The sequence below is a fragment of the Wolffia australiana genome, chromosome 3 (genome assembly GCF_029677425.1).
Source record: "Wolffia australiana isolate 7733 chromosome 3, ASM2967742v1".
Taxonomy (NCBI): Eukaryota; Viridiplantae; Streptophyta; class Magnoliopsida; order Alismatales; family Araceae; genus Wolffia; species Wolffia australiana.
In genome coordinates this window covers 22,170,482-22,242,570 of record NC_135837.1, presented here as the reverse complement: position 1 = coordinate 22,242,570, position 72,089 = coordinate 22,170,482, and the positions used below count along the sequence as shown (strand labels likewise).

General features: G+C 44.7%; 2 protein-coding genes across 3 annotated transcripts; both read left to right on the top strand.

Annotated features, from left to right (window-relative positions):
• Positions 1 to 34,759: 34,759 nt before the first annotated feature.
• Positions 34,760 to 37,134, top strand: LOC144701320 (uncharacterized). Of its 2 annotated transcripts, XR_013580987.1 has the most exons (3): positions 34,760 to 35,067; positions 35,384 to 36,107; positions 36,289 to 37,134. XR_013580987.1 is itself a non-coding variant. In XM_078573111.1 (2 exons), the coding sequence occupies exons 1-2, from the start codon at positions 34,973 to 34,975 to the stop codon at positions 36,042 to 36,044; spliced, it is 756 nt and encodes a 251-aa protein (XP_078429237.1). In that variant the 5' UTR covers positions 34,760 to 34,972; the 3' UTR covers positions 36,045 to 36,159. The 2 variants fall into 2 exon arrangements, 1 of the variants encoding a protein (XP_078429237.1); XM_078573111.1 differs by lacking the exon at positions 36,289 to 37,134 and having other exon boundaries at positions 35,384 to 36,159.
• LOC144701319 (chlorophyll a-b binding protein 40, chloroplastic) lies at positions 37,041 to 37,946 on the top strand. Its single transcript, XM_078573109.1, has one exon. It carries the CDS (start codon positions 37,041 to 37,043, stop codon positions 37,839 to 37,841), a length of 801 nt encoding a protein of 266 aa, XP_078429235.1. The 3' UTR covers positions 37,842 to 37,946.
• Positions 37,947 to 72,089: the final 34,143 nt, after the last annotated feature.

Sequence of the window (72,089 nt, the reverse complement as noted above, 5' to 3'; positions counted from 1 at the left end):
ATAAAGTTTAACAAAATAAATTAAAAAACTGGAACTATCATATTTTAAAATGAAAGCCTGTTTTTTCCCAATTCTATCCTGTACTTATAGAATTATTTGATGTTACATTCATAAAGAAAATAAAATTATTAGGTAGAAAATAAATCTAATATAGATATATACATATATATATCAAACTTTTTGTTTAATACTATGAAGAGTTTTAGTGTGTTTTATTAGAGTTCAATTTTTGCTGCCATGTGTTACTATTCAATTCCTCCCTTTTGCAGCCAATGATTACCATTGGCCAATCACTAATTATATCCTTCAGGGTATTCTTTTATTATTTGAACATCAATAAATGCACAGCCACTAGCAAAAATATGCCCTTCTTTTTCATAAGAAATGCAGTCTAACATTCAAGATACATGGCACTACTAAAAAAGCAAGCTATTTTATCATAATTAGAGCATTTTAACATTTAAGAAGGTGGTAAAGAGATAAACTGTGCAAAAATATTGTATTTTGGTTCATTTTTTTCAAGTCTAAGTGGCACCATGAGAGCGAATAAATATTAACCACTGTAAATTTCTTTGCATACAATTTGAGGAGATGTGGCACCCCGTGACATAATGCATGGATTTCAATGCCAATCTTTATCAGAATTTTGCCCACAGATGAGATGCGTCAGAGGAACAATATAGGATATTTGTAAAGCATTTTAAGACACACAACCCTTAAAAAATATAATGATTCTGCTCCACGTTGGTGATTCACAATGAGGAGAGGGTAAATATCAATGGCTATTAATGCTTCAACATTAAATGAGTAGTCTTGAAAGATTTATGGACTGAACTTTTGAGGGTAGTTCCATATTTACTTTCTATATCCATCTACCATCTTGGATCTGTAAATAAACCCCCTCATTCTTAACGAAGGAATCCCTAGAGTTTGTTCCTAGTTAGGATTAGGGGAGAGATTTTCTGATCGAAATCTCATTTGGGTCTGGTCTTGCATTCTAAGTGCAAAAGATTTAAGGGATGATGTTGAGATCAATAATATCTAAGATAAAGTAGTATTCAGCGCATTGGGCACCTCACAATGATGTTAGTGTGATCTCTGTCTTCTTACGACTCACATCTTCACCCTTTCCCTAGGTTATGATCACCAATAGCCTAGGCTTTTATTTTCACGCTTGCCGCCTCCAGGTCCAAGTACATCCACAAGGACATATAAATTCTTTTATGAAATTGTATGAAGTCTCATTGAGGACTATAAAGTCAGTGCTTTATAGGAAACACCACAGTCCACTATATTCATTATTTTATAATTCTTAGATAGTCTGAATTTCATAGTTTAGTGAACTTTCCTCCAATTAATACTGATGAGTTGAACTCATAGGGACATTACCTAAGTCGGCGAGCATTGCCTAGCGTGAAGAAGTTAGGCCTGTCTAGTGATTGAGGAGCTTAATAGTTTGGGTTCTTTCTATCTCTACTCTTTGTTTTCATGCACCTTTTAATGATGAAAATTAATTTATGTGGGTAGAAAGCTTGTTTAGACTCATTATGTGTACATTTGTCTCATCCTACATGCTATTAATCATTCCCACGTATGTGCATACACACCATCCTTTCTCAAAGCTCAAAGACATTTATTTATTAAATGTACAAAGACGAAGAGATCTGTCATCTCCGTCTGAATGTGGTGAAAAATCTGAGAAGGGATAGGGGTGAGGCTGGAAACCAATCACCTTTATCATTTGGTGTCTCATTAGAGAATAGACGGTGAGAAAATGGGCATTTCTCTGTAACATGGATAACATGATAAATGTGTGTATACTTCCATACATAGTTTCACATGTACGGCCCATATTTAACTTCTTTCTTTAGATGTTTTTAGTATTATTAATTTAGAATTTATCATGTCATCACTTTAATTAACTAAATATATATGCACTAGAAATGAATTATAATTTTTGCACATTATGGTTATTTATACTGAACTTCTTGAGTTCTTTGAAGTCAAGGAATTGTAGTTCTGATGATTACTCTATAGTTCCACATTGAAGAAATTTACAGGAATGGGAAGACAATAATACTTGAAGAGTTGGAGAAGTTTTGAGAGTTAAGTGATTCTCAAAAGGGGCTTGAACGGAGCCAAAGGTGTTGTGGGCCTTCAGACAGAGGTCTGAGGAGGCGGGCCACAACCTGGCATGCCGATTGGGCTCTCAAAGCCTTACAAAGAAAGAAGCTAAATATTACAAGGCAAAGTGATGAAACATGGAGAATGCCGGGATCGGTCGGCTTGTGTTACAACACAGTGAGATGGTGAGATAATATGTGACTGCAAGATGAATGCAAAGTACAATAAAGTTTAATGAGAAATGTGCAACACCTACTGATAAGCCGAAAATAGGGGTGAAAATTACGCGAGTTTTCAGCCCTTGTCGTTAATGAATTTTTGGCTTATGCAATAAAATTTATAAAAACTCAACTTAAGGCGTATAGTGATAAATACGAGTGTCGTCAAGGAAGCTAGTAAGAAATTTATTTTGGTGATATTTTTGGTTTTTAATTCTAATTAGGGTGAATCTGATCTTCAAGGAAGATCCACTCACTAATTAGAAGAGAAGGTTAGAAAGGGGGGTAGAAGAGATGAGATGAAAAGAAGAAATGTGGGCTCTAGATTGAATTAATTGATCCAATTGGATGGATCAAAGAATTCAATTAGAGAGGTTGGAAGAAATTTTTGATTTAAGTTTTGGTTGGTTTTGAGAATTTGCTAAATCAGAAATAAAAAGGGAAATCTTAATCTCCTAAGAATTAAAACTAAAATTTTTAGAGTTTTCTTTTGGAATGCAATTGAATGCCAAGGTAAATCCCTCAATTTCTCCTCTCAATCCTAATCAGGGCTTGTACATGCCTCTCAAGCCAAGCGATTTAGAAGTTCAGATCAGAATAGAGATGAAGAAACAAACAACTTAACCTAATTCATTCAAAATGCATAAAAGTTCAAATACAATCAAGGAAAAAAGTACCAGATAACTTGATCCAAGCTAGAGCTCCTCCCTGTCTTGCAGCTGTGATAGAGCACCATCCAGAATGAGCCCCTCCTCTCGAAATTCAGCTTTTATACCTAGGTCACATGGTGAAAATCACCATTTTACCCCCATTTAGTAATTAATTTTTATCTATCAATGTAGGCTAGATCTGAATGATCCAACTGTACAGATAGAGAGAGGGGATCAGGATGAGCAAATCCATAAAAAAATCATCTCAATCGGACTTCAGGATCAAAAGTTATTGATAAATCAATTTTAACCAATTTTAGCCATTGGATTAAAGTTTGATTTATTTAATAATACACGCCATGACGTGTCGACAGCCCATTGGCTGCGACGTTTTAAATCTTTTTTGGCGGATGCTCTCTCGTGGCGCCACGTACCCCCTGCGAAAAAAAAGAAAACATAAGAAAAATCGAAAGTGCGAAAAATGCATACGTATTGTTGTGCGCCTTTGCGTGCATCTGGTCGCAGGAAGACCCACTGAGAAGTCGCCACGTCACCCCCCGTGCGAGCGCTTCGCATGCGCCGCACGGGAGGTGATCTTACCGTCCGCACCCTCTCTTTCTTCAAAATCCATTCGATCCGCATCCGACGGCCACCGATGCGCCACATCGCCCCTGCCAAGCTTCTTTCCGACTTTTTTTTGCGCGAAACCCCTTACAAATCATTCTTTTGCAAATAAACGCCGCTTAAATGTATTTATACATATATCGTTTTTGCCTTCTCTCTCCTCCGATTTTCTCTAAAATATTAAAACAATTAAAAATGGAATTGCAATAAAACCCTGAATGATTTTAAATAGGATCTTTACGCCTGCCGTGGCGACCGAGAGCTGTTTTCAGGGTCTTTTTGCAACGAAACGTTGCAAAAGGCCTCGAAAAGTCTAGAAATTGCATAAATACATTTTCCTCTCTTATAAATATGCTCTTTTTTAATAGAATAAATGCATTTCTTCTTGAAATAAATCCCAGAAAATTCCTAAAATTCGTAAAAAATTCTAGAAAATTCCCTGATTCATTCCCATGCTGATAAATGTCGAAACAAAATATTAAATATGTCATTTTAATTAAAAAATAATTATTTTGAGCTTCAATAAATCCTTAAAAATTCATATAATTAACAGAAAATTAGGGAAAAATCAGAAATTACTTGCAAACATTATTTTCATGCAAATATATGATAACAGCCCAATTTTAAGCTCTTTAAATGCATGAAATCATGCTAATAACATGAAATTAAGACTGAAATCAGGGTGTTATCACCTGCTGACTAAGATGACGAGCAATTAAAGGACCGAGAGTGGACTAGTCCACATCAGACTCCCAATGACTGGTCCGACCAACTAGACGTACTAAGTGGTGAAGGACATGTGACGTCCAACAGCCTCCACTACCTCAGTTGATAGTGAACTTAATCACTACCTCAAGAAATCCCTACCTCTCGACAAGTAGGTGGCTAGTCCTATATTTCAATGTTAATACTAGGCAGAGGTGCACATAGTGGAAACGGCGCTGAATGAAGTTATATACCACAAATTTAAATTAGAGAAATGCATGAACCTGGCGGTGTCGCTGACCCCAAGTGTTCTTGGCGGCGAGCGGAGAGGAAATTGCCCTAACAAAGTAGAGACAATGGCAAGAAGGAGATCCACGTGCTTGTTGCAGGTCATGCGTTCTCAAGAGGGTGTTTTCCTAAATCTTCTCCAAGAAGCTCTAAGAAAGCTCAGAAACTCCAAGAATCTCTAAGAAGACTCCAAGAAGCTCCAAGAAAGGTCAAGAATGGCATTCTTGGAAGGTTGTCCAACCAAGAAAAAGATTCTTGGGAAAGCGAGGTGGACAACAGCTGCGCGGGATGCCCGCATGGCGCTGGCTTGCAGGGATCGAAGCAAAGAGCGTGCGTCTTGCAGGCCGGCGGTTGGGGTAACACAACTTTCTTGAGTGATCTCCACGTGGTGAATCTAGCCGAGTGTGGGAAAAGCTCCCCCGACGTCTATCTAGAACACAGTAAAGATTAACTCCCAAAGGGAGGAGGCGGGAGCCAATCAAACAAGACTTTTCAATTTTCAATTAAACTCCAAGGCTTCCTTTAGGCATACCATCCCTTTATATAGGAGAGGGTGGATGCCTAGGTGGAACTGAAATAGGGAAAACCATCTCATGACATGATTTCCCCTGAAACATCAAAACATCATGAAAGAAAATGACTATGGACGAGCCCAAACACGGTGGCCGAATCCAAATTGTTCAGAAAATAGAAATACAAGAAAATAAATACATAGCTCACACTCATTGATGATGTCGCGTACCTGAGCGAGAGTCGTGGATGTTGGCTCGAGCTGCACGATGAGGTCAATTGGCGTTATGTGGCTTAGTCAGTGCGATGGTCCCCCATCAGGAAGCTCTCAACAAATGGAGAAAAAGAGGCAAAACCGCATGAAAAGAGAATAGAAAATGCCAAAAGGAGTATTATAGTCATTCTTCCAATGTATAAATAAACTTTTCCTCCCTCATTTTCCCTCATTTTGGACGTTCTGCAACAAGTGACTGGCCAGCAGGACAAGGCATATTTCTGAATCCAGGTTGCTCACCTGCTTGATGCAAATTTATTGAAGTTTTCACTCAACCTCAACTCTTGTTTGGATTCAAAAACACCTCATCATGGTAAAATATAAGGATACAGACTTGAGATGAAGAATTAAAGGCTCATTAATCTTACATTTAAATTATAGGAGCTTAGATTTCCATTTTCCCATCATTGTCTCTCCATTTCCCCATTAAAATAATCACTTTTCACTCTAAACACTCATTTTCCCTACTTCATCTCTCTAGAATCATTAATTTCTCACTCCAGACCTTCAGACCTATCCCAAGTTCATGCCCTCAATATTTCATAAAAAATTTCCTTCATTTGCACCTTCGAATTCCATCTCAACCTCCTTTTATCCCCTTCTTCATTTTCTCTCTCTATCTACTCATTTTGACATTTTCTCTCAAAAAACTATTCATTTCTCTCCCTAAAATCTCTCCCTATCTCTCTAGACCCTCACCCATATCCATAGTTCATCCCCTAAAAATTGCCTTCATTTGCACCTTAAAATTCCCTCTCCAACACCTTATACACCCTTTATTCATTTTCTCTCTCTATCTCCTCATTTTGACATTCTCTCTCTACAATAGTTTATTTATCTCTCTTAAACCCACTTCTGTCTCTCGCTAGATCCTCCATCATTCCCCACATCGAATCCCAAAAAAATCTGATTGAAAATTAATTTTATCCTTTAAAAAATCATTTTTATCGTTTGTCGCCACCGTCTTGAGGTGTCTTGCAGCGTGTGTGCAGCAGGGGCAACCCTCTGCCCGCCAGTTTATGTGCGGGCAGCGTGCAAGACTGCTGGGGACACGGTAGTCCTGTGCAGGAGTTAGCCAAATGGTCCATGTCTTGACCATATTAGGCCAAGCCCAATAAGGCTTAGCCCATTTGGATAAGTCCTAACTTAGCCAAATTGGGCTGACCCACTAAGCCCAGCCCTATATATGCCACACCAGGCCCCCCCAGCCTATCCAGTACACCACCACCTCAAACGGCGCCGCCGCTCCGCCGTCGTTGCTGCTCCACTCCATTCCGTCGCCAACGCCGCCATTGTCGGCAATCCCGGAGCAGATAATTTCTCTATATTTCTAGTTTTTTCTTTGTATTTCTGTTTCAATTTAAATCATAGGAAATTATATAAATTAACTAGAGTTCATAAAAATCCCCAAAATTATATTTCTCACTTTGAAACTCATTTCCTTCATTCTAAGCTGGAGAAAATTTCTGAAATTATATTTTCGTCTTTCTGTGGAACGATCCCTTACTTTCCCTATATTAATTATAGAGTATTTAAGTGGAGATTTTTATAAATATTGTTGGTTAAGTGTGAATTAGAAAAAGTACATAAAACCTCTAAATCTGGAGTTATCAAACATCTAGTTGAACATGACCAATCTAATCTTTTGAGCCTATTCTCCAGTCATCGATTCATACAAAAGCATATTCGCATATATTGTCATCCTATAGTATTTCATGACCTAATACAAAAAAGCTGGAACTTTATAAAAATCATATTGCATAAAGTAGGATAGGAGTTATATGCCTTATGTTTTTTCCCCCACAAAACCCAAAGCTAAGGAAAAAATGAAGGCACATATCAAAAACAGTCAGTAAAAAGGATCAAGTTTATTCATCCACATCTTCTCGAATAGAGTGGATAATATTGTGCATGCTCAGGGAGATGGCCATGATAAGCCTAAAATTGGTATGTAAAATAGGTCTTTATTTTGATTTTTAGACTTATGTAATAAAATTTATAATAGCCCGTAATCACTAAATACTATGTATAGAGCAAGCAAGGGGTCGAACCATAGGGAGGCACTGATGGATCACGAGATCTCGCTCTATCAAGGATGACACTGAAGTCCGTGTTGTTGCCAGCGACACCGCCAGCTCAAGCCACGCCAGTACGGCACGCCAAAGTGAGGGGTGAAGGTATCAAGATAGTTTTGATTTTCTCGGGCCACTATCCTTGCAAAGGCCCTTTTCCTTTCATCTTTTTCCTTTAAAACCCTTTTCTCCTTTTGTCTTGTTTTCAAACATTTGTATTAGTGGTCTTAAAAGGGGGCCCCTTTCCTAATGGGCCACCCCCTCTTTTGTCCCTCCTTAGGGCCCATCACACTCCCTAGATAATGGAAGGAGAGGGCGCCCTAAAGAGAAGACTTTGTGAATTTTTGGAATAGAAAGGGTAGACCAGCAACCTCATGAGACAGACGGAAAAAATTTAAAAAAGGTGAAAAAAGAGAGTGAGAGAGGAGGACGAAACAGAACGTGGCCAACAGCTGTCGCCCATTCCCCATTCCACCGAATCCCTTTCTGCCATAGTCCCATTCTGTCAGAAATCCGCCGTCGAAACCCTAGTCCGCGCATGCGCCATCGCCGTCACCCTGCGCCGCTCGACTGCTCAAGATCCGCCAGTTGGGACTTCAATGTCATCCACCATTCATCCACAGGAGGGAAGATCAACGCCACCGTTCGGTCGCCAACCTCGTGAAGAACTGCGCCTCTAGAACCTAGGTCGGCCAATGCTCTGCCGTTGGAGCTGCAATTGCAAGTGATTGCAGCCGCCGACAATCGTGACCCCAACATGTGCTCATAGCTAATCGTGACTGCAGCGCGCCGCCATCGCCGATCACGGTCGTCGCCAATGGCAGCAGCCGCCGTCGAGCCGCATCCTCAACTCGCGGTTGCTGGCCTAGGGTCCACGGCCTCTCATCCGTCCTCGGCCTCTCTCGGCCGCTCTCGGCCGTCCGCAGCCACCTTCGGCCGCCCAGGGCTGCCCTTGACTGCCCTCGGCCAACCCGCCGCCGCCGGACCTCTATAGGCCTGTCCGTCGCACCTCGTGCGTCAACCATAGGCCATCGCGCCGCGCGCCGCCATTGCCTGCGCCATCACTCGAGCCGCGCATCCGGCGCCATTGTTGCCGCCATCACCCGCATCGCCGATGCGCTGCTATATTGTGTGCTGTCCCTGCACACGCTCCATAAAGCCAATGTTCTGCTCCGTGCCTGCGCCGCGGCAAGCGCCAATTGCGCTGCTATTCACTATGATAGTCGCGCACCATGGTCCACGCCGCGCATCGCCACACTCCTCCTTCTAACTCTGCTCCTGCATCACCGTTCATGAGCCACACCATGCCACCAATCGAGCGATGCGTGCCCCTATGGCATAGCTTTAGTGACCTTGACACGCATACGACTTTAGGGCGATGTTCCCATAGATACCTCACTCGTCTAGCCCCAATTATTTATCTTTGTCGTATGCCCTTCGATTGCACCCCATCCTGCTCAAGATAGAGTAGGTGAGAGGGTAAACAGACACGAGCGTCCAACGAGTGTCTTCCCTAGGCGGGCCGAGCCTCTTCATTGCGTGAGCAGCAACAGATTTAATATGTCAGCGCCATAGACTCCTTTGTTGCTCTACGAGGGTAAGGTAGTCAACCTCACCGTCATCGGTCTCTTGCCCCAGAGCACGGAGCTCGGTGAACCCCACGAGTTGGGGCTTGCATGTACCGTCACTAACGGTTGTCATCGCATCCTATAGATGCATCTCCGTGAGGTCCACACCGACAAATGGCGTCTTCGGCGATGTCCGCACTATCTCCCAGTATCCAGGTATCACCTCGGTACACCTCGGGATGATGTTAGCAACATCGTCCTGCATCAGACACTTTATAAGAATTTTTATCCTATTTGAAAAGAATTAATTGAAGACTGAATTAATTTTGCATTTAACAGACCATAATTATGTTTAATTTTTTATTATAATTAATCAAAATTGAGCAAATGCTTAATTTTGATCTTAATATTTTCGTTCAAGTCACTCTAGATAGATAGGCTAATTTTCATTCTTATATTAGATTAGCTCGGATTACCAATATTCCAGTCATAATGGTTTATGAAGCCAATTTTTATGTATTAAAATTGGGAATTAATAATCAAGCAAGAGATTTTTAAAAATCGGACTTCAAGATGGAGGAATTTTTAGATAAAATTTTGGATATACGATTTTATATATTGAATCAAATTTTCACGCAATCAATTTCTAAATATACAGAGAGAAAGTAGACAAATTAGCCTAGAGAGTGCAAGTAGAAGAATTTGGGGGAAATTGAATTAAAGATGAAAGTTGACCCGAATCTAGAGATCTAAGAAACAAAATGGGAGTAAAATCAATGTAGAACTAAGGATTAAGAGTTAGATATTGAATCAAAATCAAATTCCAATGCTAATAACCATTCAAATCAACTTCAAGGGCATGTACATTTCGCCAATGCCTTCACATTTTAGATTCATTCGAGAGAAGTTGAAACAATGATGAAGAAACTTACAACTTTGAAGAATGAATCAAGATATGTAGACTTCCGAAACAGCACGTGTCCTTCCTGGCAAATTTCTTGGGGAAGAGCTTCCAAAGTGAAATTTCCCATCTTCCTGACCTCCATTTAAAAATCCAACAGTCTGGATTGTAGAGGGTGAAAAGACAAACCTACCCTCAAAATTTGAGCTCAATCAGACGGCTGGATCTCAAGATATGCTCATATTGTCCTCCATGAAAATATGAAATGCTCATTTTTTTATTGTTGCCTGATTTCTCCGCCCTCTGATCATGTTTTGACACGTCGCTGCACGCTTTCTCAAGCACAACCATTACAGAATGATGCTGCATTTGAGCGACAAAGAAAGCACCACGTTGTCACTTCTATTCTCATTTGAATAAAATTTAAAAACACAAAGGTAATCTTATCTCTTTAATGCCTGTGAAATCGATTCCATGTGCAATCAATGCACACGGCTACTCGATTCTGCGTACAAGGAATCTTTTTTACTTTATAAATGTACGCGGAATCGATTTCCTCATGCAATCAATGCACACGAGTATTTGATTCCGCATTCATTGATTATGCCGAAGATGTATTTAATAAATGCATGCAAAAAAACTAAGTCAAATTAAATAAAAAAAACAGCGTACCTTTTTCCTCGACGCCCACGCCACGTGGTTCTTTTCAAAATAATGATTTGCGCATTATGGCATTAGGCATTATGATGCCATAATGAGCCAATATACTACTCGTTTAGTGCATCCAATCATTTGCCCAAATTTTCAGGTGAATGACGTGGATGCCACAAATTTCATAAAAAATGTTTTTTGAAAATGCTAAATAAATTGTAAAATATAATTTTTTACTTCTAAAAATTATTTATTGGGTATATTATGGTCAGAAAATTATAAAAAAAATATGGAAAAAATACAGAGGATTAGTAAAACCCTTACCAACCTCTAGCCAAGTATTTTATACCCTGCAAAAATAATGCACAGAGGTTAAATATGATGTATAAATAACTAAAATAAAAAAGAATCATAAAATCATAGTGCAAGTCATTTATGTCCATTTAATTATGATAACATTCATATATGGCTAGTACAACACATATATGTATGTAATATACATCAATTTAACATTCTAATTGAGCTCTCAATGCTTCCTCTCAATTCTGGATCCTTTTATTTTGCTCGGATCAGTCATTTTCCGATGTGAACTAGAGACAAAACTGAATATAAACTTCAACAAACTTACATTAAACATGTTTAACAACCTAGATTCTGAAATATGCCTTGTCATGGTGGCCACACACTTGGTAGAGCACGTTCACAATGGGGGGGAATGAGGGAGAAAAAGATTATTTATACATTGGAAGCATTATTAAAATACCCCTTTGAACATTTTATAATCTATTTTTTGCCATTTTGCCCCTTTTCTCTATTGATTGAAAGCTTCCCATTGTAATATTTAGCTTCTTTCTTTGTAAGGCTTTTGAGAGCCCAATCAACATGCCAGGTTGTGGCCCACCTCCCTCAGAGCTCTCTTTTAAAGGCCCACAACACCTTTTGCTCTGTTAAAGCCCCTTTTGAGAATCACTCAACTCTCAAAGTTTCTGCAACTCTCTAAGAATCACTGCCTTATCATTCCTATAAATTTTTTTCACATGTTAAAATATGGAGTCTTATCATTCCTGTAAATTTTTTTCACATGTTAAAATTGTTTCACTTGAATGAAGCCAAGGAGTTTAGTAAAAAAATAACCATGATGTGGGAAAATTAGAATTTTTAGCTAGTGCACAATTATTACTTAATTCAAGTGATAACATGATAAATTCTAAATTCATATTACCAAAAAATTTAAAATGTATGGAAATATACATGTATTTATCATGTTATGAATAACTTAGAGGCTCATTAATTCACACTGAAAAATGTTTCAACAATATTACTTAAATGGGATGAGTCTCTTCTTGAGTTGGGTATTTTATTTTATCATTATTTAGATTTATATAAAAAAGAAAAATTGAAAAATGGGTTAGGTAAGCACCCAACCGCCAATTAGGTGCACTAACGCTGAACCAAGATGTAGCCTTTCAAGTGCATAGTGAATGAGCCTGCGTGCACCTAGCGAATGTCGGCGCTCATGCGGGTGGGGCCACCCATCTCGGCCACCTGAGGTCCTTCCTCGGCCCAAAAAGGGTTCTTTGGCCCTCAACTACTTCTGTTCTGATAGAAATCCATTGTAGTTGTAGGAGACTCTTCCACTAGTAAAATAAACAAGGGGAGAGTTGTGATACGTCAATGACAGCTCCAAATACCAAGGACAACATCAGTGAGGGTCTAGGAAGACCAAGATCTGCACCAGCACGAAGGAGAAGGGCAGGGGGAGGACACGGAGTTACACGGGCACCGATCAAAGCCCCCATTCCTTTTTTCTTCAAATCAAGACGAATACGGTATCCTCCTAACTTTATCTTGATCTAATTTATCTTAGAAATAACTTGGATAATATGAAGTTTCATTAAATAATTTTTTGAGTTTGATTTGATCGGAGTTTTCATACTTCAACCCCACTAAGGAATTCCATCAAAAAGGTATTAGGCACCAGCATTTTCCATGATTTTTGTCCTTCAATATTATATTACAAAAATACCACAAATTACCGTTTACATCTATAAACTGTATGAATGACATTATCTGACACTATTGTATTCCCTAGTCATATATTAATATAAATCGATTCAAAGGCCTATTAACCATATAAAAACAGAAATATTGCACTCTTAAGTACTCCTATTCATCCTTATTATCCTTTGTTAGTCCTTCTCTTTGTATCTAAGTTCTTATATTCCCGTAAAAAGTTAATAAGAAATGTCCTCATCTCTCTTAAGTCCTCATCATATATTTAGTTTTCTCATTAATATATAGATAACTAGAGAATCCATTTCTTATTACCATCATTGTTGTTATCCAATTTTATCTTCAATGTTCATTGTATATCTTATTAAAATTTAAAACTACTAATTAAATCCATAATCTTATTATCCTTTGCTCACCACATCTATCTTTTATATATTATTCCTTAACCAACTATAAAATACAATATAATATTTATTACTATATCTCCTACTGAGCATACTATCCTACTACTATCTCGCTAGCTTATTAGTTCTACATCTTAATTAAAATCCAAAAAAATAACTTCTCCAGTACCTAAATCTCACCCCCTTCAAAGTTATATAAATCAATTCCAATATATCAATTGGCACTATCTCCAATATTTATAAAACTCATTAGGCCTAATAATATGGTAAAAAGTATTTTCTTATAAGTACATAACTGATAACCTTAAATTATGTTCGTATACTTTTTTTACCATATAGTTTTAGATTTCCACTAGCACTATTCACCATTTAACAATTAAATTTAAAATTTATGATTTAGTTTTCTAAGATAGAGATAGTGCCAATCGACTCCTTGGAGTCAATTGGCTCCTTGGATGAGCAGAACTAACCCATCTTGACTCCTTGGAGTCAAGTGGATTTCTGACATCTTCTTGTAGTTTTATTAGAAAAACAGGACTTCGGCAAATACAATAGAAAATTTGAGATAAAAATGGGAGGAATCGAGGAAGCTAATCCGTTTAAGAGTACTATGAAGAGGCACAACACATAAGAAGTCTACTTTAGAAACCCATTAAAACCTCCTTAAGGACCTTGGTCAACTAAATAAAAGAATATTGGAACTAACCAAAATTTTAATTTGCAAGGTCTGTTTTCATATCTGGAAAACTGGGAACGTGGTACCAAGCTCCAAATCAAGAAATTGCAGCCCTATAAAACCTTGAAATTTAATCCAATGGCTGGGAGACTTAGGACACTTCTATTTATTCTCTTCTCCCCTCTTATTGTATCTCATCTTGGATTTGTGCTCCCAACTTGTTGTTGGAGGCCAAGTGCATCCAATTTCTTACTCCATTCTTGTTCTAAAAGACTGTGTGGGAGAGAGTCCAAGGCTAATCAACATTCTTGGAGAAAGAGCACCACTTGGCCCTTGAGGGAAGTCACAACAAGGTTTGTGTGATCTCTAAAAATTTTTATTTGAATTTTCTCATCTTTTTTCTCTTGGTAAAACTCCAGTGGATAGCCTATACCTCAAGTTTTCTAATGCACAAAACAGTACTGAAAACGTTCTCATGTACCAAAAATTACAATGCTTTTTGTATACTACCCACTCGACAGAGCCTCACCGCCAACTAATTGCGGTCGAATGTCTTCTGTAATGTAAAGTATTATTCTTTGACCTGAAATTTTTCAAATATTCCTTATCATATTTAATTATTCAAACTTATCTAACACAAAATAAATATTTATTTTATTTATTTAAAATAATTTTGACTAGTTGTCATTATTCCATTGATTCTCGTATTTTGGAAAAACTGAAAAATCCAATAAGTATGAGATCACCTAAAATAATTGTTCTAAAAGATATTTGAAATTCAATTTACCCTCTCACTACCTGATCCTTGTAAATTAGTCACTTAATTACCCTATTCCAAGACAGGAAAATTTTAGAAATATTGTTGGATAAACAGGAGCCTAAAAATGACTTATTTAACCAAAATTAGGATTTATCAATTACCCCTCTTTTTAATATTTCTTCTTAACACTGCTTTTATTCCTTTTTAGAACATTAAAGCTTGAATCTTGAATTCCTTTAATCAGTTTCTTCCACTAATTAACTACTTATCTTTCACGCTTTTACTATCTTCATTATTATTACATAATAACATCTGGTATTTTACTATACTACAATTCTGTTATTACTCACTCCATCATTTTTTGTTTCCTAAGCTTAACTCAACTCTTGATTAATGTATCAAGACAGGTCTGTAAGGACGAAAACACTCAGATTATACATATTTTATTTTTATAAAAAAATTAATTAATGCAAATCAAACCTACAACGACAAAAACGCACACACCTAAAATTGTGACTCTGCTCCTCACCTGCCCGTAACTTTCCTTTTAGCCTCCTATACGATCATCAGCCCTCAACAGTGCTGCCACCGCACCGGCAATGAAATCTTAATTTTAATTAATAATCATTTTAAATTATAAATTTCCAAAATTTCTTTCTAAAATCTAAATAAATTAGGTTCATTAGGAAAATTATGTGGAATCATTTTTGAGTTAATTAAATCATTTTCACTCTTTGATTCTATAAAATTGTATCCGATTATAACAATATAAAAATCACAAAAGTTTATAGCCTTCAAAATACAGTTTTCCAATACTTGCAGCCTATGGAATTGACCCTCGCTTTGTGCTTGTAAAGAAAAGTTATAAATACTTTATTAGAAATCAGAAGATCTTAAATAATATTTTGAACCATAATTTCGGGTTTATTGAGGAGATACACCTTTGCTATGGTGAAGAGCATGACATTGGAACCAGACCTCTAGTGGACACTGCCATCTGGATTTCCTGCTATTTAAATCATTTCCTCTGAAATATTTAGGATGTTTAATAAATAGCTGTTTTAGAGGCAGCTAAGACCTTTTTAAATTCTTTGAAATTATGTAATCAGTGATTAAAGAAAACATGATGAGGTGATTGATGTAACACGACGGTCGGAATCGACACTTTGTGCTACATCTGGTGGATAAACTCTAAATGCGATGTTAATGAAGTGAAATAGTGATTAGGTTTAGAGAAATAACGAGAAGTACAACGGTAGTCAGAAGACACAAAGCACGACCAATCGACAACACAAACGGCTTATGTCACGGGCAAACTCCCAATGACCCTTGTGAAAAGTTCAAAAGAGGACAAGTGGGGAACGATCTCATCCAAGAGCGTCCACACCGTCAACGTACAAATATCAGACCGGACACTATTAATCCTTAAATTCTCTAAAACAAATATGGAGGCTGATGGCGAGGACGCTGACACATCACCATTGGACGCGTCGCCACGGTCAACCAAAGTCAACGTCTCCGCCACGGATACGACGCCACAGTCAACCGACGTCATCACTCCTGCTACGGACATGTCGCAACCGTCTCCGCCACGCACGTCTTCACGCACACATGTCAACAGTCCCGCTTCGAACATGCCACAACTGCCTCCACTACGCACGTCTCCACGCACGCATGTTCCTTCGCGCGTCATGAAACGTCGCCAACGGCAGATCAACAACTACCCCTTGGTGTGACATGAAGCACGACTCGTCTTTAATTTCTCGTCTTAAAGTTGTATTTTCTCTTTCCTCCAAGGCCTATATGTATAGGCCATTGTTTCAAGAAACAGTTAGGCAGTCATATTTCAAGAATTGAGTTTTGTTTAACTCTTCTTGGAGGACTGCCCAAGCCTCCCTATATCGCCAGCACTAGCGCCGCCACCACCACCGTCGCTGCCGCTGCCTCAGGACGTCGGCCTTCCATCCTCTCTCTCTCTTACTGTCTCTCACTCTCTCTCTCTCTCTCTCTCTCTCTCTTCCTCTCTCTCTCTCACCTTAGAAGGGCATGAAGCCACCCCAGGCCGCCGGCAGAACGCCCACCGGCCGCCCAGGCCACCCCAACTAGGGCCGCCCATGCCGCCCCTACCAGGGCCGCTCAGGCCGCCCCCAGGCCGCCCGCTTGGGGCTGCCCCGCAAGACTTCGACATTGGCGGCGGCGGTCGTCGTCGACGCCGTCCGACGCTTTGAGCCGCGCGCGCTACACACGCTCCGGGTGCGCTGCATGCCCTCCGCACACTCCGCGCGCGCGCCGGCGCTTTGCGCATTCCGCGCAACCTACGCGGCGTGCCAGCGGGTATTCGCCTCGCCTGACTCTGCGACAACTACATCTACTCTCTACCAGGGCCGTTCAACGCCCGGAACACCAATAATCTTCCTCGTCTAGTGGGCTGCTCAACGCCCGGATTCGCCCAGCCTCGTCATGATCGGAATTTCCCGCATCCTCGTCACGCACTACGGTGCCGAGGTACACATGAACTCTTTGGTGTCGAAAGTGTTCTCCGTCCAGTGTTTTCTCGAGAAGTTTGGATGCTGGACGTCGTCAAGACGTCGTCCGGTCGACACCGGATAGCGGCTCAGTGCGAAATGAGATCTTGATTGGACAACGGCGATCAGTGTCGTCAATGAAGCTAATGGACAGGTATAAATATATGATGACAATGAATGCAAGAGGTCCTCGTGTCGAATGCGTGCGTGCGCGAAGAGCGGAGTGCCATTCCAGAGAATAGCGGGATCACTATAAGTGAGGTCAGACGGACCTCCTAAACCTCGCCGAGAGGTCGAGGGCGAAACGTCGCCGAACAGAAACCCCGCTGAAATGCTCACACACGTCGAGAGAATCTGACTCGTACCGGGCAGGTAAGACTCTCGTAATAATTCATCGTTTTCTCAACCTGTCCCGCTCACCTATATCTAATCTGAGCGCGGAAGAGGCAAATCGAAAGAGCACTGAAGGACGTACGAGACGTAAAGTGAAGGGGCATGGGAGTACCTTTGTCGCACTGGCGACGGATATCTCGAGTCAGAGAGGAAGTCCGGAAGCACAGGAGGTCGGTGACGCCGATGGCTGGCTGATGCAGGAGTGGCTAGACGGGGTGCGGACGTCCACAGGCGGGCTCGGTGGAGAAGTGACGGTGGCAAGAAGCTAGCGAACGCAGCGCGGTGGCGCGCGCGCAAGCAGCCAACGCACAGGTCGGCACACGGGGCTCGGGCGGCCTTGACTCACAGCGGGTGCAGCGATAGCGGGTGCACTGCACAAGGCGATTACGGCTCGGGCGTGTGCGGCACACAATCGGGCACAGCGCGCGGCGAGTGCGCGCACAAGCGGCAGCGCGCGGGCAGCGTGTGTGGTTCAGGTGGCCTTTGGCGGCGATGGGCGCGGCGTGCGGCAAGGTTCGCGGCGGCGGGGCGGGCCAGCGGGAGACGAACGCCCGGTGGCACGAGCACAGCGCGACCACACGGTCGGCGGCGTTGCGCGAGCAGACGGCCGCGCGGGGCGGCACAGTCGGGCGTCGGCGTCGACCGGGGTCGGGCACAACGCGCGGACCAGCAACGCACGCGGCGGCCCGCAGCGCGATCACGCGGCGGGTGGTATCCGCGCGAACAGATGGCCGCGCGGGCCAGCGCGGCGGGCATTAAGCGTCGGGCGGCGGCGAGATTGGTAGCTGGCAGCGAGGCGGTCACCGGCGGCGGGCGTCGTCGGAGGGGGCAATGGGCGTCGAGGCGAACTATCGGCGCGACGAGTTGACGGTAGGGCAGGACGCTGGCAATGAGCAATGAACCGGCGGGCAGCGGCGCGGCGGGCTCGGCCGGATGTGGCGTGGCGGGCGGCGCGACGGAACTCCGGCAGGAGGGCGGCGGCATGGCAGAGTTTCTTCTTCTTTCTCCCTTCTCTTCCCTTCTTCCCCTTCCCTTCTTCTTCTTCTTCTTCTTCTTCTTCTTCTTCTTCTTTCTTCTTCTTCTTCTTCTTCTTCCTCTTCTCACATATGTGACTCTTCAACTTATCAATACGTTATAACTTCATAGAATTCAAGAGTGGTCCTTTGGGTGGCGCCCCTCCTCCTTATATAGGAAGGATGATATGGGCCCCCCTTTAAGAAAACAAAATGAAATAAACGAAAAGGAAATAGAGGCCTGTTAAGGCCCACTAAGGTGCTGGGAGGGGAAGGAATCCTCATATGGGTTCTTCCCCTCCTTACAAAGACAAAATAAAAAAGATGAAAAGATGAGAAAATGAAAACGATGGCGAGAATGGTAAGCGATCCGAAGGTGGCGGCGCGTCGTCATGCTGAATATCTGAACTCGGTGTCGCGCGTCGCTGCGGCGGCTCGTCGTGTTGGCTGGACACGTGTCAGTGGCGGGCTTGATGACGATGCTGGCTCCTCATGTGACGGCTCGACGGTCTCGGGCGGTGCCGCGCCATCAAGTTTCCACTGCCGTCAGAATTAGATTTGGTTTGGATTTCCACTTCTTCTCTCTCTTTTTCGAGTGTTTCTTCGCGACGCGAATTCGGATATTGATTTCTGTGCTTAGGCATCATCGCGGTTGGGGAAGACAGTACTCCCACCCTCGATAAAGATCGGAGCTGCACCACCAGATTTTCATCTGTTTTAAAGTCCGAATCCGACAGTGTGAATTCTGTGGGTTGTTTTATCCTTCCCTACAAACCCGTCTTCCACCCTTTACCCGTCGTCATCCATCCATCTCCTCAGTCACCTTTTTCCTTAGTCGTCCTACGTAATCCTTAAATTCACGTTAAAACTCACTGAAAGATGTAAGTAATATTGCAAAATAAAAGAGGGGTTGACGCAACCTGCAACACAACCAGCAACTCAATGTGGAGGAACTGTCCTGGCATGATGAGAAGGCCCGGTAATGGGAGAGAGAATTACCAGAGAAGATGGCGCAGCGTGATGATGACGTCTTGTAGGGCTGGTCCACCAATTGTGCTGGCTCTTCACGTAGGGTTAGCAATGATCCCAGATCCCTGTCTGGTTGCACAGAGAAAAGATGTCCACGAAGGCAGCAGCAAATCCATTGACGTCTAGATGATCTTGATATAGTGAATTGAAGAATCGACGATAATGGAACCCCTTGGACTGCACCCCTACATTCGGCAGAAGAGCAGTAATCTTTCGGAAGCAACCGCATCGGACAGTTAATCCATTATCAAGATTTGCATCGTCATTTCTTTTTCAGAAGGGTCTCTGTAACCACATTGAGCAAGTGGTCAGGAATGGCAAGCAGACAAAATGCAAGTGCGCCCTCGGAAACCCTAACATGCGGATCAATGGGAGCTAGGTCTTAGGGTCGACGGGATGCCTGGCCGTAGGAAATCTCGAATGGGCTCAACCCAATGGTTCGGTTCACCGAGGAGTTATATACGAACTCAGCGCGTGGTATGATGAGAACCCACGACGCGAGATGCTCGCTAACCAGGGAGCGGAGTAGGTTGCCCATGCTCCGATTGACTACCTCCGTCTGACCTTCGGTCTGCGGATGGTAGGCAATCGAGAACTTGAGCTTCGTGCCCAAGAGGCTCCAGAAGGTCCTCCAGAAGTAACTTGTGAAGCGAACATCACGATCGGACACGATCGAGGATGGTAGGCCGTGAAGACGCACGATCTCCCGAAAGAAGAGCTGGGCGACCTTCACGGCATCCGACGTCTTCGGGCAAGGCACGAAGTGGGCCATCTTCGAAAACCTATCCACGACTACCATGATGGAGTCATGGTGCCTCGCGGTGCGAGGCAACCCCAGGACAAAGTCCATACTCACGTCATCCCACGGACGCTTGGGCGTCGGTAGTGGGGTATATAGTCTGGCACTCTTCTTGACCTGCTTGGCCAAGGCACAAACACGGCACTGGGCAACTATGTTGCCAACATTGTGCTTTAGAGAAGGCCACTAGAACTAGCATTCTACGGCTGCGATCGTCTTCTCGCGGCCAAAGTGACCGCTAAGGCCTCGGCGTGACATTCGGTGAGAAAGTCACGCAATGGCGTGTGGGGCACGCATAATCTTTCTTAAAGAAAAGATATCCGTCGATGAGGCGTAGTCCTTGTAGTCCGGGGATGGGCCTCGTCGGACCTCGACGATGATGGAGCTGAAGTCTGGGCAGCTGTCGTACCCGTCTCGGACGGTCTCGAACCCTAGGACCGTCACCTTCATGAAGTTCAGCACGTGGGCTCTCCTGCTAAGGGCATCGGCGACGACGTTATCCTTGCCCTTCTTGTGCTTGATGACGAAGGTGTAATCCTGTAGGTACTCGACCCACCTAGCGTGTCGATCACTCAGTTTCTGCTGTGAGTGCAGATACTTGAGCGCCTCGTGGTCCGAGAAGAGCACGAACTCCGAGGATAGGAGGTAGTGCCGCCAATGCCGTAAGGCCTATATGACGGCGTAGAACTCCTCGTTGTATGTGGAGTATTGCAGCTTGGCGTCGTTCGGCTTCTCGCTGAAGAACTCGACTGGGGGACCCTCCTGGCTGAGGACGCCTCCGATTCCGATGCCCGAAGCATCGCAAGTGACCTCGAATACCTTCCCAAAATTGGGAAGGCGTAGTACCGGCGTCTGGGTCATCATGAGCTTTATCTGCTGGAAAGCTCGTTCTGCTGTCGGTGTCCAAGTGAATGACTCCTCCTTGAGGCAGTCAGTGATAGGTGCCGTAACGAAACTAAAGTTCCGTATGAATCGTCGATAGAAGGTCGCAAGACCTATGAAACTCCTAACGTCATGCATATTGGCCGGTGTCGGCCACGACGTGATGGCCCGGACCTTCTCCGGGTCGGCGGCCACATCCTGGGCTGAGACGATAAAGCCGAGGAAGGCAACCTCCGAGGTGAGGAAGCTGCACTTCTTTGGGTGGGCGTAGAGCTGCTCGTGCCGTAAGGCTGTGCAAACCTGCCGAAGATGATCTAAGTGCTCGTCTCTGGATCGACTATAGACGAGGATGTCGTCAAATTAGACGACTGCGAATTTCCCTTTAAATGCGCGTAGTACCTCATTCATGAGGCGCTGAAAAGTACTGGGCGCGTTGGAGAGGCCAAATGGCATGACTCTCCATTCATATAAACTGTCCTTTATCTTAAAGGCGGTCTTCCATTCGTCGTCGGGAGGAATCCGTACCTGATGGTATCCACTCCTCAGATCGATCTTGGAGAAGATAGTGGATCCTGCCATCATGTCGAATAAGTCCTTGACCCGGGGAATGGGAAAACGGTACTTGACCGTTATCTTGTTGATGGCACGACTATCGCAGCACATGCGCCACGTGCCATCCTTCTTCGGTGCTAAGAGAGCGGGTACCGCGCAAGGACTCAAGCTCTCCTAGATGAGGCCCTTCTCTAAGAGCTCCCTGACCTGCCGTAGTAGCTCCTCGTACTTCGGCGGCTCCATGCGATAGTGCGGTAGGTTCGGTAGCGAAGCACCGGGTACCAAGTCGATTGCGTGCTGTATGTTCCGCATCGTGGGCAATCCACTTGGTAGCTCATCCCGGAAGATGTCTCCGAACTCTGATATAAGGGCCTCTACCTCGCGTGAACGAGGGGCAACTGGGGTGTCTGCGGGGAGGTGGAGGGTGACGGCGAGCCACACGGGCGTGGCGTCACCCTCGCGGCCGAGGTCACGGGCGCCTAGGGGCCCTCTAATGACCATCCACCCTCTGGTCGTGGTCGCGGCCGGCTTGTTCGTCGGCTGCATGACATAGGATGCCATGTTACCCGTCGTCCCTGATACATGAGCGAGCAGATGTTGGCGTCCGGCCAAGGTGACGTCATGGTCATACAACCATGGGCGGCCTAGGATAATGCTACCCACCTTCATGGGTAGTACATCGCAGAGGATGTCCTCGGCATAGGTGCTCACCTTCAGCGGGACGCGGCACTGACGCTTCACGGATAGTGAAGAAGCGTCGATCCATGAGACGTCATACGGAGTGGGGTGCTCTATCGCTGTCAACCCTAATCCGGTGACCATCGTATCCGAAATCGCGTTGATGCAACTTCCACTATCCACGATCACCTTGCATGCCTTGCCATTGATCTTGACGTACATGTAGAAGATCGAGGTACGGATGGCCGCATCAACGAACGACGTCGCCTAGGGCGCAGCCGGGGGTGTCCTAGAGGGAGTGGTAACCCGCGGAGATGGTCGGACTCTACTAGTGCCGGGCGTGTCGACGGCGATGTTGGCCAGTGGCCGGGTGGATGCACGACCTGCCACGGGAGCGGTCCCTCATGCCTCCATGATCTGTATATATCCAATCTGACCATCGGGGTCCTCATACTCGAGCGCGTAGTCCTCGTCTCCATGGTAGTGGTCCTCCTGCGGTATGTCCGCTCCATCGATATGATCCTGATCGGTATCACCGGCGTCGATCAAAAGTGCTGAAGGGCATAGGTTTGCCCGGTGTCCTCGTCCCTGGCACTTGTAGCACGTGATGTGTGCCTGACTATTGGCAGCGCTGTGGGCCGGCATATCGCTAGTGACGGACCGAGCTTGTGGGGTGGATCCCACTGAAGTGACCGGAGGGGTCCCTTGTCCCCCGGTGGTCGGCGTGACCCGTGTGGTCGCAGGTGGTGCAATACGAGCGGGAAGGGGCCAGACGGGTGGAGTCTGCGGCGCGGTGTTCGCGCTAGGTGCCGGGGTGTCCTCGGCGGGTGGATCCATGCGTTCCACTAGATGGTAGGCTTCGTCGACCTCGGCCGGTTGGCACTCGAGGACCTTGCTGCGCAAGGCCGGCCGGAGACCGTGGGCGAAGAGCCCTTTAATAACGCATGGATCCTCCATGAAGCGACAGCGCATTCGACATTCCTTGAAAGCTTTGATGTACTCCGTCACCGGTAGTCGACCTTGCTTAAGGTCGAGCCAGGAGAGGAAGAGTGACATCTGATACTGACGAGAAACGTACTTGCTCCTCAGCTTCTGCGCCATTTCCACCCATTACGTAATGAGTCGTCCTCGTCGCTCGGCAGCGACTCGCTCGTTTTCCCAAAAGATCTTGGCCTGTCCGACAAGTCGTGTCTCTGCGTACTCGACACATAGGTCATCGTCCATGCGATACCACCTAAAGTACGAGTTCATATTCGACTCCCAGTCGATGAACTCCTTGGGCTTCCGAGACCCCTCAAAGACGGATACGTCGGCGCGCACGCTTCTCTGGATGCGTGCACGATGCTCTTCACGCCAACGCTCATCATCGTCAAACTACCGTTCGGGCACGGGGTAGCCCCCGCGTCGCTGATCCAAGGGGCGACGGTGCGGGAATGGCTCGTGGCCGCGGTCGTCCCAAAGGTGGGGAGGACCATCCCGCGGTGCGCGATCCAAAGGCACCGGGCGGTGTGGGGGTAGGGGGACGTCGTCAACCCCATAATATGGTGGCGGTGGCGGCCGATAGTAGTCGCCACGGCGCTCCGGTGGGTTAACCATCCGTGGTTCTTGGGCGGGATGGGATCGTATCGTCGGGCCGTATAGTCATGGCCCATGTCTCGCTCGTAATGACGAGCGTACGGATCAGGGCGGAACGGATCGGTCCGCGTCGTACCCACGAGCGTAGTCGTCCCGCGGGCGGTGCATATCCGAAGCACGGACATCCTAGGGGTCGCGCGTTGGTTCCCTAACTAGGCGTCCCGGTGGGGGGGTGCCGTCGGATCGGCGATCAAAACCCTCGTAGTCAACGTCGAGGTCCTGGATAAGTCGGCCATGGGGTCCTGTCGACCCACCCCTGGTGCGTGGCGAGGTCGCCCTCGGGCGGCCGGTCCCACCTCAACTCCGTGCTCTGACGCCCGTTGGTCAGCAAATATGCGCTCCATGCGTTCCATCCTAGCAGTCATGGCGCGGAAGTAAGCTCCTTGGTCGTCCGGAAGTTCTTCTCTTGGGGGGTACTGGCGGTTGGCGCCTCCTCGTCCTCATCCTCGTCCTCGTCCTCGACCCCGTGTGGGGGTCGCTCTGGGGGTGTGCTCCACAACGAGAGATTTCCTGTGTGGGCATCGACCCACGGTAGTCCTATCCTCGTAGCCGCGTGGAGAGTGTTGCGGCTCGCGTGGTTCACCGGAGAAATCCGGCGGGCCCGATGTGCCAGGAGCACCTGTTTCATCGGGTGGGGTCTGCGTAGCCTCAACATATGGTAGGACGGGGTCGGCTACTGGCATTGTCGGTTGGGATCTTGAGAGGGCAATCTCATTACCTCTCTCGTCATGCGACGGTTCAGTTCGTCGTGGCAAGGTAGAACCTCCGCGTTGCGCCATCCATGCGGATCGCGTCTCTACGGCCATTTGTAGGTATCCTATATGAATGCTCAAAAAAGACGATGTCTGCGAATGCAGCTAGATGCGTTGCGGAGTCGGAGACGTGTTGTGGGGGACCACAGCCGGGCTCTGATACCAATTTGATGCCGGACATTGTCAAGACGTCGTCGGTTGTCACCAAGGTAAGGGCTCGGTATCGAATCGAGAACTAGTCGGACTCGTCGGTAGGCGTCGTCCGACAGATGCTAAAGACGGGTAGGACAATGGCGTAATGTAGTGAGATCCTCGTGTTATGCGTCGCGCGCCGACGAGCGGTGAGTGCCGTTCGGAGGATCGACGGATCGCCTCGAGCGAGGCCGGCCGGCCTCCTGAACCTCGCCCGAGAGGGTCGAGGGCGAGTACGTCGCCGAACGGGGAAACCCCGCTGTAATGCTCACACGCGTCGGGTGAACCCGACCCGTACCAGGCAGGTAAGACTCTCATAGAATTTGCCTCATTTTCTCAGCCTGTCTCTCGCTCACCTATCTAACCCGGGCGCGGAAGAGGCGAACTGAAAGTGCACTGAAGAAAGTAAAGGACGAAAAAGAGAGCGAGTGAGAGGTACCGGTGTCGCGCTGCCGACTGATATTTGTGCTCCGAGATCCGTAGAAGTGCTGGAATTTAGAGGTGGTGGGAGGACACTGTTCGGGGACTGGACGGCCGAACAATGCGGCGGCACAATGTGCGTCGGCAGGTGCTGGGCGTCCGGAGCGATCGGGGTCGTGAGTGGTTGCAGCGTAACCGGCAGGCACAGGGAAATCACAACTGACTGGTCGTCGGCAGGCACTCAGCAGGGTAGGACTGGGCGCACGGCAGGGGTAGCCGGGCACGACCGTCTACTGCGGGCGGGTGCAGCGTCGGTCGTTACCGGTGCTCGGGCCCCCGCGCAGGCTTGCGGGTGTAGGAGGATATGCGGGCGCCCGGCGCGGCGCGTGTCAGCGACAGCGCACGCTGGCGCGCGTGCAGCAAGGTGACGGCGCAGATTGTGGCGTCTACAGCCTGACGAGCGGCTAGCGGGGAGTGTGCCACGGGTGAAGTGGATCGGGGGCGCGCGCGAGGAAGAAACGGTTTGGTCGGCGAGCTGGTATGGGAGATGGGATGGAGGAGTCCGGCAAAGGTGGATCAACGTGACTGGGCGGCAGCGCAGGGAGCGGGCAGTCAGGCACTCCCGATGGTCGGCGATGCTGGGGTAGGGAGGTAGGCGATTCACGAGGGCTAGGGAGGCGATGGCGCGGGCAGCGGGCTGGAGAGCGGAGATGGGGCGGCAAAGGACGGAGGTGATAAGGAGGAGAGGCGGTGGCCGTAGGAAATCGGCGTCCGGAGTGGGGCGGGTGGCGGCCGGTAGTTGGATCGATGGGAGGGGTGCGTTAGGCGGTGGGAGTGTGACGGGTGATGCAGATGGCAGGTGGCGGCTGCTCTTCTTCTTCTTGCTTTCTTCTTCCTCTTCTCACATACGTGACTCTTCAAATTCAAGATAAAAAACTTCCAAAATTCAAGAGTCCTTTTCTTGGGCGCCCACCCCACCCCTTATATAATGGGTGAAGATGGGCCCCCTTAGAACAACAAACAAGAAAGAAATAAAAAGGGAAAACTAAAAAGGAAAATGGGCTTGTCAGGCCCATGGGAGGGGAAGATGTCCTCATATGGGCTCTTCCCCTCAATACACGACAACAAAGGAGACAATGATGACGAAAGATAAAGAGAGTAAAGATAAGAAAAGAAAACAAAGGGAAAAGTGGGCTGCTCTGACGATGAAGTGGCACGTGTGTCACGCCGAGTATCTGAACTCGGGGTCGCGCGTCGCTGCGGCGGCTCGTCGTGCCTGCCGGACACGTGTCGGTGGCGGGCTCGATGACGATGATGGCTCCTCTCGTGCTGGCTCGATGACGTCCGGCGGTGCTGCGCCATCACAAACAAGCAGTAGTTTCCATATTTACGAAAATGTCAGAATCTAGTTTTTTTGGTATTTTTAGCATGTGATTCATATTTCAAAAAAATTATGTAAATATTGTTTAGACTCATGGATGAAGCGTGACCTAAAGAGAACTAAAGATACATTGCTAAAGTAAAAGCAATGATTTATGATCTTACACAAATTACAACACAAATACCATGCACATTACATAAATATCTGCACTAAATGTCCACGTAACAAGTTATCACAGTTTTAGTTGATTAAGAAACCTTCAGTGTGAGTTTATGAATTTTACAGAGTTTTTTTGGTATTTTTATCAAAGTTTCTGACATCAGACTCATCATGAAGTCAATTTTACATTAAAATTTTCAATTGTTAAAGGGTTTAGTGATTTTTCTGGATTTTTTTGTATTTTTGGATTTTTTTTAAGTCAGAAATGACATTTCATGACTTGAAGGTTTTATAGACTTATATGTGGGTTACATATCATTTTCATCGGGTCTAGATTAATTTTAAATCAAATTTGGATAAGGATTGATGTGACCATTCATTGAAAGCCCCTCCTTTTGACCTAGCAATTCACGAGGTCAAAACAACCAATCATGAATTAATAATTTGTCTTCTCTCAACCAACAGAGACACCTGGTGTAGAAAGGGGTTGAGCTACCTAGGTCCATTTTTCAAAAGGCTCGTGAACTGAGACAAAAGAGAAGGAAATAGAGAGGGAGATTGATCGTGTGTGTTTATTTGAGTAAGAGAGCCAAAGAGAAAGATCTAGAACTGGAGAGAGGGAGCAAGAAAGAGAGGGAGAGTAAGAGAAAGAGAGCTGCACCTAATCAAACATATTCAAGAAGAACAAGAGGATAAGAGATGAGAAGGGAAGGAGATCAGAGAGAAGGACACAATTAAAGGATCAATCTATTCTGTGAAACAATTCATGATAGTATGTTTGTATTTATATTAAATTTTATTCGGTGGTGAATGGAAGATTTACATGATTTAATCCTAAAGTTATAACATCTTATAAAAAGTATGTTTAAATTGAATCCTGGCCTCTAATTCTGTTAGAAAGTACATCAAATGGGTCTCTAATACATGTTTCTATCTTATTTGCTAAACTTTACCACTAATCTAATCGATCCATCATGTTCAGTCTTCAATGAGAGGTAAATAGAGAGAGAGAGTCACAGAGAGAGAGAGATAGATCGATAGATCAATAAATATATAGATAGAGAGAGAGAGAGCAAGAAATTGAGAAATTGTTGATTGGGTTGCTGACTGTGCTATTAGTTTCTGAGTCCTCAATAGGATGTCGTTAGAGGGAGAGAAAAATCCAGATAGGGAGAGCAAGAGGAAGAGCAAGAGATAGAGATAGAGATGAGATATTGATTGTGAGAGAGCGGGAGATAGAAAGAGCTAACAAGAAAGATCCAGAAACAAAGAGGGAGAAGGAGAGGGAATGAAAGAGATGACAAAGAGAGGCAAAGAAAAGATAGAGAAAGGAAGGAAACTCACAGAGAGAAAAAAGAGAAACATACAGAAAGAGACCGAGGGACAAAAAGCCACAGAGGGAGAAGGGGAAAAAGCCAAAGAAATACGAGATAAGAGCGGAGAAAGAAAAAGGCCAGAGAGACAAAAGAAATGAGCTGAGAGAAAATAAGCCAGAGAGAAAAAATAACTTAGTGAGAATAAACAAGAGATAAAATAAGCCTGAGAGAGAGAGGGAGAGACAGAAAAAAAAGCTACGCAAAGAGAGAGAGAGAACGAGAGAGAGGCAGAAAGAAGAAAAAAAGCCACGCAGAGATAAAAAGAGGGGGAGAAAGAGGAAAGGACGCAGGTATAGAAAATCCCAGAAAGAGAGAATAAAGCCATGAAGAGGGAAATATCACATGAGAGAGAAAAAAGCCAGATGGAGAGAAAGATTGAGAGAGAGAGAAAGGGTGATGAAGAGGAATCGAGATAGAGAGACAAAGGGTGAGGGAGAGGACTCGAGATAGAGAGACAAAGGGTGAGGGAGAGAATTCGAGATAGAGAGATAAAGGGTGAGGGAGAGGAGTCGAGATAGAGAGAGAAAGTAAGGGAGAGTGATAACATGATAAATGAACCTATATTTGTATACATTTTTGATGTTTTTAGTATTATTAATTTATAATTTATCATGTTATTATTTGAATTAACCAAATATTTATGCATTAGCTAATAATTCCAACTTTCGCACATTATGATTATTTTTCACTAACTTCATTGACTTCTATGAAGTCAATCAGTTTGATTTCTGATTAGTATTTTATAGTTCCAAATGTGCAGAAATGTGCAGGAATTAGAAGATATCATTTTGAGCAAAATTGGAGGATTTTTGGGAGCTTAGTGATTGTCAAAGTGGGCTACAAATGATGAAACAGTATTGTGGGCTTTTAAAGGAGAGATCAGAGGGACTTGGACCACGACCTGACCTACCTATTGGGCCTACAAACACATTACAAAAGAAACAAACTGGAAATTACAAAGCAAAGCTCTCAACCCATGGAGAAAAAGAGGCAAAATGGCAAGAAAAGAGAATAGATAATGCCCAAAGGGGTATTTTAGTAATTCTCACAATGTATAAATAGACTTTTTCTCCCTCATTTTTCCTCATTCTGGACGTGCAATAGCAAGTGGCTGGCCAGCAGGACAAGGCATTTTTCAAAATCCAGGTTGTTCAACGTGCTTAATTTAAGTTTGTTGAAGTTTTCTCTAAATCTCGTCTCTTGTTTGCATTGAAAAATGCCTGATCCTGGCAAAATATAAGGATCCATACTTGAGAGGAAGCATTGAGGGCTCAGTAAACTTGCATTGAGGCTTTAGGCTCTTAGATTTCTACCTTCTCCATCATTTTCCATCCATTTACCCTTAAGATCCATCACTTTCCCACTCTAAACACTCATTTCTCCACTTTCTCTCTCTAAAATAGGTTTTTCTCTCACTAGACCTTCATCTATATCCATACTTACTCCCCTAAAAATTTCATAAAAAAGCTTCTTCATTTGCTCATCCAAATTCTATCTCAAACTCTTTCTACACTTTCTCTTTATTTTCTCTCTCTATCTCCTCATTTTGGCCCTTTCTCTCTCTAGAATCTGCTCTTTCTCTCTCTTGACCTCCATCCATAACCACAGTTCATCACCTCAAAATTTCATAAAAAATCTCCTTCATCTACACCTTCAAATTCCCTCTCAAACTCTCTCTACACTCTCTCTTCATTTTCTCTCTCTATCTCTTCATTTTCTCTCTCTATCCTATCAATTCGACATTTTATCTCTCTAAAAACATTTGTTTCTCACTCTAAAATATCTCCCTATGTCTCTCTAGATTCTCAAGCATTCCCTATTTCGAACCCCAAAAAAATCGCATTAAAATATCATTTTTTATCTTTTCGAAGCACAAGTTTCTGTCTTCGAGCCACCACCGTGCGGTGCTGTTCGGTGCCATGCGGTGCCCGTGCGGCAGAGGCAGCCCTCTGGCGCGCAGACAGCACACAGGACCGCAGGGCACACGGTACCCTGTGCAGGACAGCCAAGTCCTGGCCATTGGGTTAAGCCCAATAAGGCTTAAGCCCAATTTGGCTAAGTGAAGACTTAGCCAAATTGGGCTAAACTTAGTCCTGGCCAAATTTGGCTAAGTCTTCACTAACCCACTAAGGCCAGCCCTCTACGGGCCAACCCAGGCCCGCCGGCCAATTTGGCTTGCTGCCGCCACCACCGCTCCTCCGTCGCCGACACCGCTCCACCGCCGGCACCGACGCCGATCCGCCGTCGCTGCCACTGCTGCCGCCTCTCCGCCACCGCCGCATCCGCCCCTGCCGCGCCGCTCCGCCGCCCCGCCGCTGCTCCGCCACCGCCGCCCGCCGCTGCTCCGCCGCCACTGCCGCCACTCCGCCACCACCGCGCCCGCTCGCCATCGCCGCCGCTGCCGCGTGATCGCGAGACGGTAAATTTCATATTTTAGTATTTAAAAATTATTACAAAATAGAGAAAAATCAAAAAATCGGAAAAATTATTTTCTGCATTGAAAAAATCCAAAAAAATTTGCAAAAAAAATCTAGAAAATTCATATAATCTATTTAAAGTCATTTTAACACCTAAAACATTTCTTAAAAAATCTCTATTTCTCGTTTTTAATACTTATAGTTGTTTTTTTATGTAAATTAATTCCAGAAAATTCTAAAAATATTTATTTCTGTTTAATTTTCTAAGAGAAAATAGAAAAATTAGTGTAGAAATATGATTTTGTGTTTCTTCTTGTACTTTGGCTTAATTTAAATCATAGGGAATTATGAAAGTTACCTAAAAATCTAGAAACATCCCAAAAAAATTGTATTTTTCACGTTTAAAATCATTTTCTTCATCCCAAGCTTGAAAAAAATTCTGAAATTAAATTTGTGCCTCTTTGTGGATTGACCCCTTACTTGCCCTATATTAATTATAGAGTATTTAAGTGGAAAATTTTCATAAATATTGTTGGCTAAGTCTGAATCAAAACAACGATATAAAACCCCTAAATTTTGACTTATCAGAGAGGAATCAAGATAGAGAGACATTAGGATCGGGAGAGAGGAAAATAGCGAGAGAGAGAGAGTGAGGGAGAGGAATCGAGATATAGATAAAGAGGGATTGAGAGAGAGAGGAAGGAAGAGAGAGCATACGCGAGAGAAGGAGAAAGAGGAAGAGAGAGAGAGAGAGAGAGAAGCCGTAGAATGCAAGAACTAGAGAAATAGAGGAAAATGTTGGAACCTAGCTCTCTCACTTCAGCAACTCACACAGAGAAGGGAAGCACATGCACTCACTGTCTTGATTTCACACAGAGGAAAAAGATTAAGTTTTCACTTTCTTGATCTTACATAGATAAGGAAAGCTTAAGCTCTCACTCTCTTGATCTCACATAGAGAAACAAGAAAAAATAACACTTTGAAAGAGGAAGGAACCAGTTGATGCACACATAAATTCAGACATATTTATAGGCACTCCCCCATAACTGTCTATGGACTAAACAAAAGCATGGCCACACACCTGTCCATGTACTTGGTCTTCCAAGACACCTAATCTTGTTCTCCTAAAACTCTGCTCTTGCTACACATTTTCCTATAAAGTAGTGATCCATGCTGAGTTGGTTTACTCCTTGGCTTACTCAAAGCTAATCTCCTAAAATAACTGAGTCACGATAAACTGTCCAACAGAAAAGAAAGAGAGAGAGAGAGAGAGAGAGAGAGAGAGAGAGAAAAGAAGAGAGAAAAGAAAAAAGAGCAAGAGGGAGAGAGAGAACCAGATAGAAAAGGAAAAGAGAGAGAGAGAGAGGAAGAGAAAAAAAGAGAGAAAAAGGAAAAAAGAGAAAGAAAACAAGAGAGAAAAAGGAAAAGAGCTAGAGAGAAGGAAAAAAAGAGAAAAAAGAAAAGAGTGAGAGAGACCGAGAAAAAAAGAGAGAAAAGGCAAAGAGAGAGAAAGAGAACAAGAGAGAAAAGGAAAAGCGCTAGAGAGATAGAGAACAAGAGTGAGAAAGGAAAAGAGTGAGAGAGAGCGAGAAAACAAGAGAGAAAAAGGCAAAGAGAGAGAGAAAACAAGAGAGAGAAAAAGGAAAAGAGAGAGAGAGAAACCAAAAGAGAAAAAAAAAAAGAGAAAGAGAGAAAACAAGAGAAAGAAAAAGGCAAAGAGAGAGAGAGAGAACAAGAGAGACAAAGGAAAAGAGCTATAAAGAGAGAGAGAACAGGAGAGACAAAGGAAAAGAGCCATAAAGAGAGAGAACAGGAGAGACAAAGGAAGAGAGCTAGAGAGAGAGAACAAGAGAGAAAAAGGAAAGAGAGAGAGAGAACAAGAGAGAAAAAGGAAAAGAATGAGAGAGAGAAAGAGAGAGAGAGAGCAAGAGAGAAAAGAAAAAGAACGAGAGAAAGAGAGAAAAATGGAAAAAGAAGAGAGAAAGATAGAGAGAGAGAGAACAAGAGAGAAAATGGAAAAGAATGAGAGAGAAGAGAGAGAGAACAAGAGAGAAAAAGGAAGAGAGAGAGAGTGAAGAGAGAGAGCACAAGAGAGAAAAATGGAAAAGAACGGGAGAAAAAGAGAGAGAGCGAGAGAACAAGAGAGAAAAATGGAAAAAGAACGAGAGAGAAAGATAGAGAGAGAGAGAGAACAAGAGAGAAAAAGGAAGAGAGCTAGAGAGAGAGAACAAGAGAGAAAAAGGAAGAGAGCTAGAGAGAGAGAACAAGAGAGAAAAAGGAGAGAGAGAGAACAAGAGAGAAAAAGGAAGAGAGCTAGAGAGAGAGAACAAGAGAGAAAAAGGAGAGAGAGAGAACAAGAGAGAAAAAAGGAAAAAGAATGAGAGAGAGAGAGAGAGAGAGAGCAAGAGAGAAAAAGAAAAAAGAACGAGAGAGAAAGAGAGAAAAATGGAAAAAGAACGAGAGAGAAAGATAGAGAGAGAGAGAACAAGAGAGAAAAATGGAAAAAGAATGAGAGAGAAAGAGAGAGAGAACAAGAGAGAAAAAGGAAGAGAGAGAGAGTGAAAGAGAGAGAGCACAAGAGAGAAAAATGGAAAAAGAACGGGAGAGAAAGAGAGAGAGAGAGAACAAGAGAGAAAAATGGAAAAAGAACGAGAGAGATAGATAGAGAGAGAGAGAGAACAAGAGAGAAAAATGGAAAAAGAATGAGAGAGAAAGAAAGAGAGAACAAGAGAGAAAAAGGAAGGGAGAGAGAGTGAAATGAGAGAGAGCACAAGAGAGAAAAATGGAAAACGAACGGGAGAGAAAGAGAGAGAGAGAACAGGAGAGAAAAATGGAAAAAGAACGAGAGAGAGAGAACAAGAGAAAAAAGTAAAGAGAGAGAGAGAACAAGAGGAAAAAGGAAGGGAGAGAGAAGAAGGGAGAAAAAGGAAGAGAGAGAGAGAGTGAACAAGAGAGAAAAAGGAAAGAACGGAGAGAGTGGGGAAGGTCGTGTGGTCCGGTCTGATTTTTCGGCCATCGTGCGATTTTTCGATCGCACAAAGATGGATCGACGTGCGGTCAGAACTTGTCCGACAAAATCAGACCACACATCGCGCCAAAACGGACAACAGATGAGCGGGAGGGAAGAATGAGATAACGAGAGGGGACCGAGCTGGGTACTCAAGAGAGAGATGGAAGAATGGTGGGAGAGAGAATAGTGAGCAAGAGAGAGAAGAGAGACAGAGAGATAGTGGGAGAGAGACGAGTGAGAGAGAGTGAGAAAGAGGATGAGAGAGTTGAGCGCGAGAAAGGGATAAGAGACAGAGAGAGAGAGGAAGAGAGATGAATGACCCAGAGAGAGAAGAGCCCGAGAGAGAGGAGCGTTGTCTGACTGTCTTAAACGAGAGAAACATAGAGGAACCAGAGAGAGAAGAGCTCGAGAGAGAATCAGAGTACGAGGGAGAGAGAGGAAGAAGAGAGTGAGAGAAGAATGCCGGAGCCCCAAAAAGACAGACAAGAGTGATAGACAGAGGAACGAGAGAGATAGAGAGAAGAGCACCAGAGAGAGAAAAGAGAGATAGAGTGAGTAACGAGAGAGAGAAGAGTGCGAGAGAGAGAGAGAGAGAGAGAGAGAGAGAGAGAGGAACGAGAGAGCGAGAGAAGAGCATCAGAGAGAAAGATAAGAGTGATAAAGAGAGGAAGGAGTGCGAGAGAAGAGCACCAGACGCCACAGCCCGCAGACCCTTAATCCCTTATTCAAAACCTTAGAAAAAAACCGGCCCAAAACCGCACAATCGCACCGCACACGACCTTGGCCGATGTGCGGTGCGATTCAATATAATGCTGTCTGATGTGCGGTCCGAAAATTTGAATCAGACCACACATCAGCCTAAAATGGCACCGTTGCACAAAAGGACCAACCCTATGAGAGAGAGAAAGAGATAACATGAGAGAAAAAGGAAAAGAGCTAGAGAGAGAGAGAATATGAGAGAAAATGGAAAAGAGCTGGAGAGAGACAAAGGAAACGAGCTAGAGAGGGAGAACAAGAGAGAAAAAGGAAAAGAGTTAGAGAGAAAGAACAAGAGAGAAAAGGAAATGTGTGAGAGAGAGAGAGAGAGAGAGAGAGAGAAAAAGAGAGAGAGAGATAGATAGAGAGAACAAGAGAGAGAGAGAGATAAATAGAACAAGAGAGAGAGAGAGAGAGAGAGAGAGAGATAGAGAGAACAAGAGAGAGAGAGAGAGAGATACATAGAGAGAAAAAGAGAGAGAGACAGAACAAGAGAGAGAGAGAGATACATAGAGAGAAAAAGAGAGAGAGACAGAACAAGAGAGAGAGAGAGAGATACATAGTGATGGGGGACCATCGCATCGGCACCGACACAGGAGATGTTCGACCGCCCCGAGCCGCTCGCACCGACGTCCGTGATCCGGAATTCAAGTATCCCAAGTAAGCATCGTGATTTTATTAAGTTTTGCTTTTGGACCGCGTCGTGCATTAGACCGGTCCCGCTTTTGTTATTTCATGTTTTGTTAGTCTTTGTACAGAGGAGGGCCACGTTTCTAGACGGAACCCTCCCCTCATTAGCCCGTCACTTGGCACCCTCCCCTCTCCTATATAAAGGGGAGGCATGCCCAAGGACCTTTTTTTTAGTGAAGTTTTGAAACAAGTGAATTTGCAATGTTTTATTTTTTCATCCATCGCGTAGCGTGAAAAATAGAAGGTCACCTTCTTCCTCCTGTCGCCCTGCACCTTGACCTTTCAGCTCCTCCCTACTGCCCTGCCTCACCCCTGCCAGCCTCCCCAAGGAGTACTGCCATTTGATCGGTCTTCGGTCATCCTCCTTGGGAGATCTCGTGCTTGTTCTGGTGCGATCTCCCACAGCCTTCATCAAGAGGAACCCGATCACCTTCCGACGTTTTCCGGCGTCCAAGGGCGACCATCGCCCGTCGACCCCGCCCAGGATTTTGGGCGCCTGCTTGCGCCGTCTCCCTGGTCGGGACAGAGCCGAACCCGCGGGTTCTGTTCCTTCCCACGGGAGCTTCCTCCGCCGGTTCTTCCTTGGCAGCCGGCGGACTCCTTCTCACATCCCCGACGACCCAGCAATTCCCACGCGGTCAACCCGTTCCGCCGCGTCGCCGCGTTGCCCTCTTTCCTCTCTTGAACGCGGCCGCGATTCAACATCTTCGTGTCGATTGGAACTCTCGGTTTGCCCTCCGCACTCCCTTGTGCGCAGGCATTCCCCGACGGACGCACTCTGTCCCTTGAACGAGGGCGCCTGCCTCTATACTTTCCTCAGATTGCTTCCACCTCCGCTGCGCCGGTTACCTGGTGCTTCCCCGCGCCGTGCAGCGCTCTTAGCCACCCTCTGCCAGGCTGGGATCACGACTGTTCCTGCTGCTGGCTCGTTGCCCGGCTCCCGGTGATTGTTGTCGGCGCTTCGTGTTGGATCTTCCTTTTGATTGCCATCGATCGCCAGGCCCTTCGAGGTTCTTCCTTCATCCCCCTCTTATTTTTACAGTATCATTACCTTTTGCAGTACTGTCTCCCACTATCAGTTCCTCTGTCGCTCGAATTATCACGCATACAGTTAGGGATAGCCTCTTGTCGAGTGGTAGGACTTCTTGAGATAGACGATCTGATTATAGTCACGCGAGGTGAACTCTTCAGGGCGGTCAAACGCCTCTTGCGAAGTGCTTGTTCGAGAGGTTCTGAGGATCACCCGGAGTCGAGCCGGACCTCGTCGTCTGCTAAGACTTACTGTCTCGTCGCCCCACCATCGGCCCGTCCTTGTGCTCTCGACAATCTCTTAAAGCGTGCATTCATCCGCATAATTAAATTCGCACCGTGCATCCCGTTGTGACGTAACACGAGCCGTCGATCCCGGCAGGTCGTGTTACATCACATAGAGAGAAAAAGAGAGAGAGACAGAACAAGAGAGAGAGAGAGAGAGAGAGAGAGAGAGAGATACATAGAGAGAAAGAGAGGGAGAGAGAGAGAGATACATAGAGAGAAAGAGAGAGAGAGAGAGAGATACATAGAGAGAAAGAGAGAGAGAGAGCAAGAGATAACGAGAGAGAGGGACAAGAGAGAAAGGGGGAGAGAAAACGAAGGAGAGAAAGAACCAGACTTAGCCGACGCCCCATGGCATGGGCCACAAACAGTTCCTGGGCCGGAGGAGGCCCAGAGGGCAGCTGACGTGGGGGATGGAGATCATGTGGACCAATGAAAAACGAGAAACAGAACTGATATCTGGACTGGATAAGGAAATCTCTCCTCATCCGCTCATATCCTCGATTAGGGGGGGAAGGGATTCTGATGATAAATAATATATAGGAGAGCTTCCTCAACAGGGTCATTCATCACCTCTCCCTCACCAAGCGCATCGACCGTATCGCAGCTCGACCAACGCAGCTCCATCGATGGCGGCGAGCATGGCCCTCTCCTCCCCCTCCTTGGCCGGCAAGGCGGTCAAGCTCTCCCCGGCCGGCTCCGAGGTCTTCGGCGAGGGCCGGATCTCCATGAGGAAGACGGCCGCCAAGCCCAAGCCCGTCTCCTCTGGCAGCCCCTGGTACGGCCCCGACCGGGTCAAGTACCTCGGCCCCTTCTCCGGCGAGGCTCCGTCGTACTTGACCGGCGAGTTCCCCGGCGACTACGGCTGGGACACAGCCGGGCTCTCGGCCGACCCCGAGACCTTCGCCAAGAACCGCGAGCTGGAGGTGATCCACGCCCGCTGGGCCATGCTCGGCGCGCTGGGCTGCGTCTTCCCCGAGCTGCTCGCCCGCAACGGCGTCAAGTTCGGCGAGGCGGTCTGGTTCAAGGCCGGGTCGCAGATCTTCAGCGAGGGCGGGTTGGACTACCTCGGCAACCCCAGCCTGGTGCACGCGCAGAGCATCCTCGCCATCTGGGCCACGCAGGTCGTCCTCATGGGCGCCGTCGAGGGCTACCGCGTCGCCGGCGGGCCGCTCGGCGAGGTCGTCGACCCGCTCTACCCCGGCGGCAGCTTCGACCCGCTGAACCTGGCCGAGGACCCCGAGGCCTTCGCCGAGCTCAAGGTCAAGGAGATCAAGAACGGCCGCCTCGCCATGTTCTCCATGTTCGGCTTCTTCGTGCAGGCCATCGTCACCGGCAAGGGCCCTCTCGAGAACTTGGCCGACCACCTCGCCGACCCCGTCAACAACAACGCCTGGGCCTACGCCACCAACTTCGTCCCCGGCAACTAACCCATTCCTCTATTCTTTCCCCGCCCCCATGTACCAGTATCTGTTCGGAGCCTCCGAATTATCTCCGATGTTGTAAATTATCGACGTGAGTTTCTTTTTATGCCATCCCTTCTCCGTGGTCTCTGTTTTTTTTCCCTCTTGGAAGGGCGAAGAGCCGCGGTTGGAGTCGGAAGATTCCACACAGATGGAAAAATCATCATCGGTATTGCTGAATAATGCTGGTCCAGATCTTTTTCTGGGTGCCCAAACCTTTGAATGTATGTTAACATAAAGTGAAGCCTATTTATGGCTGTTGAAATCTTACTATTCCTCGGATTCTTAACTCAAAGAAAAGTGATGACGGAAACAACCTGCATGTCTTCTTCATTACGAACTAGAAAAAATTCGATCAAAACTTCTAACCTCATTAAAACCTGTTGACGGGTGGATTTCCGTTGTTTCGGAAGTTAACTGCTCCATAAACAGATGTTTACGGGTCCAATCGGCCAAAGATCTCATGGCTTGGACTATTGACCTTTGTCACGTATCCCATTGTGCATTCTGACACCAGAGAGATCAAGCATTTCTTGTTCCAGGATACCAACGAAATTATTCCTGGTTGTTTCAATATTTGAGGCCAACGACTGGAAAGGGACTGGGTTGAACTAGGCTATTTAAAGTTTTGGTCATTTCAATATCATATAAATACATTTGTCTAGATATGTAAAAACCAATCGATACAAGTAGTATTTATAAAATAAATCAAGTACATATTATGATAGCAGATTAAGGTGTAAGACGATTAGAGGAAGTCAAAAGAACTCCGTCGTAGTGGAAACAAGAAATTACACCGCTGCACTTCACATTTTGTTTCCAATTTAAGTGACAAAGCTGTGTCTTTCTGCGTATCTTCATCAGCTTCGCCGCGAAAGGGGATACCATCCACAGAGCCCAACATACAAAAGTCAGGTCATGAAAACCCTAATGGTGGATTGATCCATTCAGCAGGTCATAAGGGCCAATAATATAAAGGCTACGTGAGAAATTCATCAATAATTTAGTGGGCGTCGTTACGTCCACCCAAGTAGTGTAACCTCCCACATAATGCTTTGCATAACACACTGTTTTTGTGGTATATATGACTATCCTATAAACATATTAAAGCTGTGACAATCATATGCTTATTATGAAAGGTGAAAAACAAATTGTGCTTAAGCACATCTATATTTTTACCAATGAGCTATAATTAAATAGGATCGTGTTGTCATTACACAATAATGCGCATTTTTACCAGTTTCTTTTTATATCCCTCGGCCATGGTTTATGGGAATGTTCCATATTAAGCCAGAAACATTGATTTTTTTATGGATTAGTCGTTTATGAATGTTCTTAAGTAAGCTTTAGTTCGTAATGTCCTACATTGACATGGGGAAATTGTCTCAGTGAAAAAATGACTAGGTCAAGCAATGGTCAAAGATATTTACGTACTCATAGCATCGGACAGAAACCATGCAATGAATAAAAAATTTTTAGTAGTTACCTATATTATATTAGTACCAAATACCTTCATGTCTGCGAAAATACCAGAGCTTTTTATAGAAAGTTCACTAGGTTAAATAAAAAAGTTTGACCAGAAAGTCATGGAATTTGAAGCTCTATGCACTCATCTTAGTGTTTTAATTCTTTTTTCAATGAAAATGCTAATGCATTTGTTTGAAAATACCTAAGTTGATTGTTTTCACGAATTTTCAGCCAATCATCACTGGAGTTTAAAGTGGGTCGACTCATGATCATCTGTGCAAAATGTCTGTATTTATGTAAGTAATTTAAGCAATATTTGTATAACTTTTATGAAATTATTATTAAATTACTTTTATGAATTTAATACTATATCTAATCATTTTTATGAAAACAATTTCTTTTCTAGAATACAGCAGGTGAGCCCAATCGTAAAAATTGGACCTGAAATTTTGGATCTCAGGAACATAGTGATAAATCCAAATTAAGTTTGATTTATGCCATTTAAGGTCTCCAATTTATCAAAAAATATTTCTTGTTTTCCATACAAGCACAAACAGAGTAAGGGTCGAATCCTGAGGGAGTAAGTATTGAAAAGTGAATTTTAAATGTAGTGTCGATGACTGGAAGTTAAATTCGGTCAATTCATGGTCATTCATGCAAAAGCCTCTATACTATCTCATTAATTTGAGCAACCAATCAAAAACAATTTCTTATATCCATTTCTATGAAGATAGTTGCCTATTCAAATACCATTAAGTGGCGAAAACTTCAAGTGTGGACTTTAAATTTTAGATCTCAGGATAAAACTGATACACCAAATATTTAAGTTAAATTATGTATTTAAAGGCTTCTTGTTTACGCAACAATATTTCTAATTTTCTGATCAAACACATAGCGAGTAAAGACTAAATCCATAAGGATGAAAGTATTGAAAGGTAAATTTTAAAATAATATTTAATTTTCTCATTTTTATATATGTTAAAGAAACTCTAACTTGATAAAAAATATTGTGAAAGGTAATTTGAAAGAGTTGTAAATGATAATAAATGAAAAAAATTAATTTAAAAAATGAAAAAAAATAATTTTGAAGTGGAATGGAGTAGACCGAATACAACCACTAATTAGGATAGAGATGGTGGCAGATATGAGACAACAAGTGGTGGAGTGCTGTCAAGTGATGATAATTTTATCATTTTTATGCGCCGACGAATGGTGGAGTTGGAGATGGCATGCGTGAGCAAATCACTCTGCTAATCATAATTAGGAAGGAAATCCAGCTGTGGTTTTTTAAAGCAATGGAGATGTATAGGTATAGATGAAAATACCCATAAACGTTCAGCCCAAAACCCCTCTTGGATGGTTATATATCATTGGTTGTAGTTGGAGCAATCAGATTTTTTCTCTGATCTGATTTTCTCTCTCCTCTGATCTGATCCCCAGAGTGTGTCTGGCTCCTATCTTCAAAGACTATATCCGGTACCAATTTCTTATTTATAAGAGAAAATATGCTTCACAAGTGATGAAAAGTCCTTTTGACAATTAACTGTCCGATGAATCATTCTCCTTATCATTAGTAACAAAAAAGTGTGGCATTGAATTGTGAGACCTAATTGTCCTGATCAGTCATCACTAAAAAATCATCATCCTCCAAAAAATTAAAAGCATGAGATTAGGTCTTGGATCTCTCCATATAATATTCTTTGAGATTGGATGGGGAACATTATAACCCAATCTTTTAAACACAACCAACTATGGCATGGGTTCTCAGTCAGACTGGCACAAGCCTTATCTATTTCATTCTACAGTTCTTTATGCTTACAGACAAATGGGTTGTGATGATCCCTTACTTTCAGTTTTTCTTTGGGTTGGCCAGTGCTAATTGTAAAAAGCACAAAATATAAAATTAATTACTTATCCAACAAATTTTAAATTTCTTGCGCCATATAAGATTTACCATCCATTAGCCATTGTCTTAAAGTGTCGGCTGCTGGTTGGTGTGGTAATCATAAATAACATATTATTTTAAGTATTAAATTCATGTCTTTTAAGTGTGTTTTTCCATTGGAATGATCATGAGTGCATGTTATTTATGATTAATTTTACTTCTAGTATGAATATATGATTTTTATTGATGTTGCTGTATTTTAACAAACATTTCATAAATCAGTATCATAGCAAAATCAATTTTACAGTCAATAAAGTTTAACAAAATAAATTAAAAAACTGGAACTATCATATTTTAAAATGAAAGCCTGTTTTTTCCCAATTCTATCCTGTACTTATAGAATTATTTGATGTTACATTCATAAAGAAAATAAAATTATTAGGTAGAAAATAAATCTAATATAGATATATACATATATATATCAAACTTTTTGTTTAATACTTTGAAGAGTTTTAGTGTGTTTTATTAGAGTTCAATTTTTGCTGCCATGTGTTACTATTCAATTCCTCCCTTTTGCAGCCAATTATTACCATTGGCCAATCACTAATTATATCCTTCAGGGTATTCTTTTATTATTTGAACATCAATAAATGCACAGCCACTAGCAAAAATATGCCCTTCTTTTTCATAAGAAATGCAGTCTAACATTCAAGATACATGGCACTACTAAAAAAGCAAGCTATTTTATCATAATTAGAGCATTTTAACATTTAAGAAGGTGGTAAAGAGATAAACTGTGCAAAAATATTGTATTTTGGTTCATTTTTTTCAAGTCTAAGTGGCACCATGAGAGCGAATAAATATTAACCACTGTAAATTTCTTTGCATACAATTTGAGGAGATGTGGCACCCCGTGACATAATGCATGGATTTCAATGCCAATCTTTATCAGAATTTTGCCCACAGATGAGATGCGTCAGAGGAGCAATATAGGATATTTGTAAAGCATTTTAAGACACACAACCCTTAAAAAATATAATGATTCTGCTCCACGTTGGTGATTCACAATGAGGAGAGGGTAAATATCAATGGCTATTAATGCTTCAACATTAAATGAGTAGTCTTGAAAGATTTATGGACTGAACTTTTGAGGGTAGTTCCATATTTACTTTCTATATCCATCTACCATCTTGGATCTGTAAATAAACCCCCTCATTCTTAACGAAGGAATCCCTAGAGTTTGTTCCTAGTTAGGATTAGGGGAGAGATTTTCTGATCGAAATCTCATTTGGGTCTGGTCTTGCATTCTAAGTGCAAAAGATTTAAGGGATGATGTTGAGATCAATAATATCTAAGATAAAGTAGTATTCAGCCCATTGGGCACCTCACAATGATGTTAGTGTGATCTCTGTCTTCTTACGACTCACATCTTCACCCTTTCCCTAGGTTATGATCACCAATAGCCTAGGCTTTTATTTTCACGCTTGCCGCCTCCAGATCCAAGTACATCCACAAGGACATATAAATTCTTTTATGAAATTGTATGAAGTCTCATTGAGGACTATAAAGTCAGTGCTTTATAGGAAACACCACAGTCCACTATATTCATTATTTTATAATTCTTAGATAGTCTGAATTTCATAGTTTAGTGAACTTTCCTCCAATTAATACTGATGAGTTGAACTCATAGGGACATTACCTAAGTCGGCGAGCATTGCCTAGCGTGAAGAAGTTAGGCCTGTCTAGTGATTGAGGAGCTTAATAGTTTGGGTTCTTTCTATCTCTACTCTTTGTTTTCATGCACCTTTTAATGATGAAAATTAATTTATGTGGGTAGAAAGCTTGTTTAGACTCATTATGTGTACATTTGTCTCATCCTACATGCTATTAATCATTCCCACGTATGTGCATACACACCATCCTTTCTCAAAGCTCAAAGACATTTATTTATTAAATGTACAAAGACGAAGAGATCTGTCATCTCCGTACGAATGTGGTGAAAAATCTGAGAAGGGATAGGGGTGAGGCTGGAAACCAATCACCTTTATCATTTGGTGTCTCATTAGAGAATAGACGGTGAGAAAATGGGCATTTCTCTGTAACATGGATAACATGATAAATGTGTGTATACTTCCATACATAGTTTCACATGTACGGCCCATATTTAACTTCTTTCTTTAGATGTTTTTAGTATTATTAATTTAGAATTTATCATGTCATCACTTTAATTAACTAAATATATATGCACTAGAAATGAATTATAATTTTTGCACATTATGGTTATTTATACTGAACTTCTTGAGTTCTTTGAAGTCAAGGAATTGTAGTTCTGATGATTACTCTATAGTTCCACATTGAAGAAATTTACAGGAATGGGAAGACAATAATACTTGAAGAGTTGGAGAAGTTTTGAGAGTTAAGTGATTCTCAAAAGGGGCTTGAACGGAGCCAAAGGTGTTGTGGGCCTTCAGACAGAGGTCTGAGGGAGACGGGCCACAACCTGGCATGCCGATTGGGCTCTCAAAAGCCTTACAAAGAAAGAAGCTAAATATTACAAGGCAAAGTGATGAAACATGGAGAATGCCGGGATCGGTCGGCTTGTGTTACAACACAGTGAGATGGTGAGATAATATGTGACTGCAAGATGAATGCAAAGTACAATAAAGTTTAATGAGAAATGTGCAACACCTGCTGATAAGCCGAAAATAGGGGTGAAAATTACGCGAGTTTTTAGCCCTTGTCGTTGTGAATTTTTGGCTTATGCAATAAAATTTATAAAAACTCAACTTAAGACGTATAGTGATAAGTACGAGTGTCGTCCAAGGGAAGCTAGTAAGAAATTTATTTTGGTGATATTTTTGGTTTTTTTAATTCTAATTAGGGTGAATCTGATCTTCAAGGAAGATCCACTCACCTAATTAGAAGAGAAGGTTAGAAAGGGGGGTAGAAGAGATGAGATGAAAAGAAGAAATGTGGGCTCTAGATTGAATTAATTGATCCAATTGGATGGATCAAAGAATTCAATTAGAGAGGTTGGAAGAAATTTTTGATTTAAGTTTTGGTTGGTTTTGAGAATTTGCTAAATCAGAAATAAAAAGGGAAATCTTAATCTCCTAAGAATTAAAACTAAATTTTTTAGAGTTTTCTTTTGGAATGCAATTGAATGCCAAGGTAAATCCCTCAATTTCTCCTCTCAATCCTAATCAGGGCTTGTACATGCCTCTCAAGCCAAGCGATTTAGAAGTTCAGATCAGAATAGAGATGAAGAAACAAACAACTTAACCTAATTCATTCAAAATGCATAAAAGTTCAAATACAATCAAGGAAAAAAGTACTAGATAACTTGATCCAAGCTAGAGCTCCTCCCTGTCTTGCAGCTGTGATAGAGCACCATCCAGAATGAGCCCCTCCTCTCGAAATTCAGCTTTTATACCTAGGTCACATGGTGAAAATCACCATTTTACCCCCATTTAGTAATTAATTTTTATCTATCAATGTAGGCTAGATCTGAATGATCCAACCGTACAGATAGAGAGAGGGGATCAGGATGAGCAAATCCATAAAAAAATCATCTCAATCGGACTTCAGGATCAAAAGTTATTAATAAATCAATTTTAACCAATTTTAGCCATTGGATTAAAGTTTGATTTATTTAATAATACACGCCATGACGTGTCGACAGCCCATTGGCTGCGACGTTTTAAATATTTTTTGGCGGATGCTCTCTCGTGGCGCCACGTACCCCCTGCGAAAAAAAAGAAAACATAAGAAAAATCGAAAGTGCGAAAAATGCATACGTATTGTTGTGCGCCTTTGCGTGCATCTGGTCGCAGGAAGACCCACTGAGAAGTCGCCACGTCACCCCCCGTGCGAGCGCTTCGCATGCGCCGCACGGGCGGTGATCTTACCGTCCGCACCCTCTCTTTCTTCAAAATCCATTCGATCCGCATCCGACGGCCACCGATGCGCCACATTGCCCCTGCCAAGCTTCTTTCCGACTTTTTTTTGCGCGAAACCCCTTACAAATCATTCTTTTGCAAATAAACGCCGCTTAAATGTATTTATACATATATCGTTTTTGCCTTCTCTCTCCTCCGATTTTCTCTAAAATATTAAAACAATTAAAAATGGAATTGCAATAAAACCCTGAATGATTTTAAATAGGATCTTTACGCCTGCCGTGGCGACCGAGAGCTGTTTTCAGGGTCTTTTTGCAACGAAACGTTGCAAAAGGCCTCGAAAAGTCTAGAAATTGCATAAATACATTTTCCTCTCTTATAAATATGCTCTTTTTTAATAGAATAAATGCATTTCTTCTTGAAATAAATCCCAGAAAATTCCTAAAAATTCGTAAAAAATTCTAGAAAATTCCCTGATTCATTCCCATGCTGATAAATGTCGAAACAAAATATTAAATATGTCATTTTAATTAAAAAATAATTATTTTGAGCTTCAATAAATCCTTAAAAATTCATATAATTAACAGAAAATTAGGGAAAAATCAGAAATTACTTGCAAACATTATTTTCATGCAAATATATGGTAACGGCCCAATTTTAAGCTCTTTAAATGCATGAAATCATGCTAATAACATGAAATTAAGACTGAAATCAGGGTGTTATCACCTGCTGACTAAGATGACGAGCAATTAAAGGACCGAGAGTGGACTAGTCCACATCAGACTCCCAATGACTGGTCCGACCAACTAGACGTACTAAGTGGTGAAGGACATGTGACGTCCAACAGCCTCCACTACCTCAGTTGATAGTGAACTTAATCACTACCTCAAGAAATCCCTACCTCTCGACAAGTAGGTGGCTAGTCCTATATTTCAATGTTAATACTAGGCAGAGGTGCACATAGTGGAAGACGACGCTGAATGAAGTTATATACCACAAATTTAAATTAGAGAAATGCATGAACCTGGCGGTGTCGCTGACCCCAAGTGTTCTTGGCGGCGAGGCGGAGAGGAAATTGCCCCTAACAAAGTAGAGACAATGGCAAGAAGGAGATCCACGTGCTTGTTGCAGGTCATGCGTTCTCAAAGAGGGTGTTTTCCTAAATCTTCTCCAAGAAGCTCTAAGAAAGCTCCGAGAAACTCCAAGAATCTCTAAGAAGACTCCAAGAAGCTCCAAGAAAGGTCAAGAATGGCATTCTTGGAAGGTTGTCCAACCAAGAAAAAGATTCTTGGGGAAACGAGGTGGACAACAGCTGCTCGGGATGACAGCATGGCGCTGGCATGCAGGGATCGAAGCAAAGAGCGTGCGTCTTGCAGGCCGACGGTTGGGGTAACACAACTTTCTTGAGTGATCTCCACGTGGTGAATCTAGCAACGTGTGGAAAAAGCTCCCACGACCTCTATCTAGAAAACAGTAAAGATTAACTCCCAAAGGGAGGAGGCGGGAGCCCAATCAAACAAGACTTTTCAATTTTCAATTAAACTCCAAGGCTTCCTTTAGGCATACCATCCCTTTATATAGGAGAGGGTGGATGCCTAGGTGGGGCTGAAATAGGGGAAAACCATCTCATGACATGATTTCCCCTGAAACATCAAAACATCATGAAAGAAAATGACTATGGACGAGCCCAAACACGGTGGCCGAATCCAAATTGTTCAGAAAATAGAAATACAAGAAAATAAATACATAGCTCACACTCATTGATGATGTCGAGTACCTGAGCTAGGGTCGTGGATGTTGGCTCGAGCTGCACGATGAGGTCAATTGGCGTTATGTGGCTTAGTCAGTGCGATGGTCCCCCATCAGGAAGCTCTCAACAAATGGAGAAAAAGAGGCAAAACCGCATGAAAAGAGAATAGAAAATGCCAAAAGGAGTATTATAGTCATTCTTCCAATGTATAAATAAACTTTTCCTCCCTCATTTTCCCTCATTTTGGACGTTCTGCAACAAGTGACTGGCCAGCAGGACAAGGCATATTTCTGAATCCAGGTTGCTCACCTGCTTGATGCAAATTTATTGAAGTTTTCACTCAACCTCAACTCTTGTTTGGATTCAAAAACACCTCATCATGGTAAAATATAAGGATACAGACTTGAGATGAAGAATTAAAGGCTCATTAATCTTACATTTAAATTATAGGAGCTTAGATTTCCATTTTCCCATCATTGTCTCTCCATTTCCCCATTAAAATAATCACTTTTCACTCTAAACACTCATTTTCCCTACTTCATCTCTCTAGAATCATTAATTTCTCACTCCAGACCTTCAGACCTATCCCAAGTTCATGCCCTCAATATTTCATAAAAAATTTCCTTCATTTGCACCTTCGAATTCCATCTCAACCTCCTTTTATCCCCTTCTTCATTTTCTCTCTCTATCTACTCATTTTGACATTTTCTCTCAAAAAACTATTCATTTCTCTCCCTAAAATCTCTCCCTATCTCTCTAGACCCTCACCCATATCCATAGTTCATCCCCTAAAAATTGCCTTGATTTGCACCTTAAAATTCCCTCTCCAACACCTTATACACCCTTTATTCATTTTCTCTCTCTATCTCCTCATTTTGACATTCTCTCTCTACAATAGTTTATTTATCTCTCTTAAACCCACTTCTGTCTCTCGCTAGATCCTCCATCATTCCCCACATCGAGTCCCAAAAAAATCTGATTGAAAATTAATTTTATCCTTTAAAAAATCATTTTTATCGTTTGTCGCCACCGTCTTGAGGTGTCTTGCAGCGTGTGTGCAGCAGGGGCAACCCTCTGCCCGCCAGTTTATGTGCGGGCAGCGTGCAAGACTGCTGGGGACACGGTAGTCCTGTGCAGGAGTTAGCCAAATGGTCCATGTCTTGACCATATTAGGCCAAGCCCAATAAGGCTTAGCCCATTTGGATAAGTCCTAACTTAGCCAAATTGGGCTGACCCACTAAGCCCAGCCCTATATATGCCACACCAGGCCCCCCCAGCCTATCCAGTACACCACCACCTCAAACGGCGCCGCCGCTCCATGTCGTTGCTGCTCCACTCCATTCCGTCAACGCCGCCATTGTCGGCAATCCGAGCAGATAATTTCTCTATATTTCTAGTTTTTTCTTTGTATTTCTGTTTCAATTTAAATCATAGGAAATTATATAAATTAACTAGAGTTCATAAAAATCCCCAAAATTATATTTCTCACTTTGAAACTCATTTCCTTCATTCTAAGCTGGAGAAAATTTCTGAAATTATATTTTGTCTTTCTGTGGAAACGATCCCTTACTTTCCCTATATTAATTATAGAGTATTTAAGTGGAGATTTTTATAAATATTGTTGGTTAAGTGTGAATTAGAAAAAGTACATAAAACCTCTAAATCTGGAGTTATCAAACATCTAGTTGAACATGACCAATCTAATCTTTTGAGCCTATTCTCCAGTCATCGATTCATACAAAAGCATATTCGCATATATTGTCATCCTATAGTATTTCATGACCTAATACAAAAAAGCTGGAACTTTATAAAAATCATATTGCATAAAGTAGGATAGGAGTTATATGCCTTATGTTTTTTCCCCCACAAAACCCAAAGCTAAGGAAAAAATGAAGGCACATATCAAAAACAGTCAGTAAAAAGGATCAAGTTTATTCATCCACATCTTCTCGAATAGAGTGGATAATATTGTGCATGCTCAGGGAGATGGCCATGATAAGCCTAAAATTGGTATGTAAAATAGGTCTTTATTTTGATTTTTAGACTTATGTAATAAAATTTATAATAGCCCGTAATCACTAAATACTATGTATAGAGCAAGCAAGGGGTCGAACCATAGGGAGGCACTGATGGATCACGAGATCTCGCTCTATCAAGGATGACACTGAAGTCCGTGTTGTTGCCAGCGACACCGCCAGCTCAAGCCACGCCAGTACGGCACGCCAAAGTGAGGGGTGAAGGTATCAAGATAGTTTTGATTTTCTCGGGCCACTATCCTTGCAAAGGCCCTTTTCCTTTCATCTTTTTCCTTTAAAACCCTTTTCTCCTTTTGTCTTGTTTTCAAACATTTGTATTAGTGGTCTTAAAAGGGGGCCCCTTTCCTAATGGGCCACCCCCTCTTTTGTCCCTCCTTAGGGCCCATCACACTCCCTAGATAATGGAAGGAGAGGGCGCCCTAAAGAGAAGACTTTGTGAATTTTTGGAATAGAAAGGGTAGACCAGCAACCTCATGAGACAGACGGAAAAAATTTAAAAAAGGTGAAAAAAGAGAGTGAGAGAGAGGAGGACGAAACAGAACGTGGCCAACAGCTGTCGCCCATTCCCCGTTCCACCGAATCCCTTTCTGCCATAGTCCCATTCTGTCAGAAATCCGCCGTCGAAACCCTAGTCCGCGCATGCGCCATCGCCGTCACCCTGCGCCGCTCGACTGCTCAAGATCCGCCAGTTGGGACTTCAATGTCATCCACCATTCATCCACAGGAGGGAAGATCAACGCCACCGTTCGGTCGCCAACCTCGTGAAGAACTGCCGCCTCTAGAACCCTAGGTCGGCCAATGCTCTGCCGTTGGAGCTGCAATTGCAAGTGATTGCAGCCGCCGACAATCGTGACCCCAACATGTGCTCATAGCTAATCGTGACTGCAGCACGCGGCCATCGCCGATCACGGTCGTCGCCAATGGCAGCAGCCGCAAAGTCGAGGCCGCATCCTCAACTCGCGGTTGCTGGCCTAGGGTCCACGGCCTCTCTCATCCGTCCTCGGCCTCTCTCGGCCGCTCTCGGCCGTCCGCAGCCACCTTCGGCCGCCCAGGGCTGCCCTTGACTGCCCTCGGCCAACCCGCCGCCGCCGGACCTCTATAGGCCTGTCCGTCGCACCTCGTGCGTCAACCATAGGCCATCGCACGCGCCGCCATTGCCTGCGCCATCACTCGAGCCGCCGCATCCGGCCGCCATTGTTGCCGCCATCACCCGCATCGCCGATGCGCTGCTATATTGTGTGTGCTGTCCCTGCACACGCTCCATAAAGCCAATGTTCTGCTCCGTGCCTCGCACGCGGCTTCGCGCGCCAATTGCCGCTGCTATTCACTATGATAGTCGCGCACCATGGTCCACGCCGCATCGCCACACTCCTCCTTCTAACTCTGCTCCTGCATCACCGTTCATGAGCCACACCATGCCACCAATCGAGCGATGCCGTGCCCCCTATGGCATAGCTTTAGTGACCTTGACACGCATACGACTTTAGGACGATGTTCCCATAGATACCTCACTCGTCTAGCCCCCCCCCCCCAATTATTTATCTTTGTCGTATGCCCTTCGATTGCACCCCATCCTGCTCAAGATAGAGTAGGTGAGAGGGTAAACAGACACGAGAGCGTCCAACGAGTGTCTTCCCTAGGTACGGGCCGAGCCTCTTCATTGCGTGAGAGCAGCAACAGATTTAATATGTCAGCGCCATAGACTCCTTTGTTGCTCTAACGAGGGTAAGGTAGTCAACCTCACCGTCATCGGTCTCTTGCCCCAGAGCACGGAGCTCGGTGAACCCCACGAGTTGGGGCTTGCATGTACCGTCACTAACGGTTGTCATCGCATCCTATAGATGCATCTCCGTAGGTCCACACCGACAAATGACGTCTTCGACGATGTCCGCACTATCTCCCCAGTATCCAGGTATCACCTCGGTACACCTCGGGATGATGTTAGCAACATCGTCCTGCATCAGACACTTTATAAGAATTTTTATCCTATTTGAAAAGAATTAATTGAAGACTGAATTAATTTTGCATTTAACAGACCATAATTATGTTTAATTTTTTATTATAATTAATCAAAATTGAGCAAATGCTTAATTTTGATCTTAATATTTTCGTTCAAGTCACTCTAGATAGATAGGCTAATTTTCATTCTTATATTAGATTAGCTCGGATTACCAATATTCCAGTCATAATGGTTTATGAAGCCAATTTTTATGTATTAAAATTGGGAATTAATAATCAAGCAAGAGATTTTTAAAAATCGGACTTCAAGATGGAGGAATTTTTAGATAAAATTTTGGATATACGATTTTATATATTGAATCAAATTTTCACGCAATCAATTTCTAAATATACAGAGAGAAAGTAGACAAATTAGCCTAGAGAGTGCAAGTAGAAGAATTTGGGGGAAATTGAATTAAAGATGAAAGTTGACCCGAATCTAGAGATCTAAGAACCAAAATGGGAGTAAAATCAATGTAGAACTAAGGATTAAGAGTTAGATATTGAATCAAAATCAAATTCCAATGCTAATAACCATTCAAATCAACTTCAAGGGCATGTACATTTCGCCAATGCCTTCACATTTTAGATTCATTCGAGAAGAAGTTGAAACAATGATGAAGAAACTTACAACTTTGAAGAATGAATCAAGATATGTAGACTTCCGAAACAGCACGTGTCCTTCCTGGCAAATTTCTTGGGGAAGAGCTTCCAAAGTGAAATTTCCCATCTTCCTGACCTCCATTTAAAAATCCAACAGTCTGGATTGTAGAGGGTGAAAAGACAAACCTACCCTCAAAATTTGAGCTCAATCAGACGGCTGGATCTCAAGATATGCTCATATTGTCCTCCATGAAAATATGAAATGCTCATTTTTTTATTGTTGCCTGATTTCTCCGCCCTCTGATCATGTTTTGACACGTCGCTGCACGCTTTCTCAAGCACAACCATTACAGAATGATGCTGCATTTGAGCGACAAAGAAAGCACCACGTTGTCACTTCTATTCTCATTTGAATAAAATTTAAAAACACAAAGGTAAGCTTACCTCTTTAATGCACGCGGAAATCGATTCCATGTGCAATCAATGCACACGGCTACTCGATTCTGCGTACAAGGAATCTTTTTTTACTTTATAAATGTACGCGGAATCGATTTCCTCATGCAATCAATGCACACGAGTATTTGATTCCGCATTCATTGATTATGCCGAAGATGTATTTAATAAATGCATGCAAAAAAACTAAGTCAAATTAAATAAAAAAAACAGCGTACCTTTTTCCTCGACGCCCACGCCACGTGGTTCTTTTCAAAATAATGATTTGCGCATTATGGCATTAGGCATTACGATGCCATAATGAGCCAATATACTACTCGTTTTGTGCATCCAATCATTTGCCCAAATTTTCAGGTGAATGACGTGGATGCCACAAATTTCATAAAAAATGTTTTTTGAAAATGCTAAATAAATTGTAAAATATAATTTTTTACTTCTAAAAATTATTTATTGGGTATATTATGGTCAGAAAATTATAAAAAAAATATGGAAAAAATACAGAGGATTAGTAAAACCCTTACCAACCTCTAGCCAAGTATTTTATACCCTGCAAAAATAATGCACAGAGGTTAAATATGATGTATAAATAACTAAAATAAAAAAGAATCATAAAATCATAGTGCAAGTCATTTATGTCCATTTAATTATGATAACATTCATATATGGCTAGTACAACACATATATGTATGTAATATACATCAATTTAACATTCTAATTGAGCTCTCAATGCTTCCTCTCAATTCTGGATCCTTTTATTTTGCTCGGATCAGTCATTTTCCGATGTGAACTAGAGACAAAACTGAATATAAACTTCAACAAACTTACATTAAACATGTTTAACAACCTAGATTCTGAAATATGCCTTGTCATGGTGGCCACACACTTGGTAGAGCACGTTCACAATGGGGGGGAATGAGGGAGAAAAAGATTATTTATACATTGGAAGCATTATTAAAATACCCTTTGAACATTTTATAATCTATTTTTGCCATTTTGCCCTTTTCTCTATTGATTGAAAGCTTCCCATTGTAATATTTAGCTTCTTTCTTTGTAAGGCTTTTGAGAGCCCAATCAACATGCCAGGTTGTGGCCCACCTCCCTCAGAGCTCTCTTTTAAAGGCCCACAACACCTTTTGCTCTGTTAAAGCCCCTTTGAGAATCACTCAACTCTCAAAGTTTCTGCAACTCTCTAAGAATCACTGCCTTATCATTCCTATAAATTTTTTTCACATGTTAAAATATGGAGTCTTATCATTCCTGTAAATTTTTTTCACATGTTAAAATTGTTTCACTTGAATGAAGCCAAGGAGTTTAGTAAAAAAATAACCATGATGTGGGAAAATTAGAATTTTTAGCTAGTGCACAATTATTACTTAATTCAAGTGATAACATGATAAATTCTAAATTCATATTACCAAAAAATTTAAAATGTATGGAAATATACATGTATTTATCATGTTATGAATAACTTAGAGGCTCATTAATTCACACTGAAAAATGTTTCAACAATATTACTTAAATGGGATGAGTCTCTTCTTGAGTTGGGTATTTTATTTTATCATTATTTAGATTTATATAAAAAAGAAAAATTGAAAAATGGGTTAGGTAAGCACCCAACCGCCAATTAGGTGCACTAACGCTGAACCAAGATGTAGCCTTTCAAGTGCATAGTGAATGAGCCTGCGTGCACCTAGCGAATGTCGGCGCTCATGCGGGTGGGGCCACCCATCTACGGCCACCTGAGGTCCTTCCTCGGCCCAAAAAGGGTTCTTTGGCCCTCAACTACTTCTGTTCTGATAGAAATCCATTGTAGTTGTAGGAGACTCTTCCACTAGTAAAATAAACAAGGGGAGAGTTGTGATACGTCAATGACAGCTCCAAATACCAAGGACAACATCAGTGAGGGTCTAGGAAGACCAAGATCTGCACCAGCACGAAGGAGAAGGGCAGGGGGAGGACACGGAGTTACACGGGCACCGATCAAAGCCCCCATTCCTTTTTTCTTCAAATCAAGACAGATACGGTATCCTCCTAACTTTATCTTGATCTAATTTATCTTAGAAATAACTTGGATAATATGAAGTTTCATTAAATAATTTTTTGAGTTTGATTTGATCGGAGTTTTCATACTTCAACCCCACTAAGGAATTCCATCAAACAGGTATTAGGCACCAGCATTTTCCATGATTTTTGTCCTTCAATATTATATTACAAAAATACCACAAATTACCGTTTACATCTATAAACTGTATGAATGACATTATCTGACACTATTGTATTCCCTAGTCATATATTAATATAAATCGATTCAAAGGCCTATTAACCATATAAAAACAGAAATATTGCACTCTTAAGTACTCCTATTCATCCTTATTATCCTTTGTTAGTCCTTCTCTTTGTATCTAAGTTCTTATATTCCCGTAAAAAGTTAATAAGAAATGTCCTCATCTCTCTTAAGTCCTCATCATATATTTAGTTTTCTCATTAATATATAGATAACTAGAGAATCCATTTCTTATTACCATCATTGTTGTTATCCAATTTTATCTTCAATGTTCATTGTATATCTTATTAAAATTTAAAACTACTAATTAAATCCATAATCTTATTATCCTTTGCTCACCACATCTATCTTTTATATATTATTCCTTAACCAACTATAAAATACAATATAATATTTATTACTATATCTCCTACTGAGCATACTATCCTACTACTATCTCGCTAGCTTAGCTTATTAGTTCTAAATCTTAACTAAAATCCAAAAAAATAACTTCCCCAGTACCTAAATCTCACCCCCTTCAAAGTTATATAAATCAATTCCAATATATCAATTGGCACTATCTCCAATATTTATAAAACTCATTAGGCCTAATAATATGGTAAAAAGTATTTTCTTATAAGTACATAACTGATAACCTTAAATTATGTTCGTATACTTTTTTTACCATATAGTTTTAGATTTCCACTAGCACTATTCACCATTTAACAATTAAATTTAAAATTTATGATTTAGTTTTCTAAGATAGAGATAGTGCCAATCGACTCCTTGGAGTCAATTGGCTCCTTGGATGAGCAGAACTAACCCATCTTGACTCCTTGGAGTCAAGTGGATTTCTGACATCTTCTTGTAGTTTTATTAGAAAAACAGGACTTCGGCAAATACAATAGCAAATTTGAGATAAAAATGGGAGGAATCGAGGAAGCTAATCCGTTTAAGAGTACTATGAAGAGGCACAACACATAAGAAGTCTACTTTAGAAACCCATTAAAACCTCCTTAAGGACCTTGGTCAACTAAATAAAAGAATATTGGAACTAACCAAAATTTTAATTTGCAAGGTCTGTTTTCATATCTGGAAAACTGGGAACGTGGTTCCAAGCTCCAAATCAAGAAATTGCAGCCCTATAAAACCTTGAAATTTAATCCAATGGCTGGGAGACTTAGGACACTTCTATTTATTCTCTTCTCCCCTCTTATTGTATCTCATCTTGGATTTGTGCTCCCAACTTGTTGTTGGAGGCCTAGTGCATCCAATTTCTTACTCCATTCTTGTTCTAAAAGACTGTGTGGGAGAGAGTCCAAGGCTAATCAACATTCTTGGAGAAAGAGCACCACTTGGCCCTTGAGGGAAGTCACAACAAGGTTTGTGTGATCTCTAAAAATTTTTATTTGAATTTTCTCATCTTTTTTCTCTTGGTAAAACTCCAGTGGATAGCCTATACCTCAAGTTTTCTAATGCACAAAACAGTACTGAAAACGTTCTCATGTACCAAAAATTACAATGCTTTTTGTATACTACCCACTCGACAGAGCCTCACCGCCAACTAATTGCGGTCGAATGTCTTCTGTAATGTAAAGTATTATTCTTTGACCTGAAAATTTTCAAATATTCCTTATCATATTTAATTATTCAAACTTATCTAACACAAAATAAATATTTATTTTATTTATTTAAAATAATTTTGACTAGTTGTCATTATTCCATTGATTCTCGTATTTTGGAAAAACTGAAAAATCCAATAAATATGAGATCACCTAAAATAATTGTTCTAAAAGATATTTGAAATTCAATTTACCCTCTCACTACCTGATCCTTGTAAATTAGTCACTTAATTACCCTATTCCAAGAAAGGAAAATTTTAGAAATATTGTTGGATAAACAGGAGCCTAAAAATGACTTATTTAACCAAAATTAGGATTTATCAATTACCCCTCTTTTTAATATTTCTTCTTAACACTGCTTTTATTCCTTTTTAGAACATTAAAGCTTGAATCTTGAATTCCTTTAATCAGTTTCTTCCACTAATTAACTACTTATCTTTCACGCTTTTACTATCTTCATTATTATTACATAATAACATCTGGTATTTTACTATACTACAATTCTGTTATTACTCACTCCATCATTTTTTGTTTCCTAAGCTTAACTCAACTCTTCGATTAATGTATCAAGACAGGTCTGTAAGGAGACGAAAACACTCAGATTATACATATTTTATTTTTTATAAAAAAAATTAATTAATGCAAATTAAACTTACAACGACACAAACGCACACACCTAAAATTGTGACTTTGCTCCTCACCTGCCCGTAACTTTTCTTTTAGTCTCCTATACGATCATCAGCCCTCAACAGTGCTGCCAAAGCACCGGCAATGATATCTTAATTTTAATTAATAATCATTTTAAATTATAAATTTCCATAATTTCTTTCTAAAATCTAAATAAATTAGGTTCATTAGGAAAATTATGTGGAATCATTTTTGAGTTAATTAAATCATTTTCACTCTTTGATTCTATAAAATTGTATCCAATTATAACAATATAAAAATCACAAAAGTTTATAGCCTTCAAAATACAGTTTTCCAATACTTGCAGCCTATGGAATTGACCCTCGCTTTGTGCTTGTAAAGAAAAGTTATAAATACTTTATTAGAAATCAGAAGATCTTAAATAATATTTTGAACCATAATTTCGGGTTTATTGAGGAGATACACCTTTGCTATGGTGAAGAGCATGACATTGGAACCAGACCTCTAGTGGACACTGCCATCTGGATTTCCTGCTATTTAAATCATTTCCTCTGAAATATTTAGGATGTTTAATAAATAGCTGTTTTAGAGGCAGCTAAGACCTTTTTAAATTCTTTGAAATTATGTAATCAGTGATTAAAGAAAACATGATGAGGTGATTGATGTAACACGACGGTCGGAATCGACACTTTGTGCTACATCTGGTGGATAAACTCTAAATGCGATGTTAATGAAGTGAAATAGTGATTAGGTTTAGAGAAATAACGAGAAGTACAACGGTAGTCAGAAGACACAAAGCACGACCAATCGACAACACAAACGGCTTATGTCACAGGCAAACTCCCAATGACCCTTGTGAAAAGTTCAAAAGAGGACAAGTGGGGAACGATCTCATCCAAGAGCGTCCACACCGTCAACGTACAAATATCAGACCGGACACTATTAATCCTTAAATTCTCTAAAACAAATATGGAGGCTGATGGCGAGGACGCTGACACATCACCATTGGACGCGTCGCCACGGTCAACCAAAGTCAACGTCTCCGCCACGGATACGACGCCACAGTCAACCGACGTCATCACTCCCGCTACGGACATGTCGCAACCGTCTCCGCCACGCACGTCTTCACGCACACATGTCAACAGTCCCGCTTCGAACATGCCGCAACTGCCTCCACTACGCACGTCTCCACGCACGCATGTTCCTTCGCGCGTCATGAAACGTCGCCAACGGCAGATCAACAACTACCCCTTGGTGTGACATGAAGCACGACTCGTCTTTAATTTCTCGTCTTAAAGTTGTATTTTCTCTTTCCTCCAAGGCCTATATGTATAGGCCATTGTTTCAAGAAACAGTTAGGCAGTCATATTTCAAGAATTGAGTTTTGTTTAACTCTTCTTGGAGGACTGCCCAAGCCTCCCTATATCGCCAGCACTAGCGCCGCCACCACCACCGTCGCTGCCGCTGCCTCAGGACGTCGGCCTTCCATCCTCTCTCTCTCTTACTGTCTCTCACTCTCTCTCTCTCTCTCTCTCTCTCTCTTCCTCTCTCTCTCTCACCTTCCGAAGGACGCCCAAGGCCACCCCCAGGCCGCCCGCTTGGGGCCGCCCAAAGGCCGCCCAGGCCACCCCAACTAGGGCCGCCCATGCCGCCCCTACCAGGGCCGCTCAGGCCGCCCCCAGGCCGCCCGCTTGGGGCTGCCCCAGCCAGGGCCTCCCAGGCTGCCCCGCAAGACTTCGACATTGGCGGCGGCGGTCATCGTCGACGCCGTCCGACGCTTTGAGCCGCGCGCGCTACACACGCTCCGGGTGCGCTGCATGCCCTCCGCACACTCCGCGCGCGCGCCGGCGCTTTGCGCATTCCGCGCAACCTACGCGTGCTTCGCGCGCGCGGGTATTCGCCTACGCCTGACTCTGCGACAACTACATCTACTCTCTACCAGGGCCGTTCAACGCCCGGAACGCCAATAATCTTCCTCGTCTAGTGGGCTGCTCAACGCCCGGATTCGCCCAACCTCGTCATGATCGGAATTTCCCGCATCCTCGTCACGCACTACGGTGCCGAGGTACACATGAACTCTTTGGTGTCGAAAGTGTTCTCCGTCCAGTGTTTTCTCGAGAAGTTTGGATGCTGGACGTCGTCAAGACGTCGTCCGGTCGACACCGAGGATAGCGGCTCAGTACCGAAATGAGATCTTGATTGGACAACGACGATCAGTGTCGTCCAATGAAGCTAATGGACAGGTATAAATATATGATGACAATGAATGCAAGAGGTCCTACGTGTCGTACGTGCGTGCGCCGAAGAGCGGAGGTGCCATTCCAGAGAATGACGGGATCACTATAAGTGAGGTCAGACGGACCTCCTAAACCTCGCCCGAGAGGGTCGAGGGCGAGTACGTCGCCGAACAGGGAAACCCCGCTGAAATGCTCACACACGTCGAGAGAATCTGACTCGTACCGGGCAGGTAAGACTCTCGTAATAATTCATCGTTTTCTCAACCTGTCCCGCTCACCTATATCTAACCTGAGCGCGGAAGAGGCAAATCGAAAGAGCACTGAAGGACGTACGAGACGTAAAGTGAAGGGGCATGGGAGTACCTTTGTCGCACTGGCGACGGATATCTCGAGTCAGAGAGGAAGTCCGGAAGCACAGGAGGTCGGTGACGCCGATGGCTGGCTGATGCAGGAGTGGCTAGACGGGGTGCGGACGTCCACAGGCGGGCTCGGTGGAGAAGTGACGGTGGCAAGAAGCTAGCGGGCACGAGCGCGGTGGCGCGCGCGCAAGCAGCCAACGCACAGGTCGGCACACGGGGCTCGGGCGGCCTTGACTCACAGCGGGTGCAGCGATAGCGGGTGCACTGCACAAGGCGATTACGGCTCGGGCGTGTGCGGCACACAATCGGGCACAGCGCGCGGCGAGTGCGCGCACAAGCGGCAGCGCTGGCAGCGCAGGTGTGGTTCAGGTGGCCTTTGGCGGCGATGGCGCGGCGTGCGGCAAGGTTCGCGGCGGGCGGGCCAGCGGGAGACGAACGCCCGGTGGCACGAGCACAGCGCGACCACACGGTCGGCGGCGTTGCACGAGCAGACGGCCGCGTGGGGCGGCACAGTCGGGCGTCGGCGTCGACCAGGGTCGGGCACAACGCGCGGACCAGCAACGCACGCGGGCGGCCCGACACGGCGCGGTCACGCGGCGGGTGGTGTCACGCGAACAGATGGCCGCGCGGGACGGCGCAGGCGGGCATTAGGCGTCGGAGCGGCGGCGAGATTGGTAGCTGGCAGCGAGGACGGTCACCGGCGGCGAGGGCGATCGTCGGAGGGGGCAATGGACGTCGGGGGCGAACTATCGGCGCGACGGAGTTCGACGGTAGGGCAGGACGCTGGCAATGAGCAATGAACCGACGGGCAGCGGCGCGGCGGGGCTCCGGCCGGATGTGGCCGCGCGGCGGGGCGGCGGCGCGACGGAACTCCGGCAGGAGGGCGGCGGCATGGCAGAGTTTCTTCTTCTTTCTCCCTTCTCTTCCCTTCTTCCCCTTCCCTTCTTCTTCTTCTTCTTCTTCTTCTTCTTTCTTCTTTCTTCTTCTTCTTCTTATTCTTCCTCTTCTCACATATGTGACTCTTCAACTTATCAATACGTTATAACTTCATAGAATTCAAGAGTGGTCCTTTGGGTGGCGCCCCTCCTCCTTATATAGGAAGGATGATATGGGCCCCCCTTTAAGAAAACAAAATGAAATAAACGAAAAGGAAATAGAGGCCTGTTAAGGCCCACTAAGGTGCTGGGAGGGGAAGGAATCCTCATATGGGTTCTTCCCCTCCTTACAAAGACAAAATAAAAAAGATGAAAAGATGAGAAAATGAAAACGATGGCGAGAATGGTAAGCGATCCGAAGGTGGCGGCGGCGCGTCGTCATGCTGAATATCTGAACTCGGTGTCGCGCGTCGCTGCGGCGGCTCGTCGTGTTGGCTGGACACGTGTCAGTGGCTGGCTTGATGACGATGCTGGCTCCTCATGTGACGGCTCGACGGTCTCGGGCGGTGCCGCGCCATCAAGTTTCCACTGCCGTCAGAATTAGATTTGGTTTGGATTTCCACTTCTTCTCTCTCTTTTTCGAGTGTTTCTTCGCGACGCGAATTCGGATATTGATTTCTGTGCTTAGGCATCGTCGCGGTTGGGGAAGACAGTACTCCCACCCTCGATAAAGATCGGAGCTGCACCACCAGATTTTCATCTGTTTTAAAGTCCGAATCCGACAGTGTGAATTCTGTGGGTTGTTTTATCCTTCCCTACAAACCCGTCTTCCACCCTTTACCCGTCGTCATCCATCCATCTCCTCAGTCACCTTTTTCCTTAGTCGTCCTACGTAATCCTTAAATTCACGTTAAAACTCACTGAAAGATGTAAGTAATATTGCAAAATAAAAGAGGGGTTGACGCAACCTGCAACACAACCAGCAACTCAATGCGGAGGAACTGTCCTGGCATGATGAGAAGGCCCGGTAATGGGAGAGAGAATTACCAGAGAAGATGGCGCAGCGTGATGATGACGTCTTGTAGGGCTGGTCCACCAATTGTGCTGGCTCTTCACGTAGGGTTAGCAATGATCCCAGATCCCTGTCTGGTTGCACAGAGAAAAGATGTCCACGAAGGCAGCAGCAACTCCATTGACGTCTAGATGATCTTGATATAGTGAATTGAAGAATCGACGATAATGGAACCCCTTGGACTGCACCCCTACATTCGACAGAAGAGCAGTAATCTTTCGGAAGCAACCGCATCGGACAGTTAATCCATTATCAAGATTTGCATCGTCATTTCTTTTTCAGAAGGGTCTCTGTAACCACATTGAGCAAGTGGTCAGGAACGGCAAGCAGACAAAATGCAAGTGCGCCCTCGGAAACCCTAACATGCGGATCAATGGGAGCTAGGTCTTAGGGTCGACGGGATGCCTGGCCGTAGGCAATCTCGAATGGGCTCAACCCAATGGTTCGGTTCACCGAGGAGTTATATGTGAACTCAGCGCGTGGTATGATGAGAACCCACGACGCGAGATGCTCGTTAACCAGGGAGCGGAGTAGGTTGCCCATGCTCCAATTGACTACCTCCGTCTGACCTTCGGTCTGCGGATGGTAGGCAATCGAGAACTTGAGCTTCGTGCCCAAGAGGCTCCAGAAGGTCCTCCAGAAGTAACTTGTGAAGCGCACATCACGATCGGATACGATCGAGGATGGTAGGCCGTGAAGACGCACGATCTCCCGAAAGAAGAGCTGGGCGACCTTCACGGCATCCGACGTCTTCGGGCAAGGCACGAAGTGGGCCATCTTCGAAAACCTATCCACGACTACCATGATGGAGTCATGGTGCCTCGCGGTGCGAGGCAACCCCAGGACAAAGTCCATACTCACGTCATCCCACGGACGCTTGGGCGTCGGTAGTGGGGTATACAGTCTGGCACTCTTCTTGACCTGCTTGGCCAAGGCACAAACACGGCACTGGGCAACTATGTTGCCAACATTGTGCTTTAGAGAAGGCCACTAGAACTAGCATTCTACGGCTGCGATCGTCTTGTCGCGGCCAAAGTGACCGCTAAGGCCTCCGACGTGACATTCCCCAGGTGAGAAAGTCACGCAATGACGTGTGGGGCACGCATAATCTTTTCTTAAAGAAAAGATATCCGTCAGTGAGGACGTAGTCCTTGTAGTCCGGGGATGGGCCTCGTCGGACCTCGACGATGATGGAGCTGAAGTCTGGGCAGCTGTCGTACCCGTCTCGGACGGTCTCGAACCCTAGGACCGTCACCTTCATGAAGTTCAGCACGTGGGCTCTCCTGCTAAGGGCATCGGCGACGACGTTATCCTTGCCCTTCTTGTGCTTGATGACGAAGGTGTAATCCTGTAGGTACTCGACCCACCTAGCGTGTCGATCACTCAGTTTCTGCTGTGAGTGCAGATACTTGAGCGCCTCGTGGTCCGAGAAGAGCACGAACTCCGAGGATAGGAGGTAGTGCCGCCAATGCCGTAAGGCCTATATGACGGCGTAGAACTCCTCGTTGTATGTGGAGTATTGCAGCTTGGCGTCGTTCGGCTTCTCGCTGAAGAACTCGACTGGGGGACCCTCCTGGCTGAGGACGCCTTCGATTCCGATGCCCGAAGCATCGCAAGTGACCTCGAATACCTTCCCAAAATTGGGAAGGCGTAGTACCGGCGTCTGGGTCATCATGAGCTTTATCTACTGGAAAGCTCGTTCTGCTGTCGGTGTCCAAGTGAATGACTCCTCCTTGAGGCAGTCAGTGATAGGTGCCGTAACGGAACTAAAGTTCCGTATGAATCGTCGATAGAAGGTCGCAAGACCTATGAAACTCCTAACGTCATGCATATTGGCCGGTGTCGGCCACGACGTGATGGCCCGGACCTTCTCCGGGTCGGCGGCCACATCCTGGGCTGAGACGATAAAGCCGAGGAAGGCAACCTCCGAGGTGAGGAAGCTGCACTTCTTTGGGTGGGCGTAGAGCTGCTCGTGCCGTAAGGCTGTGCAAACCTGCCGAAGATGATCTAAGTGCTCGTCTCTGGATCGACTATAGACGAGGATGTCGTCAAATTAGACGACTGCGAATTTCCCTTTAAATGCGCGCAGTACCTCATTCATGAGGCGCTGAAAAGTACTGGGCGCGTTGGAGAGGCCAAATGGCATGACTCTCCATTCATATAAACCGTCCTTTATCTTAAAGGCGGTCTTCCATTCGTCGTCGGGAGGAATCCGTACCTGATGGTATCCACTCCTTAGATCGATCTTGGAGAAGATAGTGGATCCTGCCATCATGTCGAATAAGTCCTTGACCCGGGGAATGGGAAAACGGTACTTGACCGTTATCTTGTTGATGGCACGACTATCGCAGCACATGCGCCACGTGCCATCCTTCTTCGGTGCTAAGAGAGCGGGTACCGCGCAAGGACTCAAGCTCTCCTAGATGAGGCCCTTCTCTAAGAGCTCCCTGACCTGCCGTAGTAGCTCCTCGTACTTCGGCGGCTCCATGCGATAGTGCGGTAGGTTCGGTAGCGAAGCACCGGGTACCAAGTTGATTGCGTGCTGTATGTTCCGCATCGTGGGCAATCCACTTGGTAGCTCATCCCGGAAGATGTCTCCGAACTCTGATATAAGGGCCTCTACCTCGCGTGAACGAGGGGCAACTGGGGTGTCGGCGGGGACGTCGAGGGTGACGGCGAGACACAAGGGCGTGTCGTCATCCTCGCGGCCGAGGTCACGGGCGAATAAGGGCCCTCTAATGACCATCAACCCTATGGTCGTGGTCGCGGCCGGCTTGTTCGTCGGCTTCATGACATAGGGATGCCATGTTACCCGTCGTCCCTGATACATGAACGAGCAGATGTTGGCGCGTCCGGCCAAGGTGACGTCATGGTCATACAACCATGGGCGGCCTAGGATAATGCTACCCACCTTCATGGGTAGTACATCGCAGAGGACGTCCTCGGCATAGGTGCTCACCTTCAGCGGGACGCGGCACTGACGCTTCACGGATAGTGAAGAAGCGTCGATCCATGAGACGTCATACGGAGTGGGGTGCTCTATCGCTGTCAACCCTAATCCGGTGACCATCGTATCCGAAATCGCGTTGATGCAACTTCCACTATCCACGATCACCTTGCATGCCTTGCCATTGATCTTGACGTACATGTAGAAGATCGAGGTACGGATGGCCGCATCAACGAACGACGTCGCCTAGGGCGCAGCCGGGGGTGTCCTAGAGGGAGTGGTAACCCGCGGAGATGGTCGGACTCTACTAGTGCCGGGCGTGTCGACGGCGATGTTGGCCAGTGGCCAGGTGGATGCACGACCTGCCACGGGAGCGGTCCCTCGTGCCTCCATGATCTGTATATATCCAATCTGACCATCGGGGTCCTCATACTCGAGCGCGTAGTCCTCGTCTCCATGGTAGTGGTCCTCCTGCGGTATGTTCGCTCCATCGATATGATCCTGATCGGCATCACCGGCGTCGATCAAAAGTGATGAAGGGCATAGGTTTGCCCGGTGTCCTCGTCCCTGGCACTTGTAGCACGTGATGTGTGCCTGACTATTGGCAGCGCTGTGGGCCGGCATATCGCTAGTGACGGACCGAGCTTGTGGGGTGGATCCCACTGAAGTGACCGGAGGGGTCCCTTGTCCCCCGGTGGTCGGCGTGACCCGTGTGGTCGCAGGTGGTGCAATACGAGCGGGAAGGGGCCGGACGGGTGGAGTCTGCGGCGCGGTGTTTGCGCTAGGTGCCGGGGTGTCCTCGGCGGGTGGATCCATGCGTTCCACTAGATGGTAGGCTTCGTCGACCTCGGCCGGTTGGCACTCGAGGACCTTGCTGCGCAAGGCCGGCCGGAGACCGTGGGCGAAGAGCCCTTTAATAACGCATGGATCCTCCATGAAGCGACAGCGCATTCGACATTCCTCGAAAGCTTCGATGTACTCCGTCACCGGTAGTCGACCTTGCTTAAGGTCGAGCCAGGAGAGGAAGAGTGACATCTGATACTGACGAGAAACGTACTTGCTCCTCAGCTTCTGCGCCATTTCCACCCAGGACGTAATGAGTCGTCCTCGTCGCTCGGCAGCGACTCGCTCGTTTTCCCAAAAGATCTTGGCCTGTCCGACAAGTCGTGTCTCTGCGTACTCGACACATAGGTCATCGTCCATGCGATACCACCTAAAGTACGAGTTCATATTCGACTCCCAGTCGATGAACTCCTTGGGCTTCCGAGACCCCTCAAAGACGGATACGTCGGCGCACGCTTCTCTGGATGCGTGCACGATGCTCTTCACGCCAACGCTCATCATCGTCAAAGTGCCGTTCGGGCACGGGGTAGCCCCCGCGTCGCTGATCCAAGGGGCGACGGTGCGGGAACGGCTCGTGGCCGCGGTCGTCCCAAAGGTGGGGAGGACCATCCCGCGGTGCGCGATCCAAAGGCACCGGGCGGTGTGGGGGTAGGGGGACGTCGTCAACCCCATAATATGGTGGCGGTGGCGGCCGATAGTAGTCGCCACGGCGCTCCGGTGGGTTAACCATCCGTGGATCTTGGGCGGGATGGGATCGTATCGTCGGGCCGTATAGTCATGGCCCATGTCTCGCTCGTAATGACGAGCGTACGGATCAGGGCGGAACGGATCGGTCCGCGTCGTACCCACGAGCGTAGTCGTCCCGCGGGCGGTGCATATCCGAAGCACGGACATCCTAGGGGTCGCGCGTTGGTTCCCTAACTAGGCGTCCCGGTGGGGGGGTGCCGTCGGATCGGCGATCAAAACCCTCGTAGTCAACGTCGAGGTCCTGGATAAGTCGGCCATGGGGTCCTGTCGACCCACCCTGGTGCGTGGCGAGGTCGCCCTCGGGCGGCCGGTCCCACCTCAACTCCGTGCTCTGACGCCCGTTGGTCAGCAAATATGCGCTCCATGCGTTCCATCCTAGCAGTCATGGCGCGGAAGTAAGCTCCTTGGTCGTCCGGAAGTTCTTCTCTTGGGGGGTACTGGCGGTTGGCGCCTCCTCGTCCTCATCCTCGTCCTCGTCCTCGACCCCGTGTGGGGGTCGCTCTGGGGGTGTGCTCCACAACGAGAGATTTCCTGTGTGGGCATCGACCCACGGTAGTCCTATCCTCGTAGCCGCGTGGAGAGTGTTGCGGCTCGCGTGGTTCACCGGAGAAATCCGGCGGGCCCGATGTGCCAGGAGCACCTGTTTCATCGGGTGGGGTCTGCGTAGCCTCAACATATGGTAGGACGGGGTCGGCTACTGGCATTGTCGGTTGGGATCCTGAGAGGGCAATCTCATTACCTCTCTCGTCATGCGACGGTTCAGTTCGTCGTGGCAAGGTAGAACCTCCGCGTTGCGCCAACCATGCGGATCGCGTCTCTACGGCCATTTGTAGGTATCCTATATGAATGCTCAAAAAAGACGATGTATGCGAATGCAGCTAGATGCGTTGCGGAGTCGGAGACGTGTTGTGGGGGACCACAGCCGGGCTCTGATACCAATTTGATGCCGGACATTGTCAAGACGTCGTCCGGTTGTCACCAAGGGTAAGGGCTCGGTATCGAATCGAGAACTAGTCGGGCTACGTCGGTAGACGTCGTCCGACAGATGCTAAAGACGGGTAGGATAATGACGTAATGTAGTGAGGTCCTACGTGTTGTACGTGCGTGCGCCGACGAGCGGTGAGTGCCGTTCCAGAGGATCGACGGATCGCTTCGAGTGAGGCCAGACGGCCTCCTGAACCTCGCCCGAGAGGGTCGAGGGCGAGTACGTCGCCGAACGGGGAAACCCCGCTGTAATGCTCACACGCGTCGGGTGAACCCGACCCGTACCGAGCAGGTAAGACTCTCATAGAATTTGCCTCATTTTCTCAGCCTGTCTCTGGCTCACCTATCTAACCCGGGCGCGGAAGAGGCGAACTGAAAGTGCACTGAAGAAAGTAAAGGACGAAAAAGAGAGCGAGTGAGAGGTACCGGTGTCGCGCTGGCGACTGATATTTGTGCTCCGAGATCCGTAGAAGTGCTGGAATTTAGAGGTGGCGGGAGGACACTGTTCGGGGACTGGACGGCCGAACAATGCGGCGGCACAATGTGCGTCGGCAGGTGCTGGGCGTCCGGAGCGATCGGGGTCGTGAGTGGTTGCAGCGTAACCGGCAGGCACAGGGAAATCACAACTGACTGGTCGTCGGCAGGCACTCAGCAGGGTAGGACTGGGCACACGGCAGGGGTAGCCGGGCACGACCGTCTACTGCGGGCGGGTGCAGCGTCGGTCGTTACCGGTGCTCGGGCCCCCGCGCAGGCTTGCGGGTGTAGGAGGATATGCGGGCGCCCGGCGCGGCGCGTGTCAGCGACGGCGCACGCTGGCGCGCGTGCAGCAAGGTGACGGCGCACGCTGGCGCGCGTGCAGCAAGGTGACGGCGCAGATTGTGGCGTCTACAGCCTGACGAGCGGCTAGCGGGGAGTGTGCCACGGGTGAAGTGGATCGGGGGCGCGCGGGCGCGAGGGGGAAGGGAAACGGTTTGGTCGGCGAGCTGGTATGGGGAGATGGGATGGAGGGAGTCCGGCAAAGGGTGGATCAACGTGACTGGGCGGCAGCGACCGAGACGGGCAGTCAGGCACTCCCGATGGTCGGCGATGCTGGGGGTAGGGGAGGTAGAGCGGTTACGAGGGCTAGGGAGGGGGCGATGGCGCGGGCGAGCGGGCTGGAGAGGGCGGAGATGGGGCGGCAAAGGGACGGAGGTGATAAGGAGGGGAGGGCGGTGGCCGTAGGGAAATCGACGTCCGGAGTGGGGCGGGTGGCGGCCGGTAGTTGGATCGATGGGAGTGGTGCGTTCGGCGGTGGGAGTGTGACGGGTGATGCAGATGGCAGGTGGCGGCTGCTCTTCTTCTTCTTGCTTTCTTCTTCCTCTTCTCACATACGTGACTCTTCAAATTCCAAGATAAAAAAAACTTCCAAAATTCAAGAGTCCTTTTCTTGGGCGCCCACCCCACCCCTTATATAATGGGTGAAGATGGGCCCCCTTAGAACAACAAACAAGAAAGAAATAAAAAGGGAAAACTAAAAAGGAAAATGGGCTTGTCAGGCCCATGGGAGGGGAAGATGTCCTCATATGGGCTCTTCCCCTCAATACACGACAACAAAGGAGACAATGATGACGAAAGATAAAGAGAGTAAAGATAAGAAAAGAAAACAAAGGGAAAAGTGGGCTGCTCTGACGATGAAGTGGCACGTGTGTCACGCCGAGTATCTGAACTCGGGGTCGCGCGTCGCTGCGGCGGCTCGTTGTGCCGGCCGGACACGTGTCGGTGGCGGGCTCGATGACGACGATGGCTCCTCTCGTGCTGGCTCGATGACGTCCGGCGGTGCTGCGCCATCACAAACAAGCAGTAGTTTCCATATTTACGAAAATGTCAGAATCTAGTTTTTTTGGTATTTTTAGCATGTGATTCATATTTCAAAAAAATTATGTAAATATTGTTTAGACTCATGGATGAAGCGTGACCTAAAGAGAACTAAAGATACATTGCTAAAGTAAAAGCAATGATTTATGATCTTACACAAATTACAACACAAATACCATGCACATTACATAAATATCTGCACTAAATGTCCACGTAACAAGTTATCACAGTTTTAGTTGATTAAGAAACCTTCAGTGTGAGTTTATGAATTTTACAGAGTTTTTTTGGTATTTTTATCAAAGTTTCTGACATCAGACTCATCATGAAGTCAATTTTACATTAAAATTTTCAATTGTTAAAGGGTTTAGTGATTTTTCTGGATTTTTTTGTATTTTTGGATTTTTTTTAAGTCAGAAATGACATTTCATGACTTGAAGGTTTTATAGACTTATATGTGGGTTACATATCATTTTCATCGGGTCTAGATTAATTTTAAATCAAATTTGGATAAGGATTGATGTGACCATTCATTGAAAGCCCCTCCTTTTGACCTAGCAATTCACGAGGTCAAAACAACCAATCATGAATTAATAATTTGTCTTCTCTCAACCAACAGAGACACCTGGTGTAGAAAGGGGTTGAGCTACCTAGGTCCATTTTTTCAAAAAGGCTCGTGAACTGAGACAAAAAGAGAAGGAAATAGAGAGGGAGATTGATCGTGTGTGTTTATTTGAGTAAGAGAGCCAAAGAGAAAGATCTAGAACTGGAGAGAGGGAGCAAGAAAGAGAGGGAGAGTAAGAGAAAGAGAGCTGCACCTAATCAAACATATTCAAGAAGAACAAGAGGATAAGAGATGAGAAGGGAAGGAGATCAGAGAGAAGGACACAATTAAAGGATCAATCTATTCTGTGAAACAATTCATGATAGTATGTTTGTATTTATATTAAATTTTATTCGGTGGTGAATGGAAGATTTACATGATTTAATCCTAAAGTTATAACATCTTATAAAAAGTATGTTTAAATTGAATCCTGGCCTCTAATTCTGTTAGAAAGTACATCAAATGGGTCTCTAATACATGTTTCTATCTTATTTGCTAAACTTTACCACTAATCTAATCGATCCATCATGTTCAGTCTTCAATGAGAGGTAAATAGAGAGAGAGAGTCACAGAGAGAGAGAGATAGATCGATAGATCAATAAATATATAGATAGAGAGAGAGAGCAAGAAATTGAGAAATTGTTGATTGGGTTGCTGACTGTGCTATTAGTTTCTGAGTCCTCAATAGGATGTCGTTAGAGGGAGAGAAAAATCCAGATAGGGAGAGCAAGAGGAAGAGCAAGAGATAGAGATAGAGATGAGATATTGATTGTGAGAGAGCGGGAGATAGAAAGAGCTAACAAGAAAGATCCAGAAACAAAGAGGGAGAAGGAGAGGGAATGAAAGAGATGACAAAGAGAGGCAAAGAAAAGATAGAGAAAGGAAGGAAACTCACAGAGAGAAAAAAGAGAAACATACAGAAAGAGACCGAGGGACAAAAAGCCACAGAGGGAGAAGGGGAAAAAGCCAAAGAAATACGAGATAAGAGCGGGAGAAAGAGAAAAAGGCCGCAGAGAGACAAAAGAAATGAGCTGAGAGAAAATAAGCCAGAGAGAAAAAATAACTTAGTGAGAATAAACAAGAGATAAAATAAGCCTGAGAGAGAGAGGGAGAGACAGAAAAAAAAGCTACGCAAAGTGAGAGAGAGAACGATAGAGAGGCAGAAAGAAGAAAAAAAGCCACGCAGAGATAAAAAGAGGGGGAGAAAGAGGAAAGGACGCAGGTATAGAAAATCCCAGAAAGAGAGAATAAAGCCATGAAGAGGGAAATATCACATGAGAGAGAAAAAAGCCAGATGGAGAGAAAGATTGAGAGAGAGAGAAAGGGTGATGAAGAGGAATCGAGATAGAGAGACAAAGGGTGAGGGAGAGGACTCGAGATAGAGAGACAAAGGGTGAGGGAGAGAATTCGAGATAGAGAGATAAAGGGTGAGGGAGAGGAGTCGAGATAGAGAGAGAAAGTAAGGGAGAGTGATAACATGATAAATGAACCTATATTTGTATACATTTTTGATGTTTTTAGTATTATTAATTTATAATTTATCATGTTATTATTTGAATTAACCAAATATTTATGCATTAGCTAATAATTCCAACTTTCGCACATTATGATTATTTTTCACTAACTTCATTGACTTCTATGAAGTCAATCAGTTTGATTTCTGATTAGTATTTTATAGTTCCAAATGTGCAGAAATGTGCAGGAATTAGAAGATATCATTTTGAGCAAAATTGGAGGATTTTTTGGAGCTTAGTGATTGTCAAAGTGGGCTGCAAATGATGAAACAGTATTGTGGGCTTTTAAAGGAGAGATCAGAGGGACTTGGACCACGACCTGACCTACCTATTGGGCCTACAAACACATTACAAAAGAAACAAACTGGAAATTACAAAGCAAAGCTCTCAACCCATGGAGAAAAAGAGGCAAAATGGCAAGAAAAGAGAATAGATAATGCCCAAAGGGGTATTTTAGTAATTCTCACAATGTATAAATAGACTTTTTCTCCCTCATTTTTCCTCATTCTGGACGTGCAATAGCAAGTGGCTGGCCAGCAGGACAAGGCATTTTTCAAAATCCAGGTTGTTCAACGTGCTTAATTTAAGTTTGTTGAAGTTTTCTCTAAATCTCGTCTCTTGTTTGCATTGAAAAATGCCTGATCCTGGCAAAATATAAGGATCCATACTTGAGAGGAAGCATTGAGGGCTCAGTAAACTTGCATTGAGGCTTTAGGCTCTTAGATTTCTACCTTCTCCATCATTTTCCATCCATTTACCCTTAAGATCCATCACTTTCCCACTCTAAACACTCATTTCTCCACTTTCTCTCTCTAAAATAGGTTTTTCTCTCACTAGATCTTCATCTATATCCATACTTACTCCCCTAAAAATTTCATAAAAAAGCTTCTTCATTTGCTCATCCAAATTCTATCTCAAACTCTTTCTACACTTTCTCTTTATTTTCTCTCTCTATCTCCTCATTTTGGCCCTTTCTCTCTCTAGAATCTGCTCTTTCTCTCTCTTGACCTCCATCCATAACCACAGTTCATCACCTCAAAATTTCATAAAAAATCTCCTTCATCTACACCTTCAAATTCCCTCTCAAACTCTCTCTACACTCTCTCTTCATTTTCTCTCTCTATCTCTTCATTTTCTCTCTCTATCCTATCAATTCGACATTTTATCTCTCTAAAAACATTTGTTTCTCAATCCAAAATATCTCCCTATGTCTCTCTAGATTCTCAAGCATTCCCTATTTCGAACCCCAAAAAAATCGCATATCATTTTTTATCTTTTCGAAGCACAAGTTTCTGTCTTCGAGCCACCACCGTGCGGTGCTGTTCGGTGCCGTGCGGTGCCCGTGCGGCAGAGGCAGCCCTCTGGCGCGCAGACAGCACACAGGACCGCAGGGCACACGGTACCCTGTGCAGGACAGCCAAGTCCTGGCCATTGGGTTAAGCCCAATAAGGCTTAAGCCCAATTTGGCTAAGTCTTCACTTAGCCAAATTGGGCTAAACTTAGTCCTGGCCAAATTTGGCTAAGTCTTCACTAACCCACTAAGGCCAGCCCTCTACGG

Coding starts and splice junctions, on each gene's coding strand:
- LOC144701320 (XM_078573111.1), top strand. CDS start 34,973: ATGGGGGACCATCGCATCGGCACCGACACAGGAGATGTTCGACCGCCC. Junction 35,068..35,383: donor CCGGAATTCAAGTATCCCAA/GTAAGCATCGTG, acceptor TTGACCTTTCAG/CTCCTCCCTACTGCCCTGCC.
- LOC144701319 (XM_078573109.1), top strand. CDS start 37,041: ATGGCGGCGAGCATGGCCCTCTCCTCCCCCTCCTTGGCCGGCAAGGCG.